Source organism: Schistocerca piceifrons, chromosome 2 (genome assembly GCF_021461385.2).
Source record: "Schistocerca piceifrons isolate TAMUIC-IGC-003096 chromosome 2, iqSchPice1.1, whole genome shotgun sequence".
Lineage (NCBI taxonomy): Eukaryota > Metazoa > Arthropoda > Insecta > Orthoptera > Acrididae > Schistocerca > Schistocerca piceifrons.
In genome coordinates this window covers 270401596-270469962 of record NC_060139.1, presented here as the reverse complement: position 1 = coordinate 270469962, position 68367 = coordinate 270401596, and the positions used below count along the sequence as shown (strand labels likewise).

The following is a 68367-nucleotide window of genomic DNA, read 5'->3' as shown; positions in this document are numbered from 1 at the left end:
TTTAGACACGGAACTACAGTGCGGTCCTACTCTGTGAAACAGCCTTGGAAAAAGGTGTTCAGTATTTCAGCTTTACGCGTGTCATTCTCTGTTTCAATACCATTATCATCCCAGAGTGTCTGGATATGCTGTTTCGGTCAACTTACTGATTTAACGTAAGCCCAGAACTTCCTAGAATTTTCTGTCAAGTCGGTACATAGAATTTTACTTTTCGAATTCACTGAACGCTTCACGCTTAGCCCTCCTTACGCTAACTTTGACATGGTTTAGCTTCTGTTTGTCTGAGAGGTTTTGGCTGTGTTCAAATTTGCGGTGAAGCTCTCTTTGCTTTCGTAGTAGTTTCCTGACTTTGTTGTTGAACCACAGTGGGTTTTTCCCTTCCCTCACAGTTTTACTCGGCACGTACGTGTCTAAAACACATATTGCGATTGCCTTGAACTTTTCCCATAAGCAGTCAACATTGTCAGTCTCGGAACAGAATTTTTCGTTTTGATCTGGGTTTTTTCTTTTTTTTTTTTTTTTTTTGTCATCAGTCTACTGACTGGTTTGATGCGGCCCACCACGAATTCCTTTCCTGTGCTAACCTCTTCATCTCAGAGTAGCACTTGCAACCTACGTCCTCAATTAGTTGCTTGACGCATTCCAATCTCTGTCATCCTCTACAGTTTTCCCTCTACAGCTTCCTCTAGTACCATGGAAGTCATTCCCTCATGTCTTAGCAGATGTCCTATCATCCTTGCCCCTTCTCCTTATCAGTGTTTTCCACATATTCCTTTCCTCTCCGATTCTGCGTAGAACCTCCTCATTCCTTACCTTATCAGTCCACCTAATTTTCAACATTCGTTTATAGCACCACATCTCAAATGCTTCGATTCTCTTCTGTTCCGGTTTTCCCACAGACCATGTTTCACTACCATACAACGCTGTACTCCAGACGTACATCCTCAGAAATTTCTTCCTCAAATTAAGGCCGGTATTTGATATTAGTAGACTTCTCCTGGCCAGAAATGCCTTTTTTGCCATAGCGAGTCTGCTTTTGATATCCTCCTTGCTCCGTCCGTCATTGGTTATTTTACTGCCTAGGTAGCAGCATTCCTTAACTTCATTGACTTTGTGACCATCAATCCTGATGTTAAGTTTCTCGCTGTTCTCATTTCTACTACTTCTCATTACCTTCGTCTTTCTCCGATTTACTCTCAAACCATACTGTGTACTCATTAGACTGTTCATTCCGTTCAGCAGATCATTTAATTCTTCTTCACTTTCACTCAGGATAGCATTGTCATCAGCGAATCGTATGATTGATATCCTTCCACCTTGTATTTTAATTCCACTCCTGAACCTTTCTTTTATTTCCATCATTGCTTCCTCGATGTACAGATTGAAGAGTAGGGGCGAAAGGCTACAGCGTTGTCTTACACCCTTTTTAATACGAGCACTTCGTTCTTGATCGTCCACTCTTATTATTCCGTCTTGGTTGTTGTACATATTGTATATGACCCGTCTCTCCCTATAGCTTACCCCTACTTTTTTCAGAATCTCGAACAGCTTGCACCATTTTATATTGTCGAACGCTTTTTCCAGGTCGACAAATGCTATGAAAGTGTCCTGATTTTTCTTTAGCCTTGCTTCCATTATTAGGCGTAACGTCAGAATTGCCTCTCTCGTCCCTTTACTTTTCCTAAAGCCAAACTGATCGTCACCTAGCGCATTCTCAATTTTCTTTTCCATTCTTCTGTATATTATTCTTGTAAGCAGCTTCGATGCATGAGCTGTTAATTTGATTGTGCGATAATTCTCACACTTGTCAACTCTTGCCGTCTTCGGAATTGTGTGGATGATACTTTTCCGAAAGTCAGATGGTATGCACCAGACTCATATATTCTACACACCAACGTGAATAGTCGTTTTGTTGCCACTTCCCCCAATGATTTTAGAAATTCTGATGGAATGTTATCTATCCCTCCTCCCTTGTTTGACCGTAAGTCCTCCAAAGCTCTTTTAAATTCCGATTCTATTACTGGATCCGTTAGGTAGTCTGAAATCTGCCTCCTATTACTCTTGTTAAACAGATGAACCTTCCTCCCTCTCGTATATTCCTATTTACTTCCATATTCAGGGATGCTACACCGGCCTTATGATCTCTGGTTCCCTGTTCTGCTCTTACAGAGTCGAAAAGTGCGGGTCTGTTTTTTATCAGTAGGTCCAAGATGTTATCTCCACGAGTCGGTTCTCTGTTTAATTGCTCGAGATAAATTTCGGATAGTGCACTCAGTAGAATGTCATTCGATGCTGTGTCCCTACCACCCGTCCTAAACATCTGAGTGTCCCAGTCTGTATCTGGTAAATTGAAGTCTCCACCTAAGACTATAACATGCTGAGGAAATTTATTTGAAATGTATTCCAGATTTTCTCTCACTTGTTCGTCCAGTAATGTCGGGAGGTCGGTAAAAGGAGCCATTTATTAACCTAGCTCGGTTGCTGAGCATAACCTCCATCCAAAATAATTCACAGGAACTATCCACTTCTGTTTCACTACAGGATAAACTACTACTAACAGCGACAAACACGCCACCACTGGTTGCATGCAATGTATCTTTTCTAAACACCGTGTGGGCCTTTGTAAAAATTTCGGCTGTATTTATCTCTGGCTTCAGCCAACTTTCCGTACGTATAACGATGTCAGCTTCGGTGCTTTCTATCAGCGCTTGAAGTTCCGGTACTTTACCAACGCACCTTCGACAGTTTACAATTACAATACCGATTGCTGCTTGGTCCCCGCATGTCCTGACTTTGCCCCGCACACTTTGAGGCTGTTGCCCTTTCTGTTCTTGCCCGATACCATCTAACCTAAAAAACAGCCCGTCCACGCCACACGACCCCTGCTACCCGTGTAGCCGCCTCTTGTGTATAGTGGACTCCTGACCTATCCAGCGGAACCCAAAACCCCACCACCCTATGGCGCAAGTCGAGGAATCTGCAACCCACACGGTCGCATAACCGTCTCAGCCTCAGATTCAGACCCTCCACTCGGCTCTGTAGCAAAGTTCCGCAGTCAGTCCTGTCGACGATGCTGCAGATGGTGAGCTCTGCTTTCATCCCGCTAGCGAGACTGTCAGTCTTCATCAAATGAGATAGCCGCCGGAAGCCAGAGAGGATTTCCTCCGATCCATAGCGACACACATCATTGGTGCCAACATGAGTGACAACCTACAGATGAGTGCACCCTCTACCTTTCATGGCATCTGGAAGGACCATTTCCACATCTGGAATGACTCCCCCCGGTATGCACACGGAGTGCATATTGGTTTTCTTCCCCTCCCTTGCAGCCATATCCCTAAGGGGTCCCATTACGCGCCTGATGTTGGAGCTCCCAACTTCCAGTAAGCCCACCCTCTGCGACCGCCCAGATCTTTGAGGGGCAACTTCTGGAACAGGACAAGTTGCTGTGTCCGGCCGAAGATCAGTATCAGCCGGGGACAGAGCCTGAAACCAGTTCGTCAGACAAACTGGAGAGGCCTTCCATTCAGCCCTCCGGAATGTCTTTCGCCCCCTGCCAGACCTCGAGACTACCTCCCACTCTACCACAGGTGAGGGGTCAACCTCAATGTGAGCAGTACCCCGGGCAGCCACAGCCGTAGTCCGATCGGGGAATGCGTGGGACAAGCTGACCGTCCCCGAAAAACCCCCGTCCAGACCCCCACAGTGATGCCCATTGGCAACAGCCTCAAGCTGTGTGACCGAAGCCAACACTTCCTGAAGCTGGGAGCGAAGGGATGCCAACTCAGCCCACATCCAAACACAGCAGTGGCAGTCCGTATCCCTGCTAAACACTGTTGTGCAAAGAACGTCTGAACTAGTCTACAGAGACCACAAACAACTCGACACAAAATTTAAGAGGTTATTAAAATCCAAGACTGCCCAGTAAATGCAGTAATGCTGCTACTTGCGCACTGCTGACACACTGCTCGGCGGCAGAAGTCTAACTGTACTGTCAGTAACGTACAAAGACTATTTGAAAGAAATAAACAAATGGCAGACGACTACGCGACTTTACACGTCACAGATATTAAAATGCAAATCTGCCCCTGCTAATTACGAAACTACACAATGATTTGACGGATTTAACTAAACAAGTGCGCTAAGAACACTCAAACTAATTTTCAACTTGACTACTAAATTTATATGAACGCTAAATAAGCCACTTACTGCTACTTTCGCACTGCTGACACACTTCTCGGCGGCAGAGGGCTAACTTACCACACCACATGGCGGTATGAGGCTTTCCCCTTCTGTGATTCAGTATAGACATTGATCTGTGGTATAGCTGACGACATGGTTCAATGCCATTGCAGGAGAAAGTGTTTCAGAGTACAGTGTTCAGCTCACACCTGTGTCATACGTTACAGAATGTCACTGTGTGCCAACTCGAGTGGCTAGGTACTGATTTGAACACTTCTCAGTTGATAAAGAAAAACCGTCAAATAGTGAAAAGACGATCGTCAATGATAAAAGCCATGTCTGAAATGAAAGAATGGAATTAGGAACCAGGACTGATCTTTAATTAAAAAACAGTGGAACAGTAACTCAAATGAAAAATGGATGGGGTCCACCCCATTTTAAAATTATCTCACCCAGAGTGTTGAGATGTTACATCTTTGTGAATCTGAGCCATTTAGTACAGGCACTATACCTGGCTCCGACTAAGGGCACTTACTAATTGTTTTCAATGTGTAAAGAAGTGATTAAATTCCACTGGGATGGAGAAGTAAAGTTCCACTAAGAAATGTTAGGATAGTATTACGTTTAAGTCTGTTTGTCGTTCGTATTTCGTGTGTTTGATACATGCCGTTACCGAAGCCGTAGGAGGCTATCCTGGGGATATGTTACAGACTTCAGCAGACCAGCTATGTGAGTATGGAGCAGACAATGTTAACGTGATTAGGAAATGGCTGCTATGGTAGTAGACCAGGTGGCTACGCCGGAGAAAACAAAGATCGGGGTAAAGTAACAAAGCTTTGGAAAATAGAGTAAACACAGAGTATGCAGAGAAGATATATAAACACATCAAAAAAATCTTGCATCACCTCGTTTCCGAGAGTTCCGGAACCTGTACAGAGAATTGGAATACAGATCAACATAAAAATCTTTTCCGCTCTTTTTATTGCACATGAAAATCGCGCATTGCAGGTTGTACCACCACACAGCGAGACCTTCAGAGGTTGTGGTCCAAATTGCTGTACACACTGGCACCTCTAATACCCAGTAGCACAGTAGCACGTCCTCTTCCGTTGATGCATGCCCGTATTCGTCGTGGCATACCATCCACTAGTTCATCAAGGCATTGTTGGTCCAGATCGTCCCACTCCTCAACGGTGACTCAGCGTAGATCCCTCTGAGTGGTTGGCGGGTCACGTCGTCCATAAACAGCACTTTTCAATCTATCCCAGGAAAATTCGATAGGATTCATGCCTGGAGAACATGCTGGCCACTCTAGTCGAGCGATGTCGTTACCCGGAAGTAATTCACTCACAAACTGTGCACGATGGGGACACGAATTGACGTCCATTAAGACGAATGCCTCGCCAATATGCTGCCGATATGGTTGCGCTATCGGTCGGTCGATGGGATTCACCTATCGTACAGCCGTTACGTTTCATGACCACCAGCGGCGTACGTCGGCCCCACACAATGCCTTCCCAGAACAACAGGGATCCACCTTGCAGCACTCGCTGGACAGTGTGTCTAAGGAGTTCAGCCTGACAGGGTTGCCTCCAAGCAGGTATCTGACAATTGTCTGGTTGAAGGCATATGTGACACTAATCGGCGAAGAAAACGTGATGATAATGCTGATCGGTTCATTCGGCATGTTGTTGGGCCCATCTCTACCACGTTCCATGGTGTCGTGGTTGCAAAGATGGACCTCGCCATGGACGTCGGGAGTGTAGTTGCGCATCATGCAGCCTATTGCGCGCCGTTTGAGTCGTTACACGACGTCCTGTGGCGGCGAAAAAGCATTGTTCAAAGTTGTGGCGTTTCTGTCAGCGTTCCTCCGAACCATAATCCACAGGTGGCGGCCATCCACTGCAGTAGTAGCCCTTGGGCAGCCTGAGCGAGGCATGTCATCGTCAGTTCCTGTCTCTCTCTATCTCCTCCACGTCCGAATTGTAATTCTTTGGTTCATTCCGAGACGCCTGGACGCTTCCCTTGTTGAGAGCCCTTCCTGGCGCAAATTAACAATGCGGACGCGATCGAACCGCGGTATTGACGGTCTAGGCGTGTCTGAACTACAGACAACACCAACCGTGCGTCTCCTTCCTGGCGGAATGATTGGAACTGATGGCTGTGGGGCCCCCCTCCGCCTATTTGGGGCTGCTCATGCATGGTTGTTTACATCTTTGCGGGTTTAGTGACGTCTCTGAAATGTTCAAATGGCTCTGAGCACTATGGGACTCAACTGCTGAGGTCATTAGTCCCCTAGAACTTAGAACTAGTTAAACCTAACACACATCCATGCCCGAGGCAGGATTCGAACCTGCGACCGTAGCGGTCTCGCGGTTCCAGACTGCAGCGCCAGAACCGCGCGGCCACTTCGGCCGGCTTCTCTGAACTGTCGAGGGGACTGTGGTTGTGATACAATATCCACAGTCAACGTCTATCTTCAGGAGATATGGGAATCGGGGTGTTGACGAACTTTTTTGCTGTGTGTATATATATATATATATATATATATATATATATATATATATATATATATATATATATATAACCTAGTGGAAAACGTCGGAAGTCCCTCGAGGCATTTTTCACGTTTTGTCGTCGATATATACAACTCACAACACTACAAAATTGTAGCGGCCTGCAGGATAATCACCAGAGGGTCGTTACCTGTTGCAGGCAGTGGCTATTTATCCTCGATATAGCAAACGTAACATGTTGGTCATAAACAGGTAATTCCACGGTTGTAGAACTAGCACTGGAAGCAGTCATACCTATAAAATTGAATGATTTTATTTTCAACGACCACATGAAACTAACTAAAGGTGCGGCAGATGCCAGAATAATATTCAGTGAAAGAATTCTTGGAAAATATCGTCCACCCCCCTCCCCCCCCCTAAGGCAATAGCTTACACATTCGACCAACACTCGAATGTCTGCGGGTTGGCAGAGAAAGTCACGAACAGAGAAACACGTTTCTTTAAAGGTTCATTTCGTAAGCACAAAATCGTAACCCAGATGCTCAATCAACTCCGGTGGGAAAGAGTATAAGAGAGGCGTTCTACTGTTGAAACTGCCATAGCGTAGAATGTATTGCTTCCTGGAATGTATCCCTCACGAATAAGCCACGAAGGTAAACGTAGAAATATTCGAAGATTCGAGCTTACGTGGAGGTGTAGATGTAGGTGTTGACTAAGTCAAAACAAGAGGCTTAATGACGCTTAATACTGATGAAGACACGTATGTTTTCTTGAGGTTTTCCTGTTGCATTATCCAATTTTCAGATTCAGCATTATAAAAATCGTTATGAGATGATATTTTCGGCTGTAATCTCAGTGGAAAAAAAATATATGTGTGTATAATGAGGATTTTTCTCTACGTATTGTGATATTGTGCGACTGTGTTCGCATGATTTGTCGACGACTTTGCTTACTTGCTCATTCCAAAAATATTACAGGTAGTTCCGTGGGTGCCGCACTGACCTTTCCTCTCTGTGGAATGATCATCCACTTTCTCAACTGGCAGGCAGTGTTTTATATCACTGGTGCAATTGGGATACTGTGGTTTATCGGTTGGTGGTATCTTGTGTACGATAACCCAGTCGATCATCCTAGGATAAGTGAGTCAGAGCTCCAGCACATACAAAATGCCATAGGGGACACTATTTCGGAAAAGAAGGTGAGTATTAATGATGGATGGATATGTCTGTATGAAAAATGTGTATATGTGACGTTATGAACTAACCTGTGGAAATTAGCATATAATATCTGTTACTACTAACATTGTTCCATAAATCCCATGAGTGCTTTCAGTGACCTGTAATTAATCAAATTTATAAAAGTTCTGAATTAAAATCTCTCATACTACTATCTGATCGTTCAGGCTACCTTCCGGAACTGCCGCACGCACTGCAATACGGTTTCCTTTAATACATTCATACTGATGCACGGGGAAGGTGTGTATGCGTAACTAAGAACTGCTGTGCCAGAAAAATTTTATGTTAATTAGCGACAAAGCCCATTGCCACAAGATTGTTTTGACAAAGGGGTAACAAATTACATACACAAACATTCCGTGTGTATCAGTCTGTTTATCGGTGAAAACCGTATCAGAATCCCCATAGTAGTTACAGAGATTATCGTTCTTATATAGGCAGAAAAACGTGTGTGTGTGTGTGTGGGGGGGGGGGGGGGGGCGGGGTACTTTAATTTATCATACGTGTAGATTCAAGCAATGACGGTAACCTACATCTGCTAACATCTTCATCTCAGTGTAGAATTTGCAATCTATGTCCTCAGTTATTTGTTGAATATATTCCAATCTCTGTCTTCCTCTACAGTTTTTGCCCTTCACACCTCTCTCTCTCTAGTACCAGGAAAATCATTACCTGTCGTCTTAACACGTGTCCTACCAACCATTATTTTAATTTCACGGAATTTCACCGAGGGTTCTTTTTTCTTTCCTATATATTGAGACAGTCCTCTGACAGTCAGTTCTATTTCGATTTCTTCACATGTTTCATGTAACCATTTCGTCTTAGCTTCTCTGCACTTCCTATTTATTTCATTCCTCAGCGACTTGTGTGTCTGCATTCCTGAATTTCCGTAAACATTTTTTTTCTTCTGTCATTCAACAACTGAAATATTTCTTCTGCTACTTATGGTTTCTTCGTAATTTCTTTCTTTGTACCTATGTTTTCCTTTCCGTGATTGCTCTTTTTAGGGATGCCCATTCCTCTTCAACTGTACTGCCTACTGAGCTATTCTTTATCGATGTATGTATAGCCTTTGAGAACATAAAGCGTATCTCGTCATTACTTAGTACTTCGGTATCTCACTTCTTTGCGTGTTGATTCTTCCTGGCTAGTCTCTTAAGCTTCAACCGGCTCTTCATCAGTACTACATTGTGATCTGATTCTGCATCTGGTCCTGGATACGCCTTAAAATCCAGAATCTGGTTTCGGTATCTGTGTCTGACCATGAAGTAATCAAACTGAAATCTTACCGCATCACCCGACGTTTTCCAACTATACCTCCTCCTCTTGTGATTGTTGGACAGAGTATGGGCTGTTACTAGCTGGAATTTATTACAGCACGCAATTAGTCTTTCTCCTCTTTCATTCCCTCTTCAAGCCGATATTCTCCTACAACTGCATTCCAGACCCCCATGACTACTAGATTTTCATCTCCCTTTACGTGCCGTATTACCCGATCAATATCCTCACATACTTTCTCTATCTCTTCATCGTCAGCTTGCGAAATCGGCAAGTACACCTGAATCATCGTTCTCAGTTTGGTATCGATTCTGATAAGAGCAACCCTATTGCTGAACTGTTCGCTGTAATACACTCTCCGCCCTAGCTTCCTATTCGTAACGATTTCTACTCGCGTTATGCCATTTTTACCATTTTCCGTTGCTGTTGATATTAGTCTACACTCATCTCACCAGAAGTCCTTATCTTCTTTCCATTTCACCTTCACTGACCCCTACTTTATCTAGATTGAGCCCTTGCATTTCCCTTTTCATATTTTCTAGCTTCCCAACTACATTCAAGCTTTGACATTCCACGCACCGACTCGTAAAACGTTATCCTTTCGTTGGTAATTTAATCTTTTTCTCAAGGTCACCTCCCCCTTGGCAGTTCCCTCCCGGAGATGCGTATGGGGGACTACTCCGGAATCTTTTCAATTACAGGCCACATGTCCTGTGAATAATGTTATGTGTCTTTAACGCAGCGGTTTCCGTTGCATTCTACATCCTCATACCACTGCTCATTGCTGATCCGTCTGCCTTTAGGGGCAGTTTCCCAACGCGAGGACAAGAGAGTGCCCGAAATCTATGTCCACTCCTCCGCCCTATTTGACAAGGCAGAATGAAGGTGGCTTTTCATGCCGGAAGTCCTCGGCCGCCAACGTTGATTAGTAACCAGAATTCAAGAGGTGGAGCGTTTCGAACGTGGCACCGAGAACTTTTTGATTACTGATCAAAGACGCTACGACTACACCTGTAAAATATTCTGACCACCCATTAACACCAAAGATAGTCTGTTCACATAGATAATTACGGATACAAATTAATTTAAACTGAGTACAAGAAAATGGGTAACTCTTAATTAAGAAGCACTGGTACAGTATTTATATGTACATCAAATAAATAACTCATGTACATTATTATTATAAATTCATTTATTCAACTTACTGCTTCAGTGGCGGTGGTTGTTCCACATGAACAGGGTTACATATAGCTACAAATATTTTCTGCAAATTAATGTTTTTTTGATTGTAAAGAAATTGGAATGGCACAGGGGATTGTTAGAGATTGTCACCGTATGATTTAAATAACCGTATGATTTAAATAACGTTAGTTGCACGTCGTATCCTTTTCTTCAAATTATAGTGAATTTTACGTAAGTAATCATGATGTCCATCCACACAGCGACTGCGAAAAGTTCTGAAAATTCGCCCCACTATATTTTTTGTTTCTTTTTTTTCTTACAAATTTCAATGATGCCATCTAGGTTGACTCACGTTTGTGTTCGTATTACAACAAGAATAATTTTATAAATATGTTTTCGGCCTACTGAAGAATTAGTGCATTAAAAGAGCCGTTTCTAATTAAGGCCACACAAACTTGTTTTTTTCCGAATGTACTCCTGTCCGAAAAGTGATTCTCGTAACTGGAATCGAAAGTTTTTGTTGAGTTCTTGCGTGATGTTTCCATAAGACTTTCATTTTCTAAAATAATTATTTACTTCTAACAATAAGTCAAATTCAATTCTTACGACTTTAGCTTGAATGAAATATTTTCATAAAAACTTCATCCCCTATTTTGCCTACTTTCGAACTGAATCTCCAGAAACACTGACTAATATTTTATATTTCCAACTGAGAAGCCAAATACATATATTCAAATATTTAGCTTCAAAAATGCTTTCATCATGGAGTATTTCCAGAAAAACTTCCATCCTTTATTTCATCCCCTTAGGGCTTGAACTTTCAAAATCACTGAAGCATGTCCTTTTTTTAATTTCTAAGGTAGAAACCATATATAAGTTTTCACATATTCAGCTTTAAAAATGCTTTCATAACGAACAATATTCATATAACTTTTCATACCTATTTCACCCCCTTAGTGGGTGAATCACTGTAAGTATGCCATACAGAAACTCAAGAGACATTACACTAAGATATTACACAAACTCTCCGTTTGATAATAGCCCCTGTTTTACGAGAAAGTGCATCCGAGTTTTTTCAGGTGTAGCGTCTTCCTCTGAAGCCCCATATTGAGGATTAGATCCTACATATCTATCAAATTGCTATATTTCACATACTATTCAAAACGTCCCAGACACTTCCTATGTACAGAATATCAGGTGATTTAAGAGGCCAGTCTTGGTGCGAAAATGTTCTTGAGTGTTCATCAAATCATGAACATGCGCATACAGCACTGTAAAGATAGCTGTCATCACCGTGGAAGACAGGAGAGTTCACAGCAAACGCATCGTGAAGATATGGTAGAAAGGACAGTATTAGGCCACTGAGATTCGAGAAACAAACATCCCAGTTTGTGTTAACAGTAACCTGAATGTGTGGGTGGAATTTACGGTAAAATAAAAAAAAAAGAAACCAAAATATCACCTGTGGCCTAAACTACATGCTCTACAACCTGAAGTTTAAGTTTACAATTGGCTCAGTCGTACTCTCACCGCCTTGTAACATTCGAAAAATAGGAAAAATTATCGCTAGTGGGACTATAGTACATGTGTGTATAATCGGCTGATGTCCACTTTCTGTGCTGTTTGGCCCCCTAAAGACGTGCAGCTTTCACAGCCGTTGTGAGAAACGTCTACTGCATGCACTTCTCTTCGCACTGTCAGACCGCATACTGGTTCAGGTGAAATATGAAGTAACTACCGGCAGTAATTCTTACAGGATTTGAACTAATTTTCAGTGACAAGACATGACACCTCTCTTTCGTCTCTATAGGTTGGAATCGTCGTATGACCGGTGTTCTCATGCCAGGTTACATGGCTTCAAGTTGTACACCATTACTCTTAGGAACGTTTGTCTGCATTGATGTACTAACACATAAGGCAACTGCATTCACCATATGGTCATAGGCAATGCGGAACATAATACTCCTACGTGTCGTTCTGCCCCATATATCCACATCTAGTCATTTTGCCATGTTGATTCCATACAATCGATGGCATATGCTCCTAGAAGTGACCAGACCAAGCGGGGTACCACAGTGGTCAGCACACTGGATTTGCATTCGGGAGCACGACGGATTAAATCCGGGTAAAGCCGTCCTGATTTAGATTGTCCGTGATTTCCCTAAACCGCTCAGGCAAATGTCGGGATAGTTCCTTTGGAAGGGCACGGCCGCTTTCCTTCCCCATCCTTTCATAATTCGAGCTTGTGCTCCGTCTCTAAAGACTTCATTCTCCACGGGACGTTAAAAACTAATCTCCTCCTCCTCGTAGATATGACCTGGAGTAATTGTTCAGCACCATTTATACTTCCTCCACGAAAGCTCGCATTTTTCGTAAAGAAGATCTTCTGCTTCGTTAGCGTTCCAGAAAAAAACAGGCGATAACTAATTTGATACACGTATTTAGATCCTGTAATACTGCTCATCTACTTTAGATTACAAACAATGTTGTTCGCCTGTAAACATATCCCATTGCATACATTATCTCAACAGCTTCTTTTGCTCTTCATTTCCATTTATTAACTTGTTAACACTGTACAGAAAGCTAATATACGAGTGAAACTGTTAGTTCAATAAGGAGGCAAGAAATATCTCTCATTCTGAAAATTAAAGGAGGATAAGATAAAGATTTTCAGTTATTCTTCATCGTCAAATGATGAATCATCAGCTATGGCTTCCCATGTGTCTTTGTATCAAAAAGCGTAGTCGGTAAAAAAATTATTAGAATTAAAATTGCAGATAAGTTTATCTTGTTTAACTTACTAAAAGAAGATGTTACTCGAAAAATGTGTAGTTTTGAGGTCATGAGCAAAATTCAGACACATGATTTTTTGGTTGGACACGTTAACTTTTTTATGTGTTTCTGAGGTGGAAAAGTTTAAATTCAGAATCGACATTTAAAATAACATAGATTTCTAAATTATAGTAACTTCTCTCAGACTTCACAGATCACTACTGTGCTATCATGGGGTGATCTGTAATATACAGTAATAGTTTTCAGCACAGAATGATTCCATTGTATTGCAAGTACAGACTAATGTATGGTTCAATAATTATCCCTCACAGTTGAATGTATATTTGTTAGACATTTCTTTTTCAGCTTCCTATCCCATGGTTTAAAATCCTTACAAGCTGGCCACTGATTGTGAACCTATTGCTTGCATGGGGTTGTATTTGGGGAATGTTCACTATTTTAACCCAAGCACCTACATATTTCCGCAACGTTCATGGATGGAGTGTGCAGAAGGTAATAAAATAATCATTATTTCTTCTCAATTTTATGTTATGTAAATGATCCTTATTATTTAATGGTCCCACATTATGAAGAAGTACATACACAGTTCAGAGCTTCTGTAAATAAATGTAGACCAGTCTCTGTGTTGCATAAAACATTGTATATAATGTTGAATTACAGATCTAAAAAAATGAATTGTACTCCTGTGTACGGCAAAAATATGAGAGACAACATTCCAAAAATTCAAATTTTGAATCTTGGTTAAGCATTTGGAAAGAATTTCTGTCAGGTCTTAGCAAATTCCTCGCAGTGCATTTAATATTTGGGATTTTTAGGATTAATTGAAAAACAGTCACTGAATTTCGATCTGATCTGATAACTGTGTGTGTGGATGAAAACGTAATGAAACTTAAAGCAAACGTCTGTGGAACATTAATTTCCTGACATGCCGTAATGGACGTTAATCAACAATTCACAAATAATTTGAGGACTATGGTTCTTCTGCTCACTAAAATTTACAGTGATTCCAGGTACTACAAATACTTTAATTCCCATAGGATTCTAAAACTCTTTATGACCAATTGCTGTTATTTCTCTATTTCCTCAGTTCAGTAACAACAATGGCAATAATTGGTCTGATTTCTTCTAAAGTGTATTTAGAGGTGAATACTGAGAAAGTAACTTAACCAGAATTTTATAATTACTTGCATCCGTTCTGTGTAGACTAGTAAAGTAATAAGGACTTACAACTTGTGACAAGAAAGGGGAATTAATTTTGTCTCTTTACATAGAAACCAAGTATTGCTGTAGTATGTAAATTACTGCAGATTTCATAAAGTGAATGACCAGTACACGTATCTGTCAAGTTTAACGGTTAAAGACCAGGTGCAAGACTGGTCCCCTCACTTTAACAGCTACTTCTCTTTCAACAGATCAATCTGAGTTCTCTGCACAGACTGATTTAAAACTTAAAATTCTGACTGTATCTCAATATTCTCCCATACCCCACCAAGGCTCCCTCAAACAGCTGTTATTATACTATCACTGGGTAAAGGGCACAGCAGGGATTGTGAGTTTGCCTGGCTGACAGGCTGTTATTGAACTGAAGTGTGTTATTCTGTACATCTGCGGCGCTTTTCGAAATACATTTCCGTTAATTTGAATCTGTGAACTGGCCATGAATACTGAAAAATTGTTGTACACCACATGCTTCTACGTTGAATCATATGCACCAGGTGTAAGATACCACGAAACTTCATTGTCTTAGTTCAGTTCTTTTTCTAGTATATTATACTAACGTAACTAAGAGTTCTCCAGACCAAATACAGTTTTAAAAGTAAGTTCTTGTACATTCATATTGATGAAGCTTAGTAGAAATGTTCAACATCTTTTGGACCATGGGTGATACAGGCTAATGAGAATATGAATGCAAAATACTCCAACACCTTATTATCATGTAAACTAATAATATACAGTTTGAGTGTTGGTGATTAAGAAGTAACTAGCAAAATGCTAGCCAAGAGACCAGGAGTTACTCTGCAGCATTATGGACATTACTGAGTGCCATAAAAATTTTTCTAAGATACCTTCAAAAAACACGCTCAAGAAGCTAAAAATTACACTGAATGGTCGTAATTTCTAATTTAGAAACTTTAATTCAAATTTTGGAAATTAGTTAATTCTACTGATTCATATATTTTAACGGTTTCCTTAATGTTATGTGTTTGGTTACCTGCCATTTCATTCCTTTAATCGCTGAAGGTATCCCTAAAACTGAATTTCTTCAACATTTGTCATATTACCTCCTGAAAACTCGATGTTTTATTTTCAGCCATCACAGAAGATGTTAATAGCTCTTTCATTTTCCCCAGATGTGTCTGAGTCTTTGGTTGGACCAGTAAGAGTTTCCTTAAGATTTAGGAAAGAAGTTTGACAGATTTGCTTATATTATGTACCTGCATATTTTATATTTCTTTAGGTTGGCTTTTTCTCTGGTCTTCCCCATGTTTGTCGAACGAGTTTCGCCATCATAGTTGGTTATGTTTGTGACCACCTGTTGTCGAGTGGAAAGCTATCAGTTACAGCAGTTCGAAAGTTGGCGGGTTTTATAAGTAAGTAAATCCACCCTTTTATGTTATTCACAGGACATATAATGTATTGCTTTTATTAAATGTTGGCTTTTAGGCTACTGTTGATGATAATATAGAAAACTGATGGCACACATGGCATTCAGAAAATCTTCAATAATTTTGTTTTATGTTATTTAATTGCCCTGCTTGTACCATAATCAAGGAGAATCTCTAGAACACAATATCATAATACAAACTTTTGAAGTTATCAGAGTAATAAGAACGTGAATAATGGAACTCTATAATTATATGTTTATAATTATTACTATTGTTATTAGTATTATTGTTATAAAAATTTAAATTAATAATTAACAAATATTAGTGAAGAGAAGGCTTAATAGGAAGAGACATTACAGAATTCTAGGATTATTTTGAAAACAATGACAAAATCAAATTTGTTTGTGAAAACATAACCTTATGAACATGTTCCCCTCGTTTCTTAGAATGGCAGTTTATTATCCTAGAATGAAAAGAATAATGTAACATTTTTCACTATATGCCTCAGAATGAATGAATACTTTAAGCTACAAAATACATCAACTGCAATTTGTTTATTTTAACTCTCTCAAATTTTGTAACAGCTACAATGGATTAATACAAGAGCTGGCCACATTTATTGTTAAACAATGTGAATTTTATACCATTGATTATTACATTTTATGTTAAGAAGTGAGTTTTTGCATTGTACTTAGATTGCTCATGTTTTTGTTGGCAGCAAATATTCTGCAAGGCATATTCATGCTAGGGTTGGCCTTCTCCGGTTGTAACTCAGTTATGGCCACTATTTGCCTGACAGCAGCTCTTACTGTGAGTGGAGCTGAAACATCAGGTTCTTTAGCTACATACATCGATCTCAGTCCCAATTTTGCTGGTAAGTTTAGCATTTGTAAATGGCAGTAGTTTGCTGCTACAACAATTATTATTTATTTATACATCAGTTTACATACGTCCTATCATAAATTAGAATCTTTACAACAGAGGAAAGAAGCTATCGACACTAATTGTAGAATGTATTATGTATATTTGTGCTGGTATGTTTTCGTTTCTGCCTGCTCTAACTGTGAAGGACGAAAAACCAGTAGGAAAGCAGATACTTTGTAAATATATGTTCTTCCATAGTTATAATAGCTGAGCTGGATTATCCGAGTGGTCTAAAGATGCTGCAGTCATGGACTGTGCGGCTGGTCCCGGCAGAGGTTCGAGTCCTCCCTCAGGCATGGGTGTATGTGTGTTTGTCCTTAGGATAATTTAGGTTAAGTAGTGTGTAAGCTTAGGGACTGATGACCTTAGCAGTTAAGTCCCATAAGATTTCACACACGTTTGAACAATTGAACAGTTATAATAACTGTTGAGCTAGTGCTTCTTTACCACATACTTCCTACTTGAACAGTAGCAGTTACTTCTCATAATGAATTTCTATCTTCAAGCAGATGCATGCATGTTGTATGTGGACAGCGACCATGACTTTATGACATTGTGCCAGTGAAAATAATTGTCTTCTCTTTTTTATCAAAACATTTCTTCATTATAGAACTAGTGACTGCAAGAAGTTCACAACACTATGTAAGTGATTCAGTAGATGTATGTTTTGTGTTCACACTGTAACTTGATGGGCAATATGGCATTATAAAACACAACTTACCTACGACTGCACAAACAGATTTTCTGTGGGCAATAAGCGACCTAATATTCCAGAATCAATAGAACTTGTCATATACCATTGTTTTACAACGAAAACTGAAATTCTAAATTACCCCAGAAGCCCTTTACCAATATTGGCAGCTGTGATATAAAACAAGAAATAATAAATAAATAAAATAAAGGGTAAATGGACAAAATTGATTCTGTGTGATAATAATGTTCCCCACAATGAGTTGTTTACACTATTCCTCAGAGATCTTATTTATAATAAACGAACAAGTAAATTTGAATGGTAGCCTCACATGTAATAAATTGGTAAATTAAATGAATGCTAATTTAAAGTAGCAAAGCAAAATATGGTTATGTAGAAAAAGCAAAGCATTTACTGAATGTGGCAATTGCAGACTAAATGCATAAAGGTGTGCATTAATTCACAAGGAATCAGTAAGTAATAAGTCATCCTTAAATCAAAATTTTTATGTAAAGTTCACTTGAATCTACAGAATCAGTCGCTGAAAGCGACTTGAAATGCAGTACTTACGATCCACTTACCAATATTTACATGTAATGTGCCATTTTTCGTATTGATTCAGTCCTAATGTCATTAAGGAATATGATGTCTGGCTTTGCATGTGCACAGTAAAAGAAACTAGTAATTACTTTATGTATAATATGACATCACGTTTTTGTCTGAAAATGACTTATCGTCGAAGTTAGTTAATGTTGTTTTTGTTGTGGTCTTCAGTCCTGAGACTGGTTTGATGCAGCTCTCCATGCTACTCTATCCTGTACAAGCTTCTTCATCTCCCAGTACCTACTGCAACCTACATCCTTCTGAATCTGCTTGGTGTATTCATCTCTTGGTCTCCCTCTACGACTTTTACCCTCCACACTGCCCTCCAATGCTAAATATGTGATCCCTTGATGCCTCAGAACATGTCCTACCAATCGATCCCTTCTCCTAGTCAAGTTGTGCCACAAACTTCTCTTCTCCCCAATCCTATTCACTACCTCCTCATTAGTTATGTGATCTACCCATCTAATCTTCAGCTTCCTTCTGTAGCACCACATTTCGAAAACTTCTATTCTCTTCTTGTCTAAGCTATTTATCGTCCATGTTTCACTTCCATGCACGGCTACACTCCACACAAATACTTTCAGAAACGACTTCCTGACACTTAAAACTATACTAGATGTTAACAAATTTCTCTTCTTCAGAAACGCTTTCCTTGCCATTGCCAGTCTACATTTTATATCCTCTCTACCTCGACCATCATCAGTTATTTTGCTCCCCAAATAGCGAAACTCCTTTACTACTTTAAGTGTCTCATTTCCTAATCTAATACCCTCAGCATCTCCCGACTTAATTCGACTACATTCCATTACCCTCGTTTTGCTTTTATTGATGTTCATCTTATATCCTCCTTTCAAGACACTATCCACTCCGTTCAACTGCTCTTCCAAGTCCCCTGCTGTCTCTGACAGAATTACAATGTCATCGGCGAACCTCAAAGTTTTTATTTCTTCTCCATGGATTTTGATACCTACTCCGAATTTTTCTTTTGTTTCCTTCACTGCTTGCTCAATATGCAGATTCAATAACATCGGGGAAAGGATACAGCCCTGTCTCACTCCCTTCCCAATCACTGCTTCCCTTTCATGTCCCTCGACTCTTATAACTGCCATCTGGTTTCTGCACAAATTGTAAATAGCCTTTCGCTCCCTGTATTTTACCCCTGCCACCTTCAGAATCAGAAAGAGAGTATTCCAATCAACGTTTTCAAAAGCTTTCTCTATGTGTACAAATGCTAGAAACGTAGGTTTGCCTTTCCTTAATCTAGCTTCCAAGATAAGTCGTAGGGTCAGTATTGCCTCACGTGTTGCAATATTTCTACAGAATCCAAACTGATCTTCCCCGAGGTCGGCTTCTACTAGTTTTTCCATTCGTCTGTAAAGTATTCGCGTTAGTATTTTGCAGCCATGACTTATTAAACTGATAGTTCGGTATTTTCCCATCTGTCAACACCTGCTTTCTTTGCGATTGGAATTATTATATTCTTCTTGAATTCTGAGTTTATTTCGCCTGTCTCGACTCAGATCTTTCAGTGCTCTGTCAAACTCTTCACGCAGTATCAAATCTCCCATTTCATCTTCATCTACATCATCTTCCATTTCCATAATATTGTCCTGGAGCACGTCGCCCTTGTATAGACCATCTATATACTCCTTCCACCTTTCTGCTTTCCCTTCTTTGCTTAGAACTGGGTTTCCATCTGAGCTATTGATATTCATACAAGTGGGCCTCTTTCCTCCAAAGGTCTCTTTAATTTTCCTGTTGAAAGTATCTATCTTACCCTAGTGAGATAAGCTCTACATCCTTACATTTGACCTCTAGCCATCCCTGCTTAGGCATTTTGCACTTCCTGTCTATCTCATTTTTGAGACGTTTGTATTCCTTTTTGCCTGCTTCATTTACTGCATTTTTATATTTTCTCCTTTCATCAATTAAATTCAATATTTCTTCTGTTACCCAAGGATTTCTACCTACTTGATACTCTGCTGCCTTCACTATTTCATCCCTCGGAGTTACCCATTCTTCTTCTACTGTATTTCTTTCCCCCATTTGTGTCAATTGTTCCCTTATGCTCTCCCTGAAACTCTCTACAACCTCTGGTTTAGTCAGTATATCCAGGTCCCATCTCCTTACGTTCCCACCTTTTTGCAGTTTCTTCAGTTTAAATCTACAGTTCATAACCAATATATTGTGGTCAGAGTCTACATCTACCCCTGGAAATGTCTTACAGTTTAAAACCTGGTTCCTAAATCTCTGTCATACCACTATATAATCTATCTGAAACCTGTCAGTATCTCCAGGCTTCTTCCATGTATACAGCCTGCTTTCATGATTCTTGAACCAAGTGTTAGCTATGATTAAGTTATGCTCCACGCAAAATTCTACCAGACGGCATCCTCTTTCATTTCTTAGCCCCAATCCATATTCACCTACAATGTTTCCTTCTCTCCCTTTTCCTACTGACGAATTCCAGTCACCCATGACTATTAAATATTCGCCTCCCTTCACTACCTGAATTATTTCTTTTATCTCATCATACATTTCATCAATTTCTTCGTCATCTGCAGAGCTAGTTGGCATATAAACTTGTACTACTGTAGTAGGCGTGGGCTTTGTGTATATCTTGGCCACAATAATGCGTTCACTGTGCTGTTTGTAGTAGCTTACCCGAGTTCCTATTTTTTTATTCATTTTTAAACCTACTCCTGCATTACCCCTTCTTGACTTTGTATTTATAACCCTGTATTCGCCTGACCAAAAGTCTTGTTCCTCCTGCCACCTAACTTCACTAATTCCCACTATATCTAACTTAAACCTATCCATTTCCATTTTTAAATTTTCTAACCTACCTGCTCGATTAAGACATCTAACATTCCACGCTCCAATCCGTAGAACGCCAGTTTTCTTTCTCCTGATAACGACGTCCTCTTGAGTAGTCCCCGCCCGGCGATCTGAATGGAGGACTATTTTACCTCCGGAATATTTTACCCAAGAGGACGCCATCATCATTAACCATAAAGTAAAGCTGCATGCCCTCGGGAAAAATTACGGCTGTAGTTTCCCCTTGCTTTCAAACGTTCGCAGTAACAGCACAGCAAGGCCGTTTTGGTTAGTGTTACAAGGCCAGATCAGTCAATCATCCAGACTGTTGCCCCTGCAACTACTGAAAAGGCTGCTGCCCCTCTGCAGGAACCACACGTTTTTCTGGCCTCTCAACAGATACCCCTCCATTGTGGTTGCACCTACAGTACGGCTATCTGTATCGCTGAAGCACGCAAGCCTCCCCACCAACGACAAGGTCCATGGTTCATGGGGGGGGGGGGACCATGTTTTTTCGTACAAAGTATTTTGAGGCCTTTGGTCCTAACAGAAACCAAATTTCAATGTAAGTAAATAAATATTATTTCTCTCTACTTATTTTAAACTACTGGGCTGGCTCATCCTTATAGCGCAGCAGATTGTGCTGGCTGCTTGCCATGACTGTTTGGTCACCTACACCCATGGCCAGATGACGGCATTTCACATGCTACAAAGTGTCCAGCAAAATATTGCCTGATTGTTTACAGGCATCCACTTGGGGTTCAAGGGCAGACGTCAGATGTTATCCTTACTGGATAATTATGTTTAATGCATGCTTAGTGCCTGTGTGGGACAGTCACTAAATTTTACCCATATGACATCAGTGAATGGAAGCACGCAATTATGTATAGCACAAGTGAATTAAAATTCAAACTTTTGGTAAGAATATGTGATTTCCAATTCATGTTCTCATGAGTATGCACCACCAGTAGTTTTAAACAATTATTTTCTTATAAATCTCAAGGACTCATGAATAATACCATTAAATATTTCATTCATTTCTCCTTTTGTTATTGCAGCTTTATTGGGTTTGATTATCATCATTGCATTTTATTATCATCATTGCATGTTCAGGAAAAAGCACTATTTCTGCTTTGTCTGTGTAAGATGGATGATCATTAGTGTGCAGGAACAACAGGCGTTATCGCAGAATAGAACCCTATGAAATGCCTGTAGTTATTTGTCCTGTCATAAGTGTGAGAACTGAATGAGCTAAAATGAAGCTTTACCTCCTATCAGCTGTATATGGAATGAACAAATTATTCATCTTGGTGCATTGCTCTACAGGATGAGTAGTGGAAAAACGACCAAATCCAGAAACACAAGAGAAGGTTTCTTAGATACACTTTAATATTATATTCACTATCTGATCGAAATTGTCTGGACACACCCGTGTAATGCGTAATTGACCACAAGGTGTCGCGAGAGGAGGACCCACCAGCATAAAAGGAGGCTGGGAGTATAATGTTGTAGGTAGAGACTTCGAACATAAATTAGTTATTGGATATCACCTGAGTAACAGACACTTTAGAGATATTTAAACTTTCTAAAGCTCTTGAAGTCGACTATTGGGGATATGACTTGGATTCACGCTAGTTCCAAAGTGCTACCAGCCGTCCAGTTAGCACTATGAACGTGATCACTTTCGTAGGGAGTTAAGAAAACGGGGCTGCAACGCTAAGCAGTGGCCCGGAAGCCACAGATTTCTGTAATCAGTGCTAAGCGACACTTGAGGTGATGAAACGAGCGGCACCACTGGGCAGTGAGTGTCTGGAAACGAGTGATTTGGGGTGATTAGTCATACCATACACTGTGGTAACCCGATGGAAAATGCTAAGGCCTGGAAAACCGCGGAGGACGTGATGTTATGGTATGGGGCTGGATTTTTTTTTAATGTGTGGTCTCCCTATTGCGCTTAATAAAACGTTAAATAGAAAGGAACTCAACACATTTTACAGCGTTAGGCACTGTGTACAGTAGAGGAGCAGTCTGTAGACGATGATTGAATTAGCATGACAGTGCACCCTCTCAAAGCAGCATCCGCGATGCGATGGTTTGTGGATAATAACATTCCTGAAATGGACTGGCCTGCCCACAGTGCCGACCTAAACCCAATGGAACATATTCAGAATGAGTTAGAACGTCGAATTCGTTCCAGATCCCAGGGTGCAACATCACTGCCTTCTCTGGTTTTGGCTCTTGAGAAAGAATGGCTGTCATTCCTCCAGAGATACGTACACACCTCTTGGGAAGTGGCCCCACAGATTTCAGGCTGCCATAAAGACAAGGGGTGTAGACGTCTGGTAGTAACGTCCACTAACAGATGACCAGATACTTTTAGTCAGATAGCATATATATTAATTTTAAGCTAAACAGCTGTTCACTTAGCTGCTGCACACAATTTCGTTACTATTCACCAACAACTTATTGGCTTCCCATTTATTTTACAGCGAAAAATTTCATTAGATAATATGGAGGATATTTATGAAAAATAAGCTAGCATTTTTTCTCCAGCTAAATGTGTTTTCTGTGTTATTCACAGTAGGATCTGCAGGTGCTCTTTCACTACCTGCTTAACAGAGAACACCATCATTTACACTGTAGCCAAAGTATCAGAAAATATTTACTTCCTCATGTTTTCTTAACCTCCAGTATTCAGTAAATTATCTAAATAACTTTGAGGAGATAATAATCTGATGTTAAAGCATCGCTGATTATGGGGAAGAATGACACAGGGCAAAAAAAGTTTAGATTTGTGGAAGTGCTCTGTGATTATGTTATGTAAGTGCAAGAAAAGCTGGATTTCAACAGATATAAGGCAGTTCCAGTGTTTTGTACAGATACCTGATAGGTTATAATTCAGAATATACCCTAGATGACTTCTGATTATTTCTATTTCTAAGATTAATGTCTCAATGCATCTGTAAGTAGAACTAACATTTCTTATTTGGCTGTGATATGCGCTACATAGCATATCTTTGTCAAATAAGTGGTTCTTATGAATAGGCATAAAAAAAACACACTCAAGATTAAAATTGGTTTAGTGTGGGACTGAAGTTGAGAACATAGATATTCAAGGACAATACTCGATTTTTGTTTCCAAATTACAGATTTCTGACAATTGCAAATAAACATACGTTCTGTGGGGCCGTTATTAGTATAGTTACCTTGTTAAAATGTGGGTACTAGAGATGCAAGGATATAAAAATACATTGAATGTGATACTTATTCTCCATTTTTGAGTTTCAAGGGAAATGATAACACAATCTATTAAAAAGAGTGTAGAGAGAATATCCAGATGGAATCTTCGGCTGTATAATGGAATTTACACTATCGAAATTATGAGTAGGTTCTTTTCAGCCTTATCTTTTCCCTTATATGTGCTAGTCTTGCATAGTTTGCAGAAGACCTTTTGTAGAGTCTGAGCAATAGGACAGGGATAACAGTAGACTGTATCTGTGAAGCAAACTGTGAATTGTGCCTGAATAACTCAATGTTATTATTATTTGTGTTAGAGCATTACAACAATAGACAATTTAAAACCGATCATAAATTAATAAAATGATTGTACACAGGAGTACAATTTATTACTGCTTAAAGTGCAATAATATATTACAGTTAATGTATTCATTCATCTCATGGAATGGGTAGACAAGTATCCATAGATTATTAGTTTCATCCGATGTTCTGGAAGCTCCCAAACAACTATTTGAAGTTTATAAAGTAGTTTATGCCCAGTAAACTCATAATTCTAAATGGATCTCCCGAATCTATGATAGAATAAATGCATTCATTTCTTGAGCTGTTTCTAAAGATGTATTCTCAGTGTTTTAATTCTGGAAACCTCTTCTTTGCATAAATAAAAACTTTGTACATTTGAGTTTATTGTATTTGTGCCCTTATATGTTGTGAACAGAAGTTTGGAATATGTTTTATTGGAAGACCGAAGAATTATCCTGTTCTCCACTTCTGTAGCGACAGGAGATCATCATCATAACTAGTGTTGCCTCACACGATAATAGAGTACCATTCTGTAAAAAAGCTATGAAGAAAATTAAAAATACTCATATTATATCTTGAACGGTCTTCAGGTATATGTCATTAGATGTATTAATGAAAATACAGTAACATACCAATAATAAATGTCGTTGCCACATAAACTTCTCCACCAAATGATCAGCAGTTTATAAACTAAGAACCATTTGTAGTTTTATTTTAAAAAGCAAAAATCAATTCGCTTTATGCTGACAAGATGCATGAACAGTTCTATCATCAAGACTGTTTCCCAGACTATTAAGTTTGTTACTACTGTGAAGGAAGATTTTCAGCTGCATATAATACTTTACTGGATCCTATAGATAGTTCTCTAGATACATTTTCAAAACATGTAGGTTGTTGTCTCTAATACAATAAAAGTCCACCTTGTGTAGGTGTATCATTTCTTTTACACAATTAAAAACTTTGCTTTTATCATAATATGACCTGAGCAAACGCTGCACACTTTAAATATGTATGTTGTTACATAGTCTATAGCATCCACAACATCCATTTTTCTTAAAGCCATTATGTGTTTCATTAATTACTACCTGACTTTCGAAATAAATGCGACTGAATGTAAATGGTGCCTTACAACATTTCAAAAGAAGCTGGAACTGAGGAAAATGATCTCAATCTCAATGGAGAGTGTTTATCTGCTTTCATATAAATCAGAAATCCTCTAGACAGTTTATTGAAAGTCATTGTTAAGTTTCCTCCTAAGCTATTGCTTATTCGTATTCAGTTTATTTCAACTCTCAGTATAGGGCAATTTTAGGTACAGCAAGTTTATGCTTGGTGTATTGTTACACAAACAATAATTTAACGAAGAACTCTGTCAAAATTTGAAGTTATGGCCATCAAGATGTCGCAATATAATTTAATTATTGGAGGGTAGACACAGCTATTTTTTTAAAAAAAAGCACAAAACGTGGAATCGTAAAATTTAAAAACAGGAATTTTAATAAGAACAGTATTAGTCATCCTCGACCCTATTGTTAGCTGGTATGAATCATTTCGTGTACTTGCTTTCATTGCTAAAAAGTAACTTCCAGATCTTTCCATGGGGGGACAGACACAGCAAAGGAACATTATTTTTCATTATTCTGTTGATCGATCGGTAAATGTGTCAGTATCTAGATGATATATCCACATACCTGTAGGCATTCTGGAGGCTCAAAAACTGTACAAAACGTCCAACGGGAACTGTGGGCCAAAACAGTAAATGTATCTACAGTGAGAAGAGACCAAGGAAAGGAGAAAGGATCCTTTATTGCTTTTCGACGTAAAATAATTAAAAAATGTAACTCTGCCAGTGGATACATAAGGATAAGACTGAAAAAGAGCAAGTGATTGTATACTCACATATGACAAATAACGTTTACTGCAGCTAGAAAGCATCATTTTACTACTGGAGATAGTTTGAGTTTCATGACTTAACATGTACGCTGTCATATATGGCACGTAAACAGATAATATAACGTAACAAACAATAAAAATGAAGAGAGACTTGTAAAAGGGTTGACAAAAGTTGTTTGTTGTAGCAACAAAATGATACGACTTAATAGCAACACGATGTACAATAAAATGATTGTCAGTTTATAATCCAGCACCATGACCGCTTTTCAATATCGGATAATACGATGTCATATTGGCACAAGTACAAATTTTGAGACTGTATTCTGTTTGTTTTTTTTTCCATTTCTGTAAGCGAAACATAAACTTACTGCATCATTGTTCAGTTTTTTCGTAAACAGCACTTGAAATTTGCCAGTAAGATCGAAATTAATTCATTGTACGGATTTCAGTAAAGTAAACACGTGAAAGTCACGAGTGAGGTAGAAAATTTATCAGGTTTTTCCAGAAATATATTGCTGTGGTACCCCACTCCAAGAAAATTTTGGGAAAATACCACCAGACACATCCCTATTTTTGCAATATTTTAAATCACAATAATAGAAACAATTACTTTCTTAAGTTGTAAAGTGTATCTGATTCCACACTGTCAGATGCTTTTAAAGTATTTAATATGTTTAGACTAATTAAACTTAGATCCTCAGAAGATGTAAATATATATATTGGTTGATGAGCTGGAACTGTTGTAGTGTGTCAGAAAGCATCATAAATGCAGTTTTTACATCTATATTTTGTTAGTGTTACCAGCGTATAAAATGCATTACCTAAAAAAAAATTCTGAATTTTGGCAGTGTTCTGCAAAGTTTCATTCATGTAATTTCACGTCGGTGTCTCCTTCTGAAGTTTTGCTTCGTTTTTCTTCCAATAGGTGTACTCATGGGCATTGGTAACATGATTTGTGTGACTCCAGGATTTCTGTCCGCTGCAGTTGTTGGTGCACTGACATACAAGAATGTGAGTTATACAATTCTGGCTAACATTTTATAACTTCAGGTAGCTGACATTTCATGATGTTTTTGAAACTTAGATTTCGCTGTTTAGTAAACGTGTGTCTATGGCAATTTCACAGCTAAGGGGAAAATATGCATAATGCAAATTGTGATTTGTTTCTTTAACTAGGCAATGTAAATGAGTTAAGACAGTATCAGTCTTCGATGTTCATTTGAGATGAAAATAGTCACTGTGTTTCGAGAATTGAGTCTAATATACATTAGTGCTAAAATTTAAGAAAACCAACCCATTCTTGTACACACACAAACACACACACACACACACACACACACACACACACACACACACACACACACCTTTTTCATTAATTGTAAAAGTCATTAACATCTTTATATAACGTATCAGTTTTTCGCCTTTTTGTAATTCAGTTGATTATTACTGATTCCCAGAGGAAGTCTCTACTGAACGTGTATTTTATTTCATTTTTAAGTGCCCTTTTGGATCAACCATTTCTGCTCTCTACTCGTTCACTGCCTTGCATGAAAATATACGTTTAGCCTTGTGTTTTGAGGAATTTCTGCTCTGCCTTCCTGGAGAAGGGCAATGAACATTCGTTACAGTTCGTGAGATAATATCGGGATGGACGCACTAAAAAAATGGTCAGAAGAAACTCCGGCACATTCCTGTGTGGCCTACGTTAGGTGTAAGGCGTACGAAGGTGGAGAATCGAGCTTTCTCCCTGAATTTTTAGGCGAGAAGTTTCGTCTCCTTATCTCTTGAAAGAAAATTGCAGAAGGATCTGGTACCCGTATTTTAACAAGGACGCCAGAAGTATTCCTACGCCCTTTTCCCTGCTCTGATGGGGATACTCATAGATCGTGACATTGGACTGGTCAGATAAGATTGCAAGCAGTGCAAGCGAGAAGCGCTGTCTTTCGCTGGCCGAAAGGCAGATAGCAGTGGGGATTCCTAGAGGACAGTCAGCTATCCATGGGGAACAAAAGTACCGGATGTGTTTGGATGGTGGAGAGCAATCGAAATGTTGTAAAATATAGTTGCGTAGTTGTTTGAAGATGCAGAGTTCAGTCATCTAGAGGTGGGAATTAGTAGAAAGGTCGACGGTATCAGACAAATATTGGGGTTTGTATAAATCGAATCTGTGTAGGACAAAACAGAAGGATTATGGAAGACTTCAGAGACTGCTGTGCGGAGCTGCTTCAGTCTGCAAGCTGAAATGGTAGGAAAATATTTAATATAAGTGAGGTTAGAGAAGAGTTTAGGCAACAATGGAATCTGTTAGCGACAAGGCATTCCTTACATCCCATCCAAAATGAGAATTCATTTCTTAATGTACAGAGTCCACACCATGGTGATCATTTTCACCCACCTGTTTTCCCAATGAAAAAAATTCATATGGGCCAGTAGTGTTTAGCAGTTAAGCATGATTTTAAAATTTAATGTGAGAAAGATAACAGCAATGAGAGTGTTAGCTTGTTATGCAACTTGTCCGCAGTCCTATTGTAATCGTGGTTAGTAGTATCAATATGAAAGGTAGAAACATGGTTTAAAGACCAAGTAGTCGTCTCCATAAGGCTGTACCGACTCATACTTTACTGCGCGCCGCATTAGCTTGAGAATACTCTCTGTTACTTTCAAGGCTTAGATGATTCATACTTCAGTTAGAGCCCATTGTGGCCACTGCTCTTACGCTGACTACCGGTTAGAACCAGTAACAGACAGAAAATCTAGTATCATGAGATTCTGTTGTGGCCCTGTGGGACAAGAGCTATCAGCTGTTACTAGTTTATAGGCCATTATCGACTATAATCCCCAGATACCTTCGAGGGTTTGTATACCAGTAGTCATATCAAATGAACAAGCACCTTGCAACCCCGTTAATTTGGAGTTGAATAATCGTATTAAATGACAGCAAATTTGTTCCTCCACTCTTACCATCGGTGATTGCATACGTAAAAATCTTTGAGTCAAAAGTGAGATATCCCGAAATACACTCCTGGAAATGGAAAAAAGAACACATTGACACCGGTGTGTCAGACCCACCATACTTGCTCCGGACACTGCGAGAGGGCTGTACAAGCAATGATCACACGCACGGCACAGCGGACACACCAGGAACCGCGGTGTTGGCCGTCGAATGGCGCTAGCTGCGCAACATTTGTGCACCGCCGCCGTCAGTGTCAGCCAGTTTGCCGTGGCATACGGAGCTCCATCGCAGTCTTTAACACTGTTAGCATGCCGCGACAGCGTGGACGTGAACCGTATGTGCAGTTGACGGACTTTGAGCGAGGGCGTATAGTGGGCATGCGGGAGGCCGGGTGGACGTACCGCCGAATTGCTCAACACGTGAGGCGTGAGGTCTTCACAGTACATCGATGTTGTCGCCAGTGGTCGGCGGAAGGTGCATGTGCCCGTCGACCTGGGACCGGATAGCAGCGACGCACGGATGCACGCCAAGACCGTAGGATCCTACACAGTGCCGTAGGGGACCGCACCGCCACTTCCCAGCAAATTAGGGACACTGTTGCTCCTGGGGTATCGGCGAGGACCATTCGCAACCGTCTCCATGAAGCTAGGCTACGGTCCCGCACACCGTTAAGCCGTCTTCCGCTCACGCCCCAACATCGTGCAGCCCGCCTCCAGTGGTGTCGCGACAGGCGTGAATGGAGGGACGAATGGAGACGTGTCGTCTTCAGCGATGAGAGTCGCTTCTGCCTTGGTGCCAATGATGGTCGTATGCGTGTTTGGCGCCGAGGTGAGCGCCACAATCAGGACTGCATACGACCGAGGCACACAGGGCCAACACCCGGCATCATGGTGTGGGGAGCGATCTCCTACACTGTCCGTACACCACTGGTGATCGTCGAGGGGACACTGAATAGTGCACGGTACATCCAAACCGTCATCGAAGCCATCGTTCTACCATTCCTAGACCGGCAAGGGAACTTGCTGTTCCAACAGGACAATGCACGTCCGCATGTATCCCGTGCCACCCAACGTGCTCTAGAAGGCGTAAGTCAACTACCCTGGCCAGCAAGATCTCCGGATCTGTCCCCCATTGAGCATGTTTGGGACTGGATGAAGCGTCGTCTCACGCGGTCTGCACGTCCAGCACGAACGCTGGTCCAACTGAGGCGCCAGGTGGAAATGGCATGGCAAGCCGTTCCACAGGACTACATCCAGCATCTCTACGATCGTCTCCATGGGAGAATAGCAGCCTGCATTGCTGCGAAAGGTGGATATACACTGTACTAGTGCCGACATTGTGCATGCTCTGTTGCCTGTGTCTATGTGCCTGTGGTTCTGTCAGTGTGATCATGTGATGTATCTGACCCCAGGAATGTGTCAATAAAGTTTCCCCTTCCTGGGACAATGAATTCACGGTGTTCTTATTTCAATTTCCAGGAGTGTAGGTCATGGAAGTGAGATGTATTATTTACGAAAAAGTATACCTCACTTATTTGAAAGACAACGCATACATTTTCGCGAAGTCTTTTACCTTGTGTTTTTTTCCCCTTCCTGTTGCAGGAATTTAATATCATGTTATGTGAAGTCAATGAACAACTAGTATAATTTGTAATGATTCCCGGAAGTGAATAGAGTTACAGTTGTCCAGATACTAATTCAAAGGCTTTAGGGTTCCTCAGAGGCTGTGGGAAGTTACTGCACAACTACTGAAACACACAATCCAAAATAGTGTAATTCAGTGATCGAGATTTATCCAAATTTGGATCCGTAGTTAATCTGAATTCATAAGGCTAGCCTCATGTCGCTACTGTGTGCACCACTAAGGGTAGTAGTATCAGAGCGTGTCTTGCATGGGAACCGTAGTAATTCTGTTTTTTCAATATTAAGCACAATTTTATATAGAGTTAAACACATTAAATAATAGTTACTGACTCTCCTGGAAACACACAATACGAAAACCGTCTGGAGATGGATACTTGTGGGCTGACACAATACTGTAGAATTATGTTGAAGAAATCAACACATGTAAGTTCGACAGAAAAAGTTTGAATACGAAACACGCTCTCGCTGAACCCATGTTCCGTCGGTTCATTCACTGAAACCACAGCCGTCGGCTGAACAGTGACCGAAGATAGTACCAACACTTGGCAGGCAGGAACGTTCCGTTATAACCAAATTTCGACGTAGCTAACAATTTACACACACCAAAAATAGTTTTGCATGACCTCGGTTCAGAGAGTACCGGAACGTGTACAGAAAATTGGAATAGCGATCAACATAAACATCATTTCCGCCCCTTTTATTGCTAATGAAAACCACACATTGCATGTTGTACCACTATACAGCGAGTACTTCAGAGGTATTGGTCCAGATTGCTGTACACGTCAGTACCTCTAATACTCAGTAACACGTTCTCTTGCAAGTTCATCAAGGCACTGTTGGTCCAGATTGTCCCACTCCTCAACGGAGATTCGGCGTAGATCCCTTGGAGTGGTTGTTGCGTCATGTCGTCCATAAACAGCCCTTTTCAGTTTAGCCCAGGAACGTTCGGTAGGGTTTATGTCGGGAGAACATGGTGGCCCCTCTAGTCGAGCGATACCGTTATCAAGTAAGTCATTCACAAGATGTGCACGATGGAGGCGCCAATTATTGACCATGAAGACGAATGCCTAGTCAGTACGCTGCCGATATGGTTGCACTGTCGGTCGGAGGATGGCATTCACGTATCGTACAGCCGTTACGGCGCCTTCCATGACCACCAGCGGCGTACGTCGGCCCCATATAATATCATCCCGAAACAGCAGGGAACGTCCACCTTGCAGCAATCGCTGGACAGTGTGTCTTAGGCGTTCAGCCTGACCGGGCTGCCTCCAAACACGTCTCCAACGATCGTCTGGTTGAAGGCATATTCGACACTTATCGGTGAAAACGTGATGCCAATCCTGAGCAGTCCATTCGGTATGTTGTTGGGCCCATCTGCACCAAGCTGTATGGTAGAGTGGTTGCAGAGATGGACCCCGCAATGGACGTCGGGAGTCAGGCTGCGCAGCATGCAGCCTTTTGCGCACCGTTTGAGTAGTAACAAGATGTCCTGGGACTGCACAAAAGCATTTTTCAACGTGGTGGGGTTGCTGACTGGATTCCTCCGAGCCATAATCCGTATGTATCTGTCATCCACTGCAGTAGTAGCCCTTGGGCAGCCTCAGCGAGGCATTTCATCGACAGTTCCTCTCTCTCTGTATCTCCTCCATGTCCGAACAACATCGCTTAGGTTCACTCCGAGACGCCTGGACACTTCCCTTGTTAAGAGCCCTTCCTGACACAAAGTAACAATGCGGACGTGATAGAACCGTGGTATTGACGGTCTAGCCATGGTTGGACTACAGACAACACGAGCCGTCTACCTCCTTCCTGGCGGAATGACTGGAACTGATCGGCTGTCGGTCCCCCTCCGTCTATTTGGGGATGCTCATGCATGGTTTTTTACATCTTTGGGCGGGTTTAGTGACATCTCTGAACCGTCAAAGGGACTGTGTCTGTCACAGTAAACAGCCGTCTTCAGGAGTTCTGGGAACTGGGGTAATGCAGAACTTTTTTTGATGTGTGTATTTCAAATTGCAGTCCAGGACTGAGCGGTCTAAGGCGCTGCAGTCATGAATTGGGCGGCTGGTCCCGGCGGAGGTTCGAGTCCTCCCTCGGGCATGGGTATATGTGTTTGTCCTTTGGATAATTTAGGTTAAGCAGTGTGTAAGCTTAGGATAATTTAGGTTAAGTAGTGTGTAAGCTTAGGGACTTAGCAGTTAAGTCCCATAAGATTTCACACACACACACATTTTTTGTAGTCCAGGGTATTCGTCAATGGATACACCGGCGAGGTTGCTGTAAAGATTGGATGGTTCCAACAGGTTAGGCTGTGACGAACTGATCCACGGCAACTCTTAAATCTACCGCGGATGTTTTTGCACATAACCTGATGCCTCAGAGTACTTACTTCCAAGCCGCGCCTAGTGACATTGCTAGCTGTGGACATAATTTATCGACTGATCCGCTGATACGTCCTACAGGTTTACAAAGGGAACCATATGTGCATTTTGCATCCTGGACTTCACTGAATGTGAATCAGCTGCAATAAATAGTGAGCCAGTTGTAATAAATAGTTCAGTGAAGAATTCATAACAGTTGTAATGAATAAAACAACTCGGTGAAATTGTTTACATATTAATTGTGTAAAATTGGGTTTCGGCTTGACTGTCATAACAGGTCAGCGTGAGAAAGACATTCATAAGGAGGTTAACGAATCAGTGAAATGCAAGGAGCGTTAGCTATGAACTTGACACGCTATGCACCGTCAACTTGCTAGCAAATTTCTTCAGTAATGGGTTAGATGTGCTACTTTTCAGACACTTAACTTCTCTCTGCATAATAAACTGAGCTAACTCACTGTGAAATGGAGTTACGTGAATGAATGCGTATTCATTTCTCTGATACTGTACGATTCTGAGCAGCTATCAGGAGGGGCAATCAAACAAGTATTTGATATTCACCGTCTTTGAAGTTTTATGTCGGAAGTAAGAACATTCTGTTCGTTTGTTGCACCCAATCGGACAGAAACGTTGAAAGTCTGTACAATTAGTTAAAAATTGGATAGATTATTTAGCCACTGATGCATGTACGGTGTTATTTAGCCGCTGATATGAGTGTGTTTTTCTACTTCGTATTGTAATTTTTGCACATTTATATTTCGAAATGCTTAAGGTATTATGAATCTATATAAGTTATAAATTAAAGTACTCCACTGTGTTTGTCTGCCTGCCCGCACAGGCGTATTGCGAGAACTACTGCAGCGGTTTTCGTTAATAGACAGAATGATTCACGGGGAATGTTTGTGTATATTCGTATAATTTATTACCGCTATGACAGAAAAGTCTTCCATTCTAGAGATACTGCTAGCCATGAGAAGCCATGACGGATCGCTAGTAACATTATATTTGTTTAATCATTAGGGTAAGGAGGACATATTTTAAGGAGTCTATAGTGGAGAGTCTAGGGTTGAATACAAACAATAGAACGAGTTCATAGGTCACAGTATTGATATTGTCACTCTGCACTTGCATGTGTATATGTTTTGGCATTTTATTTCTAATTGAGAATTATAGAAAAAACACCAGAAAATAAAACATTTTATACAGCTAGCACAGATCATGGAGAAAGGGTTGTCACGAGCAGATTAAGAATATGAGTGAAACCAATGGTACAGGATACATTTTGGATGACTACTTCATTCTAAACGTTTCACTGTCACTTCTCCATATCATCATACTGTTTTGAAATGAAAAGTGCCCTAAGAACAAATTTCGGAAGTTAGACAACCGACATTAGTTTTCTGTTTCTCTTGTCAATAAGTCATGTACCAAAATTATTTGACTTGAGGTTGGTGACACTTTACAGTCAGCTCTAACTTTTAAAATATTTATGATACTGAAACATCTTGCATAAATACCAAAAATGTTATCATCACAGACGACTTTTGTTCGCACACATCAAGTGCTACGCAACAAAAAGAAAAAGGGTGAGAGCTCTAATCAAACCATCAAACTTGTATTGCACATGACAGTGAAACCCTGCTTGTCCCCCCTTCCACCCCCCCCCCCCCAACCTGCTCCTTCCTCTTTACAGTCCCAGTGTGAAAGTTCACGTATATACATAGACCGTCCCTGCATCTAACGAACTCTGGATGTCAATCCGTTATTAGCCAGTATTACCTAATCCCAGTCCGCCACTGGTAACGTGTTTGCCTACTATGCCGCGGGCCTGCATTCGATTCCCGGCTGGGTTGGAGATTCTCTCCGCACGTGAACAGGGTGTTGTGTTGTCCTCATCATCGTTTCATTGTCACCGACGTGCAAGTCGCTTAATGTGGCGTCACCTGAGTTAAGAGTTACAGCCTGGCGACCAAACTTCCCTGAATGGCTCACGATCATTGCATTGCAAATTGAACAACTAAACCAAAGCTACAACCACGACCTAAACCACCTCTAATAATACGCTGACATCGAAAGCAATTCTGACATCCATTCCCATTCCTCCCAGAGTGGGATTCTTCTGTCCACTTAAACTGTGTTTGTTCTGGATCACACCACAATAACCGCGACACAAGGCTCGTGTACTTGTAGAAGACTTTGCGAAAGACTTGTTCCATGTATCTTCCCACTGCTTTCAATTCCACCGTTTTCACGTACACGTTCTACCCCATAAAGCGATTATGCAGGTAGTTATGTCAGTTACCATATATACTGCAATCACTGAGCATATCTTATACGGACATCACGACTAACTAGCCGACCACTGGTGTGAATAGCCACTACCAGACTATGGCCAGAAAGGGGTTGAACCATTTATGTACAACACATGCTACTTTCCTCACTGTTGTTGATGTAACTAGTTGTTTCAGACATCACGCCGTTAGGATCTTCACCTCCAAAGGACAGTTTCTGTTAATTGCGTATTTGGAAACCATCCACCCAACGCAACTATGGTGTTAGATCTACTAACTTGAACCTCCAGTAGTACTTGTCCTTCACATACCTCTCTGTATCCCCAGTCCTCTTCTCACGCCCTTGTTTCAATATATTCTCTCTCTCCACTAATTAACGTCATTCTTTAGCTTTACCGCTACTTTAATTTTTTATTCCACCATCTCACTCTATCCTGTTTGGTGTCGAGACAGGTAATGAATCAAAAGTGAAGAGCAAACATGACAAGTAATAATTTTGTATTTTCCATTTACTAACATTTATTAAAATTAATCAACCAGTCTCCAGAAAGTCATCAAATAGGGTATGTTCTCTTAGTAAGGTTCCTCTGCTCTTAATCAGTTCTGGCATTAATCACATTTATGATCCACACATTTTCTGGCAAATACCGGTTTTACTTAGCTCTAATATTTTCTCCATCTACTGTAATCAAATGTCAAAGAATCACTTGTGCCTCTTTCATTTCGTAGAAGGTATGTGAAGATACTCTATATATGCTTGCCTCCATTTAAACTAGAAACAGTCGCATTTCACTATTTTAATTATTTCACAATATGGACATATGTGTTTGGGAGTGTTGTAGTAAATTATTTAATTACTTTCAAATAAAAGGTTTTCGTTGTCTCACATTGTACAACGAATTTTTTTTGCTATATTCAGCTGTCTATTTTGGTGCATTTCTTATTACAATAAAAATTTATAACGAAAATTGAGGAATAAGGAATACCATTCACCGAACAGTAGATTTGTTGACTCGTCGATAGGAACTAGAACAATATGGCACCTATGAACTGAATGAGGATATTTGTTTGTAACGGGAAACAAACCGATGCTTTCCGTGGACGCTGGGAGTCGTATATAAGATCTGATAAGCTTCATTTGTTTGGGCTGAATCCAACTACATACTGAAAAAACGAAATTGCCCATATATGCATAAACACTGTAGAAAGCGTCCATGACGACTCTTAGGGGAGATACCATATATATTTCCTGAGAGCAGAGCACGTATATCTAAATGTGATGGTTAGCACACTGCACTCGCATTCGGGAGGACGACGGTTCAATCCCGTCTCCGGCCATCCTGATTTAGGTTTTCCGTGATTTCCCTAAATCGCTTCAGGCAAATGCCGGGATGGTTCCTTTGAAAGGGCACGGCCGATTTCCTTCCCCATCCTTCCCTCACCCGGGCTTGCGCTCCGTCTCTAATGACCTCGTTGTCGACGAGACGTTAAACACTAGTCTCCCCCTCCTCCACCTCTAAATGTGATTTTGTGGTAAGATTTCAAAACATCTTAGGATTATTTTCTTAAATACTTTTAGACTGTTCCTGACGTTAAAATTCGTGCAACGAACTTCATCTAGTAACTTAAGAAATTAAATTTTAGCTAACGTGAACAATAATTTGTTGCAGCAATCGTCTGAACAGTGGAAGAAAATTTTCCTTATATCAGCAGGCATCCTTTTACCTCCTGGCTTCCTACATCTTCTCAGATCGTCGTCTGAAGTACAAGAGTGGAATTTCTCGAAGTCATTGGCAAAAGAATTGAAACATGATATCTCTGCGAAGGACGTCGAAGCTCAGCAACGTCTGACATCAGAACATGAAACCGAAGGTCATCAGGATACAGAAGAGAAACAAAACCATATACTGTGAGAAAGATTTAGATGAGGAAGGTCAGAATTATAAGGATGTTTAAATATTTTGACAGTTTTTATACACGTTGACCAGAGAAGATTAACAGATACCGTTTGTATTGAAGCACCTTTAGAAAATAAAATTTCCACTAAAACTAATTTTGTATATTACAATTTATTCATTCACTTACACATTATGATGTGTAGTTCCCTTCATCATGCAGAGCCTTTAGAAATGTGGGATAAAGTTGAAAAGTACATTTTTTTACGATTTACAGTAGCATATGTCGTCATAGAAGTCTGAGGCTATCAACGACAAAACTTAAAAAGAGTTAACAGTTGACAGCTCCTGGGCTGTATCACTACATCAGCGTCTTCTCTCATCAGACATCTCAGCCGTTTGTTACAACTTCAAATCGTCGGCCAACCCTCGCTGCAATGAACGTACCGAATTCTTACCACAGAAAATGAAGCATTTAAGCCAGGAATTATTGTGGTGAGGTCTTAACGCAACGTAACGCGCTCAGATTTGTACTATCGACCACAACTGTGTGGGACTGGGAAACTGGTAATTTTAAAGAAGCATTTCAAAATACGATATTTAATAACATTCTCTTGTCCATTTTATATGGAATTTCACAATGAATGAATGGAAATTTACTTCATCTAATTGTCCCATACACGCTTGCAGCCGAGAGAAAAAAAAATGGTAGAAAGATCATCGAAGTGTGTACTCTGTGCACTGAGGAAGTGGAAACTACATGGGATGGGAGGTTAATAATGCAAATACGAGAATTTCTCCCTTAAAGGAAACTACGATAACACGAAAGAGAACACTGATGCTTTAGTAATGAACGCTACAAAGCACGTACGAGGCAAATTGAGGGAGGCAAGTTAAAGCTCCGCTAGTTAACGTTTCATTAGTTAGTAACAGGATGGACTATTTCAAGTCTAAGTGGTTCTGAAAGAACGAACCAGATACTCACACGAGCTGAGACAATGATGCTAAATCGCCTCACAACTTAGCTATTATCCAAAGGAGGAAAGATGAATATACTGATGAAGTCACTCGTCGCTATCCACACTTACATTACTTGATTCTAACCGTTTCGGATTGCTGGCTGCGACTGCTTCTGACGGCATCAACGTCTGTGGTCTTCCATGACTCGTTTACTGCATCTGACATAAATCCATTTTGTACAGCAATTCAAAGTTCATATGAGAACCTCAGCATTGAATTAAATCCCAGATCCTCCCAGCTTCTATCAGACCATGCACAACAATAAAATTTTTCTTCATAACATTACAATTTCTCAACGCGATCTGACTAAACTTTATAATTACTCAAATATCTGACTGCACTTTCAACATACCTCAAAGCTATCGGCTTTCACTACAGCTATCAAGACGGCACTGCCAGCAAATTTTTCGCAATCTGCATCAACCATTCCTTTGTCACGCTTTTCTGCGCGAAGGTACAGACCAATCAGATTCCGAGAAGAGCGCGTAAGAATAAACTTGATTCTTCCGCCTTTGCGCCCAGAGAATACTACCAAAAGCTTCTAGAAACCTCATCCGAGGAATTGTACGAGCCAATGAAACGCCTTGCCTGTTAATTCGGTAGTATTTTCCTTTTCGACATCGGCGCACGCTGACTGAGTCACATAGGCCACACAGAAATGTGCCGTTTAGAGCTCCTAGGGTTTGTTTTTTTTCTTTAGCGTGACCAACCCTATGATGTGTCACGAAAACTAACGGAATCTCCCTGCGCTCCCTTATCAAGGCTCAGTAGTAAAATCCGTCCAAAATCTTAAGCTAAACTTACATAGTCATGCAGAGTTCGGATTTGCAAATCACAAAGCCACTTAAAAATTAAAAATAGAACTGATGTTGCACGGTCACTTCCTCTTTGCATCCGTATTACTCCACAGAATCGCAAACAGGCAAAAGCACAATATGACACCAAGTTAAATAAATTGACCGCAGCATTGCTGAAAGAGGTACGAAAACAATGGACATAAAGCACTTGATTGTTTGTTACCTCGTAAAATACACTATCAAGCAATATTGCCAGTGGTTAATATCTTTCGTGGCCAATATTTTCTAGAGCAGATCAGATTTTTCCACGTAGCCTCTTTTCACCCATTACCGGAAATCCGTCTCTTCAGTCCCCGCGTCCAGCCAGCTGGATGTTATTTTTCTATTTTTCGTTATGTATAGTTACAGTTTCTTATACACCGCAACCACTGGACATTTTTGTTGTGTTTTTTTTTTCTCAGTGATACTTGGTTTCTGATGTTGGCTGCACTGAGACGTTCCACTCACTGCACCATAGTGGCTCAAAGAAGTGGTAAGTTTTTTCCATTTCATTGACATGGAGCTTGTGATGTCGTGGATGGCGTACAGAAAACCAGCAGGCAATAGGTACTAGCAGGAAATCAGTCTTGGACCTGATGGATTAGATTTATTTTTGTGAATTCTTGAGTTCAGCTTGCTACTGGAGCATGAAAGGACGTTTACTCTTCAGCCTCTTAATCTTAATTTCATTTAATCTCATACAGCATCTCTTAACAGACACATAAAAATAATTCAAGACAGAGATGTTAGGAAAAGTGAGAGTAGACATATTCCCCTCTGCTCAATCACATTCAAAAATAAATGGATCAGATGCCGAAACAATGGCTGTAAAGCTAAAGCCTAGTTCATATAATTAGAATTCCAAGTATATTTGTGTATCACTAATGAGAAAAAATGTTTCTTTAATTTACACAAATGAAAAGTGATTGCAGTATTCTACCAAATTTCGGAAATTACTTTTCTTGTGTCACACTTCTGCAATACTCGGTAAGTAATGTATCTAAATGTTAAATAAATATTAAAAAACATAAATTTGTCTTATAAATTTCATGATCATGTATCACAGATAGTCGCTTTGAGTCCCAGTGTCCAGCCAGGTGTACATAGGAGAATCTCTATGTGGATAAGACGTAACAAAATATCACCATTAGAATGCCTATTTATGACGTCCATATGCCACACTCTTATGAAAATATTATTGAAATGATTGAAGAGGTTGAAATGAGACTCGTTGTGATAGGCCACACGCAAATATCAACAGGTAATCGAGTACATTTCTCTCTCTGTATAGTCTTTTGTTTACCCACATAAGCACTGTCATGGGAATGGGCAATGTCTTAGTAACTTACTTAACATGAAGGAACGATTTACAGTTTTAAATGAAAAACTATAATATCACAATAAGAATGTATCATTCGCAATGAATGCCAGTACAATTCAGAAACATACAGGGTCTAAAATTATGTAGGAGTAATAGCAACAGCCAGACTCATTGTTAGCAACATCAATCAGCTTGATGATGCATGAAGGTTTGCATGCAGAAGCCGAGGAATCTCTAACAGTGATAACAGTTCAACTCTTTCCAATGAGGAAGATTGGTTCTACAAACTCATTCTGAAAGAATAGATGATCCTGCACGAAGTGTGAGCATCAGAATAACGTATCATACATTGCATCTGGATGGAAATGCTGGCACCCACCGAATCTTTATAGTGGCATGATGTCACCAAATAATCCACCATTTGGTATAGTACTCTTGATAAAGAGATGAGTACACTAAGCAGATTCAGAAGGTTGTAGGCTGCAGTAGGTACTGGGAGATGAAGAAGCCTGCACAGGATAGAGTAGCATGGACAGCTGCATCAAACCAGTCTCAGCACTGAAGACCACAACAACAACACAACTCTTGATAAGACCTCCCTCCATAGAATAATTAATATGATCCTATCACAGTTCTGCAAATCTAAAAATTTATTGGAAGCACAAACCAATTAGGATTTGTATAGAGTTTCTACATCTGAATCTTACAGGTATCCCTTTATACAGCTATGTTCTTTAACCACAACTTCATTTGTGATTTTCTGTCATAATAAGTTTGAGAGTAACAGAGATATACACAGTTACAGCACCACAAGGAAAAATGATCTACATTACCATTTACTGAATATAACTTTGGCATATAAAGTAAAATGCCTGAATGTTATCGGAGGTGTTCTAAAGTTAAAATGTTTCTCCTTAACAGTTCCTCCTATACCATTGATGAATTCATGTGTAGAGACAGTAACTTTAAAGGAAAAATCCTGAATGCCTACAAAACCATTCCTGAACCACGGAGTTCCTCTCATCGTCCACAACAAATCGGGGGCCACGAATGTCTTTCTTCAGAATTCCAAAAATATGGGAATCGTAAGGGAGAGGCTGGGATTCAATGGAGGATGTGTAAGGTCTTCCCACAGAAACTAGAGCAGCATACTCGAAACAACTTTGCCAACATTTGGGCCTGCCACATGTCACTTGAATTCCTTTACTTCAGTAGGTGATATATACAAAGACACTGTAGTTTTTCATAATTTTGTTCCTCAGTTTAGAAAATCTTAGATTTGACAGTTTGTAGCACGTGAAGCTGCAGTGCAATTTGGTTTTAATCATACGACCGTCTTCGGCCAGATACCTGTAGTAAGAGAGGACAATTTTCATGCAAAAAGATGTCTGGAAATTGTAGAACACCACCAGGGATACTTAAAACTTTTGTTAATAACAGATGTTACCTATAGTCTATGTATCATAAAACAAACATCAAAATATTTTTATAAATTACATTTTGTCATGCAAAAGTAGATGCACGAAGTGTAAGTTACACAATTATCCAACGAATATATAAAATAAAACGGCAAGGAAAATATTAGACCCAGAACCAAATCACCATCAATTAGGAATAAATAAATTACAGTGTAGCTATTTGCAATAATTTTACTCTGGAGAAACGGGTAAAAACCATATACTCGGTATGAGGAACATTGTAACACCCACAAAAGCAACCCATCGACACTTGTTACACATTTACGGTATAAAAAACATGAAATGTACAAAAATGGAAACAGTGTTACTGTTCTATACGAAGCAGAGAAAGGAAGATACCGTATATTGATCTCATGGAATAAATAGAAATACTTTCACATTGTGCTGAAGATCCAAATTTCGTTTTCAATGAGGAATTTGAAAAGAAAAAAATTATTGAGAACTCTCTTGATATTCTATTACAAAGACTGAGCTAGCTGTGATGGCATATGTTTTTCAGTAGAGGTGTAGTAAGAGGAGCTGTCACAACATCACACAGTTGAAGCCGATTCTGGAGCATGTTAGTTGCCACAAACATAAGCTTCTAGCGGAAGTGTTTGGATTAAAAATATCACCTTGATCCTTTATGGGTGTCAGAATCGTTCCGTTTATAGTGTGAGGTGCAAAGGAATCGCGTTTCATTCGTAGTAATTTCGCTCAAACCATAGTCCCTTTTACGTACATAAATTTTTGATGCATTGTTTCCTGTTATGATAGCTGTTTTATTCTAGTAATTTGTAGATTTCGTATCAGTCCAATTCGAAAAGCTTTCTAGGTGAATGCTGCGAGATTGTGAGGTGCAAAGGAATCGCGTTTTATTCGTAGTAATCTCGCTCAAGACATAGTCCCTTTTACGTACATAAATTTTTGATGCATTGTTTCCTGTTATTATAGCTGTTTTATTCTAGTAATTTGTAGATTTCGTATCAGTCCAATTCGAAACGCTTTCTAGGTGAATGCTGCGAGATTGGAAACCGAAAAACACAGTGAAATATGTTCTCAAAATTTTCAGGAAGAGAACATAGATCGAACATCAGTGTCGTCAGTCCTTATTTACGAAAATGTTGTATTACAGAACTAGCCTCTTTACAAGATATAATTCTCTTCTTGGTTTCTCTAAACGTATACCAAAAATAAAGCTACGTTAACGAAGCCAAAAGCACCGTATTGCAGAATGAAATATGCATTTAAGTCCAGAAAAACGTTTGACGATTTCTTTCTGACACTGTTTACTCGCAAAAGCACTATAACATTTACTGTTTAAAACAACTGTTTTTTGTACACACCAGGAATTAAGAAGAAGAAGCATTCGTAAACAGTAATCTGCTAATGTATTGGAGCAGCTAATATGGCGGCGCCAACTTCAGAGCAACGTTCAGTGTGAGCCTGTTGCCATTATTATACCTCCACGTTCTTGTCGTTTTATTTTATATATTCTTTGGATTGCTGTGCAATTGATACTGCGCCCGTCTACCTTTGCATAACAAAATATTGTTTATAAATACCATATTTTATGTGTTGTATTTCTAATTATTGCTTGTGTTTTAGTACACATTTTCACATCTCTGAATCTCTCCTTTATCCTTAATGTTGTGTAGCAGGTACTAGTAAACGGTATGTGACCGAAACCGGTCATAGAATTAAAAATAAACTGTTCATTAGCTCATATTTTACCACATGTCATCTTTAATATTCGAAAACATTTGCCTCTGAACTGCATAAACTGGCGCCGTTTCTGTTTCTCTCTCTCTCCCTCTCTCTGCCATTACCCTATGGGTACTATTGGATGAGCCAGTGACGATGAACTTAGGGGGATGTCTGTATTAACACACGTACTATGGGGTAATGGAATGACGGCCAGTTTACAGATCATTATCGCGAAATTTTATCGGGTGGGGCGTGATGATTAATTTACGGGAGTGACTGCCACTACTCTGCATCTGCATACCAACGGGGAGGGGGGGGGGGGGATCTACATAGTACCGTGCATACTAATGGGTGGGTGGGGAGGGGGGAAGGGGGTACAATGCTTATCATTCTACACTGCATCTGTCTACATACATACTCCGTAAGCAACCGTGTGGAGCATGGCGGAGGGTACCTTGTACCACTACTAGTCACTTCATTTCGTGTTCCACTTGCAAATGGAGCGGGGGAAAACCGACTGCCTAAGTGCCGCCGCACGAACTCTAATTTCTCTTATCTTCATGGTCCTTATGTGAAATGTGGGTTGGTGGGAATAGAATCCTTCTGCAATCTGCTTCAAAGGCATGTTCTCCTACTTCTTTCAATAGTATCTCGAGAAAAACAGAAGTTGTATTCTACCCGGGGATTCCCATTCATGAAGCATCTCCGTATTACTCACATGTTGAGCAAACCTATCGTTCACAAACCTAGTGGGCCGTCTCTGAATTGCTTCAATATCTTCCTCCAATCAGACCTGGTGAGGATCCGAAACACTCGAGCAGTACTCAAGAGTGGCTCGCAACCGTGTTCAGTGTTGTACAGACGTTCCCCACTTTCTTAAAATTCTCCCAATAAATCGAAGCCGATCATTCGCCCTCCCTGCTGCCGCCTTTACATCTAATATGTGTTGTCTCTTTCTTTCTCTCTCTCTCTCTCTCTCTCTCTCTCTCTCTCTCTCTCCCTCTCTCTCCCTCTCTCTCCCTCTCTCTCACACACACACACACACACACACACACACACACACACACACACACACACACACACACACACACAGTCACTCACTCATTTCATCTCCCGCGTGTGCGAACAACCTAAGAGGAATTACATAAAACATATTCCGTACAACAAAGGAAAAAATGAAATTCAATAACGTTTGAGACAGGATAAGCAGCAATATGTAACTTTAAATGAGCGAAAAACGGGCTTGAACTTACAACAAACCTATGAAAAACATGAAGATGCACAAGACCCTGACTGACTGGAAGAACATTCAGACCTGCTAACAACACTGAGGCATATAACTACAATCAAACAACCGAAGGGGAGAATCTATAACGTTGTCCGTACAGTGTGTTTAAATAGGATTGAAGAACCTGGCTACTGACCCTCATCTTCAGGAGATCTTAGTGCTAGAAATTCCTCATAGATGAAATGTAGAATACGATACTGAGGAACTAAATAAGCAGTTCATTATATCGTATGGTAGAGTAAGACTTGTCCTTCAGAACGATGGCCACACTGCTGTTTTCATATATCTTACCTGTAGACGGACACAAGTTGCTTAAAAACAGCGCAGCTATACTGCATGAAAAATAAGGATGTGATGCATCATCACCATCTACATCTACGTGATCAGTCTGCTATTCACATTAAAGTGTCTCGCAGAGGATTCAATGAACCACCTTCAAGCTGTCTCTCTACCGTTTCACTCTCGAAAGCCGCGCGGGAAAAACGAGCACTTAAATTTTTCTGTGTGAGCCCTGATTTCCCTTATTTTATAGTGATGATCATCTCTCCCCATGTAGGTGGGTACCAACAGAATGTTTTCGCAGTCCGAAGAGAAAACTGGTGATTGAAATTTCATGAGAAGATTCCATCATCACTTTGATTTACACACCTCTGTAAATGCAGTACTACCTCGGCATTAAAATTCATCTTGCATGTGTGAACCCAAGTTCAATAAAATAACGTACCAAATTTCCACATGTATTTCATTATTATCTCTCTGTTTCATATGCCGCACTAGATTTCCAATCTCTATCTCTCTCTCTCTCTCTCTCTCTCTCTCTCTTTCTCTCTATCACACACACACACACACACACACACACACACACACACACACACACACACACACAAAATCGATTCATAGGTTGGCAACACTCATAACGAGAACGAAAAGGCATAAACACTGTAGCAGTGGTGTATGAGAAACAGTTAAGGAAGTCAATTATAAGTAGTGCAGGGCAGGAAATAACGCATAATGCCAAAAACTGCAGATGTGAAATGAAGGCTGTCGACAGCAACCACTGCTAGCAAGAGGGGAAAGTGCAGACTATGTGAAGAAACACCGTAAGTAGCTTACAGATCAACTTCATAAAGAAAGCGCTGTTTTTAACCTAAAAGAACCAAAAAATAAATATACAAATGTGTGTATCCAATTTACAGAACACCACAGAAGATAATTTGTAAATAAAAGCGAAACGCGTTTGGTGCAATTCTTTTTAATTACAATGCAGTCAGCTCAAGACAGATAACCTATAATAACAGAAAACTATAGTTGTTCATGACTTCAGACTTGTGTAGGATACATAATTATTTGTCATCCTAAACCTTGCTTGTGCCGAGCAGCATTACCGGAATACTAACCGTTGTTAGGCGCCATACTAGAAAATAATTAGTAATTTTTTTCAGCTTATCTTCGAGACTTGCCGCCGATTAGAACACAAAACTTTCTTTCAGATTCCACGAGCTATGCGGCTGCTACGAATAATTCAATATATTTCACTTTCAGATTTTTTGAAGGTTGCGAGATAACATTCCAGGCAGATAGGACTGGTCACAGGTTACTAGTTCTAGTATATGATTTCATCTGCATCTTATATTGGCATTCGAGACGAAGCCACGGTCTGGAGTTACGGGTTTTGTTACTTCACATGCAGCTGACCTACGAAATATTATCTGGTGCTATAAGCACATGAGTTTTAACTATATTTTGCGATATGTTTAGGGCTATCTGTGATAATTCAAGAGAGAGGCGATTAATTATTTATAGTCCCGTAACCATCATGAGTACAGAGCTTGTTTGCTGACTGCTGATCAGCGTCGGGCTCATAGTAATGTTGCGTTATTAATCATGGGGAGAAAGAGTATATTATTCCCTAACAGAACTGTAAGTACAGTATTATTAGAGTTATTTCTCTTTTGTTTTGACGTCACTTTATTATGCATATTCACAGTTTCAAGTCAAAGTGCTTAGGGAGTTAACTCTCATTCACATTAAAAAACTAATTTCAAAGACAATATATAATTAATTGTTAATTCGCACATCTATCCTCTCTCGCAATGAAAGAACTACTAGTATTAATATTCAAATGATAATTATTACTAATTTTATTTTAGTAATAAAATTACATTACAACCTCAATAAAAGTGGCATTGAACTGCTCTTTCGGGACAAACTGGTGTACAATATGAATAACATACCGCTAATGTAGCAATCACCCAGTTTGTTACATTGAAACAATGATTGTTCAGTGTGATGAAAACATTCACAGCTATCGTACCCGATTCTGCTTGTGAACAGAATAATGGTGATAACGCAACGGCTCACAATTACTCAAGTACAACCGTAAGCGGAAATAACATCTCCCAGACAATTGATAAAGCTTATAGAACTGTTCCTCAAGAAGTTTAAAAGTAAAACTCTTCTATAATCAAATGTAAGAGGGAATTTTTCAAGAGAATATTCCCGTGGATACCAAAAAATTCATCTGAAGTTACATTCGTAGTACGATCCGCCTACTGCAATGCACTTCCCCTAACAACTGTTGTTATAAAATTCCTTGTTGTGCTAATATTTCCTTTCCGGTGAAATAAAGCTCTTAGTTATCAGACATTGCGACTGAAACGCTAAGCTTCAGTACTGAAAAGCGAGGGCTATAAAGGGGCAAAACCACGTCTGGACTTTAGTATCCTGCTGTAGTTCCAAGTATTCGCTTCTCGTAAAGCAGAGAGCAGAGAAAATCAAATGTCCTTACAGTTCTGGAGAAGGTCGCTGCACTGATCCATAAACTCTTCTTGCAATGGCGATAGCCATCATCTGGAGATATAAATCCCATCCCCTCCGACTGTCTCAGCGGAAATGACGAATCCAGTTAGATCACCGTTTCCATTCGGCTAGTGAACGTACAATGAATAACGAAAATTATTTTCTGCTATTACTATTCAACTTTTGTATTCAACTTTTTGCTATTCAACTTTTGTCTTTCGTGTTTCTAGTTTGACAGTCACGTAAGCTACAAGATCCGACGATGCACCGAAATCTACACGTGGATCCTACGCTTTGTATCTACCGAAGACGTGTGATTACCGTGCGAGTGTTAAATATAATATGGTGATAAGACAGGAGCGACAGTTACGTTTTCTAGATGTGTTGGTTACAAGGAATAGTGAGAATTCGGAACACAGCATGTATCGAAAACTGACACATTGACTGATATCTGCACAAAATGACGCAGCATCATGATCAATACGCTAGTAACGGCCACTAGAAGACGTCCACCCGCAGCACCTCGTAAGGGAGATGGAGCAGCTAGACAGCGTCCTGAGGTGCAATGGCCACTTCAAAAGTTGCATTAGATATATCAAGAAACCTGAAATACGGCTAAGTGACACGTCGAAAGAAGAAATGTCGGATACGATCTTCCCACCGTACATACTCATGGAGACGTACAGATTGCGCAAACACAATGTAAAAACTATTTACGAAGTGATCGAGAGGGTTTAAAAGTATCTCGAAAGAGTGCGCACGGGAACCACTTACAATGTCGGTGATGTACCGCACACTGTGGACATGTATAGGCGTAAAAGTCTGTGCTGGGATGACGAAATGATCCGTTAATAACTGGATCCGAACGTAAACGGTATTGCAGTTTGGGGCATGTGGAGAAATCAATAGGCCTAGTGGCGGAGCATGCAGTATGTGAGAACAACCACACAGTAAAATTCGCTGCCACATTGGTTCTTGATGTGCAGAAGATCTTCCACATCCCTATGTTTAGGGAAGCCATTGAAATTTAGAAACGTGGCACTAGTTTTATCAAGGATGAAGAAATCCTCATGGTGAACTGAGCCTGGATTTCCGAGCTGCAGTGCACGACTGTTGCAGTAGCAAGTGGACAACCACAGCGGTAATGAGCGTGGATAAGCGCTCAAACGTTGTTGCATCGGGTACACACAACCACTGGCAGCATGCGCAAGTTCAGTCCGCCACCAGCAACAGAGGGCTAATCTTTGACAATACCATCCACTCGTGCTGGTGAAAGTCAGAAACATCGGCCTAAAATCTCAAAACCGAAGTCAAAACTGTCAATAAGTGGCAAGGAAAGCCTGAACAATTATGTAAGGACGTTTAAGGTACAAAGTATCGGCGTTGTCACAAGTACTTTCTGGAGACATTTACCACAGTGCTCCGCTCTCTGCGGCAGTAAAAAATTGCTGCAACCTCTCTACCCGTTAAACAAAATTAGAGAAAAAGTTAAATAAATCCTAAATTTACTTGCGTTTCAGACCTAGGTAGTGTCTCTACGCTAATAAAAATCTTGTTCTTAGTCTAAATTAGGTCAGCAGATTTATTTATTAGTTAAATACCCTGATTTATCGCGTCCAGCAAGTATTTTCATGTGGAAACTGGGAGGCGGAGTGTTTTGCGTAGCTGAAGTGCAGACACACTATGAGATCCCATTGGTGTGCTGTTGGCGAGAGTAGTCCAACCTACTAGATGTCAAATGCCGACTAATTTAAATTTAGTTACACAGTGATACCAACGTTGTTCTAGTCACTAAGCTCGACTGAAGCAGCAGGAATATTATGCAGTCTCTGGGAAATGCTTGCTTCCTCATTTTCACAGACGAAATTTTTTGGAAAACACGTACCTGCTCGAGTAAAAAGAAATCTCATTCCCAACATATCTAAATGCAGGAAGAGCTGCAGAGGGTCGACGCTTTGCGCAAGTGTGTTGTGCAGTGTCTGTCTACTGTGTTCATCATGAGAATAAACAAGATGTAAACATTATACCATGTATTCATCTGCGTTTGCTGGATTCTCAATGGAATTCGGCTCACGTGGAGCGGAAGCCAAGTTATGTTGAGTGCAGTGAAATACGATAGTAAAGATGTGCTTTACGCCGTGAGTTAAGCGAACATCGCCTCATCAATAACGCGGGACAATAGCCTTACCGACGAATTTACGCTCAACAGCAGTGGTCAGCCGGCTGGTCAAGCTAACCTACCGTGATCTCGCAGTTGAAATGAAACAGACGCAACAGAGATAGAAGATAGCTTCGAATATCGTTTAACTTTTAATGAGAATGAAATATTATTCGGTAAAACTCCAGCAATAACGCGTTCTCCTTAGGGAATTTCACAGAAAGCAAGACATGCTTCTGTGAGCTATGTATGGCGTAAGAGTGCAATGCAGGGATTTTACCGTATAGTTAAATATAAATGTAATGAAGTTCAGAAAGAAGAAATAAAAACTGTCAGGTTTGTCGATACATTGTAATTCTGTTAGAGACAGCAAAGGATTTGGAAGAGCAGTTAAACGGAATGGACACTAAACAAACACTGTTTTTGACCTTGTTTCACAATTTTACTGTCAATGTTATTGCACAACCTAGATTTCGCGTTATAAGCCCATTTTCAAGTACATTACTGATTCCCAAGGATGAAAATGCGCTTTGATGACAAAGCTAAGATAATCAGCTCAATTTCTTCAGGTATCGATCCATAGCTTAATGCGTAATTACGTCAATGACCATTTTTAACAAATTACATACATTATTATACAGTTCAACAATTACAGTACAATGACAGGACGAAAGTTATGCATCAGCCAAGAACTTTGTAACTCCGATGGACTGGGGCCTATCTGGGGATTGTGATCTTATATAAAAGAGGAGAATAATTGAACTGGGTTTGCTCGTTTAATAATAGGTGTGTGGATTTACACACTTTTTGCGATAGGTGGTTGTTTGTCTTTTGTATGAGCAAGAAACTACCTATTGTCTGAGGGACATAAAAAACACTGAGAAACCCTTTCCCTTCAAGATGTTACTTACGCTATTTGATGTTTTCCTATAAAACGTAATCTGCACCATTTCTTGTCCAGTTTGTCCGTGTTTTTTTACCTATAATTTTATGGTGTTGGGGTCAAATTCATTATTTGTCCCTCAGACAATAGTTAGTTTCTTGTTCAATGCAAAAGACCAACAACCATCTATCACAAAAAGTGGGGTTTATAACATCACATGCCATGAGTGTCAGTCTTGCTGCATTGAACAGACAGGGAGGTCAATCTGTACCAGGCTTAAAGGACACCACAGAAGCTGAAGACTGAAGAAGAGTGACTCAGCCTTTGCAGAACATTGCCTGAACAATAACCACAAACACAATAGATGTAGAAGTCATGCACATAGAGGAAAAGGCGGCCAAACTCATCCAATTGGAAATTTTAGAAATTAGAGGACAGATGTGTATATCCCCACACTATTATTAAAAGAGCAAATTCAGTTCAGTTATTTACCTATTTTAGATGAGGTTACAATCCCCATATAGAAGCAAAAGTTTGAGCCCCAGTCCATCAGAGTTAAAAAGTTATTGGCTGATGCATAACTTTAGTCCTGTCATTGTACTGTAATTGGTGAATTGTATAATAACGTACGTAATTTGTTAAACAGTGGTCATTGACGTAATTGCACATTAAGCTATGGATCGATACCTTAAGAAGTAGAGATGATTATCTTTGCCTTGTTATCAAGTTTATGTGTGCATTGTCAACTTCGGGAGTCAGTAATGTACTTGAAAATGGGCTTATAACCCAAAACATAGGTTGTGCAATAACATTAACAATAAAATTGTGAAACAAGGCCAAAAACAGTGTTCGTTCAGTTAATTAACAATGTTTCACCAAGAACCCACAGTTGATTCAATTAAAAAGGAATGGACACTGTTTTTAAAAAAGGGATATAAGATGAACATCAACAATGAGATTAATGAACGGTACATTTAAAGTAGTATATGACTTTTGCTATTTCTGCAGCAAAACAAATGCGGATGGCCGAAGTAGAGAGGATGTAAAAGGTAGAATCGCAATGGAAAGAAAAGATTTCTGAAGAAGAGAAACCTGTAATCATCGAATATAGATTTAAGTTTTAGGAATTCTTTTCTGATGGTATTTGTCTGCAGTATAGCCACGTATGAAAATGGAATACGTACGTAGGCAGTGTAGATAAAAAGAGAATGTTTAGCAACAGAAGAATGCTAAAGATTATATGGGCCAACTACGTAGCTAATGAGGAAGTACTGAGTAGAATTGGAGAGACAAGAAAATTGTGGCACAACTTGACCAAAAGAAGCGGTTGGTTGGTAGGACACGGAGGGGACGGATGATAAAAATCATAGAGGCAGAGCAAGAGATGAATACATTAAGTAGATTCAGAAAGATGTAGGTTGCAGTAGTTATTCGGAGATGAGGAGGCTCACACAGGATGGAGTAGCATCGAGAGCTGCATCAAACCAGTATTCTCACTGAACATCACAATAACAACAACAGCTAAATATTAAAGACACTGAAGGTATTACTTACAGTCAGACGTCTAGTAATCTCTGAACTCTTTCTATATCCCATTATGAGCAATACATTTCAGTACTGCAGCTGTCATCTGCTACATTGATAACGAGTCGATCAACAGCATAATCCACCAAGTGACATTATTTCTCCTCTTCTTTTGACGTAGCCTACAGTTCTGCCACATCTGCGGTATAAAACAATTGACATAGTCCGAATAAAGAATATTTGATTTCTAATTTTTGTCATGAATATTTAATTCTTTATACTTCATAATATGTCGATAGTTAAAAATGTATATTTGCATTGTAAACTGGAATTTCGCGTACAATATCTAATTAGAAACAAAAATATATGCATTTTCATAAAAATGATGATTTGATATGTGTTAATTTATAAAAATTTGGTGAATTTGACATGTAGAAGATAAGCTATTCCAAACTGAACGGAAGAATTTCAAGACCAAAGCGAGATTTGAACCACGGGTCAGTGGCCTATGCTACAACGCTACCGATTCAGCTAATGTTTCGAAGACGTTTCACACTAACGAAAGCCATGGGACACCGGTATACACATATACAGATGGAGGAGGTATTGCGTGCACACGGTACGAAAGGCCGAGCTGTTATTTGTACTCAGGTGATACCTGCGAAAAGGTTTCCGACTTGATTATGGCCTCACGACAGGAGTTAACAGACTTTGAACGCGGAATGGTAGCCAGAGCTAGAAGGATGGGACGTTCCATTTCGTAAATCGTCAGGGAATTCAATATTCTGAGATCCACACAGTCAAGAGAGTGCCGAGAGTGCCTAATTCCAGGCATTACCTCTCACCAGGGACAACGCAATGGCTGACGGCCTTCACTTAACGATGGCGAGCAGCGGAGTTTGCATAGAGCTGTCAGTGTTAACAGACAATCAACACAGCGTGAAGAAACCGCAGACAGCAATGTGCTGTGTACGACGAACGTCTAATTTAGGACCCGTCAAATTTGGCGTTAACGGTGTATGGCGGCAGACGACCGACGCGAGTGTCCTTGCTAGCAGCGCGACATCGCCTCCAGCACCGCTCCTGGGCTCGTGACCAATTCGGTTGGACCCTAGACAACTGGAAAACAGTAGCCTGGTTAAATGAGTCTCGATTTCAGTTCGTAAGAACTGATGGCAGGGTCTGAGTGTGGCACAGACCACACGAAGCCGTGGACCTAAGTTGTCAACAAGGCTCTGTGCAAGCTGATGATGGCTCCATAATGTTGTGGGTTGTATTTACATGGAATGGACTGGGTCCTTGGCTCCAACTGCCTGGTAACAATTATGTTCAGCTACTGGGCGACCATTTTCAGCTATTCATTAACTTCATGTCCTGAAACAAAGATGGAACTTTTATGGATGACGATACGCCAGTATTCGCGATTGGACTGAACAAAATTCTGGATTATTCAAGCGAATGATTTGGCCACACAGATCGTCCGGCGTGAATTCCATCGAACAGTATTTCGTTTCAGTCCATAGACGTATCACGGCACTGCACGGAAGAGATATTTGAATGTTGTGGAAGGGCAGTTGAATTTAGAGAAACTAAACTTGTATTTGTTTTTGTTTATATGTCCCCTGACTCAGACATCAGAGCATTTCTGCTCAAGCTAGAGAGGATTCTTACTTCACTTTGTAGATATAACAAAAAAGTTGTGGTGACTTCAGTATTAATTTTGTATATGAGTGAGCAAGGAAACGGTTGTTGAGACCTGGTGGGTCAGGGAGAGGCAGGATAAGGCAACGAATGTGGATGGGGCGATAATCAGCTACCGTTGGCTACAGTAAACAAATACACTTTATTTGAGGAAATAATTTTCAACAATCATTTTAAAAGAATTTACTACACTGACAGCTGAAGGCCTTACTAACAAAGAATTCAAAATTATTTGTTGGCTGAAGGCCACAAGCAATTTCAGAATACTCAAAGCCTGAATTACAAGTGAGGAAAACAGTTACACGTTAACAAATGCTTCTTAAACAATAAAAAAACTGTGACAGGCTATAGGAACGGCTGAAGGCTTTATTAAGAAAGAATTGCAGATTATTTGTCGGCTGAAGGCCACAAGCAATGTTACACACAATCAACGGCTGGAGGACTGATTAAGGAAGAATTCAAAATTATTTGTCGGTTGAAGGATACAAGCAATTTCAGAATACTCAACGGCTGAAAGCCTGAATTACAAGTGAAAATGGCAATTACACATTAAAAATACTAAAACCTTTTTTTAAAGAATCTTAACAAACTGTAACAAGCTATAGTGACGGCTCAAGGCCTTATCTACACAGAATTGGAAATTATTTGTCGGCTGAAAGCCACAAGTAGTGTTACAAACAATTAATGGCTAAAGGCCTGATTAAAAAAGAATTCATGAGTATTTGTCGGCTGAAGGTCACATGCAATTTCGGAAATACTCAACGGCTGATGGCCTGAATTACAAGTGAGGAAAGCAATTACACGTAAAAACATTAAGGTAAATTTTGAACCATTATCACAACTTATCTAAGTCAGACGGTGTGATCCATAGACAGTGCTCCATTGATCGATCTGAGGAAAGCTACTACAGCTGTGCAAGCGGTGATTCTGGCAGCCAAGAGTAATGTTCACCTAAGGAGGACAACTGAAACTAGAGACGGTTTAAATGGTGATCAACCCTCTTACTAAATCCACTTAACGCCAGATAACCAGTACAATGATGGAGTAATTGAGGTGAGCACAAAGTGACAGACAGCACCGCATCTCCAGAATCTGGTGTTCAAAACACCAAAAGGCAGAAGGAACCACTATAACCAAGGTAGACAAGGAAAACAATTATCCATACCACAATCAAGGAAGCTGTCAAATTACACACCATGTTAGACAGCATCGGCAAGACGAGGAAAAGTAAACTGTCGCAAATTACGCTAACCTTCAGGACAGGTAACTGGGGGTTAGCGGCCACTAGGCAGTAAGATACCACTGGTTGCACTTCACCAATAACAACACAAAATTCACTCTAATATCAAGCAGTAGAAGGCAGCTAATAGCTTCCACCAACCTGAAAGTCTCCACTTGTTGCTGTTGGTCTCACCGACCCTGGGAGCAGCAACATGCAAACAACAGCGAGATCTCAAACAGTGGAGGTTTCATTACTGGATAAGGTTGTCAACTACAGCCCCTAGATCCGACAGTGCCTGCACGCCGCCAGCAGTCCAAGCCTGCCCTCGCGCTGCAGATCTCCTCACTGCTCCGTCCGAAGCCCAACAGCCTCACACATGATGACCCGGAAATACCAGTGGTCGCATCAAAGATAGTACCACAGTACTGGCTATCGATAACGGCTGCTGCTGCCACTCGCGGACAAACAATACTAGCAAACTCAGTGGCGTCATTAACAGAAGAAGGAAACGAGAAGCCACTACCGCGATTACAAGGTGCCAATTAATGAACGGCAAGAACGGGAACCGCACAAGGCTCAGCTGTTGGTAGATCTCCTAAACTCATATGATCAGATTCACGGCGTCTTTCCTCCAACTAGGGTGCTGGGGAGCAGTAGCACAGCCATAGACAATATTTTTATTCGTTCTTCATTAATAGATGGGCATTCGGTTAGTAAAAGGGCCTTTCAGACCATGATCCACGAATTTTAACCCTAAAAGGCTTTTGTACTCAAACAAATGACACATATAATTACAACCTATGTACAAAAGCTATCCAACGACAATAGAGAGTTTTTTAAACCTCGTTAAGGAGCAAGAGTGGCAGGATCTTTATAGTACAGATGCATAGATGACAAATATAATGCTTTCCCTAACATATTTCTCATGCTCTTTGACAGTTGCTTTCCATGAAATCGTTTTAAACATGGTGCTACCACTAAAAGGCAGCCTGAATGACTGACTAACATTATAAGGATATCATATAGAACAAAGTGGGAATTGTATCAAAATGTTAGAAGTAGTCACAATCAAGCTACAGTAGCCCATTGCAAACAGTATTGTAAGGTACCTAAAATGTTATTAGGAAGGAAACGACTATATGATACACAAGTGGAATAGCTAGTTCACAGGATAAAATTAAAACCATATGGTCAGTCGCGAAAGAATTATCTGGTAAGCAGTGCAAGGTCGATGATATAAAGTCAGTTCATAGTAAAAATATTTCTGTAACTGATAAGTCAGATAGACGTACATCATTTAAGAATCATTTTCTGGGAATTTCTGGTGAATTAAATAAAAAATTAGTTTCTACAGGAAATCATATAACTCTCTGATGTCTGAAACACTCCTCTGTGATACTGTCAAGGGGGAGATTGAGTCAATAATTAAATCATAGAGACTAAGGACTATCATGGTTATGATGGAGTTCCTAGCATAATATTAAAATACTATGCTTCATATGTTAGACCTGTACTTAGCCATATTTATAATTTTTTTCTTTAAGAATTGTCGGTTTCCTGAACGATTTAACTACTCAGTAGCAAAGCCATTTCATAAAAAGGGAGAAAGGGATAATGTAAACAATTTTAGACCTATTTCTATTCCATCAGTCACTCCTAAAGTTGGTGCAAATGGTTCAAAATGGTTCAAATGGCTCTGAGCACTATGGGACTTAACATCTATGGTCATCAGTCCCCTAGAACTTAGAACTACTTAATCCTAACTAACCTAAGGACAGCACACAACACCCAGCCATCACGAGGCAGAGAAAATCCCTGGCCCCACCGGGAATCGAACCCGGGAACCCGGGCGTAGGAAGCGAGAACGCTACCGCACGACCACAAGATGCGGGCCCCTAAAGTTATTGAAAAGGCTGTGTATGTAAGGATAATTGATTTTATATCACATAATTTGATATCAAATGTACAGTTTGGCTTTAGAAGTGGTTTAACAACTGAAAATGCTATATTCTCTTTTCTCTGGGATGTACTTGATGGATTAAACAGAAGGTTTCTAACGCTAAGCATATTTTTTTGATTTAACTAAGGGATTTGATTGTGATTATCACAAAATATTGCTCCGGGAGGTGGACCATTACAGAATAGAGGGAGTAGCTCACAACTCGTTAACCTCGTACTTAAGCAGACAACAAAAGATTATTAGTCACAATCCTGAGAATGGTTGTGATGTGGGGTCTGAGTGGGCTACATTCAAGTGGGGGGGGGGGGGGGGGGGTGCCCAGGGATGAGTGTTAGGACCACTCCTGTTCCTTATTTATGTAAATCATATGCACTCTAGTATTACGGGTAGTTCTAAAATATTTCTATTTGCTGATGACACTAGCTTGGTAGTAAAGGATGTTGTGTGCAACGCTGGCTCTGTTTCAGATAATGCAGTTCATGACATAAGTTTACAGGTAGTAGAAAATAAACAAGCGCTAAATCACAGTAAGGCTCAGTTTTCGCAGTTTCTAATATACAATTCAACAAACCCAACGTTTTAATATCACAGAATGAGCATGTAATTAGTGAAACTGAACAGTTCAAATTTCTAGGTGTTCAGATAGATAGTAAACTGTCATGGAAAGCCCATATTCGGGATCTTGTTCAGAAACTTAATGCTGCCATTTTTACTGTTCGAACAGTATCTGAAGTAAGTGATCGTTCGACACGAAACTTGGTGTACTTTGCTTATTTTCATTCGTATGGTTTTATATTTTGGGGTAACTCTTTCCGGTCTAAAAGGAACTTTTGGCTGAGAAACCGGCAGTTTGGGCAATAAGTGGTGTAATTTCGCGAAACTCCTGTCGACCCCTGTTCAATAGTCTGGGTTTTTTGATATTGGCCTCTCAAAATATATATATTTTTACTGTCATTTCTTGTTAACAATATCAGCCTCTTCCCAAGAATTAGCAGCTTTCACTCAGTTAATACTCGGCAGAAATCCAATCTGCATTTGGATCGCGCTTCCTTAACTCTTCCACAGAAAGGTGTGCAGTATACTGCTGCATCCAGTTTCGATAAGCTACCACAAGAATTCAAAAATCTTAGCAGTAGTCCAGGCACTTGCAAATCGAAACTGAAGAGTTTCCTCAAGGATCACTCCTTCTATTCTGTTGAGGAGTTCCTTGAAAATTTAAGCTGTTTCTTATGTTACTTTGTTGACTGTGTTTACTTAAACTTACGGTTTAACGTTTTTGGATTCATAAACATTTTATTTTATCTGCTATTACTTTTGTATTGTAATTTCATGTACTGACACCTTCCATGACCTTGGAGATTTGCTCATCAATTTGGTCGTACGGAACTAGACGTGTAAACAAAAATAAAAGTAAATTTATGGGACATAATCGACAGGCCATTTCGTGCACAAACTCCAGCACCGGCAACAGTTTAGCAATTCTGGATGGCTATAGAATCTGAAGTTGAAAACGTAGAAGCGACAGACATTCAGTTTGGGTTTAGACAAGGTGAAGGCAACCTGAGAACAAGATCCAACGTTGCGGTTGATAATGTAAGCAAGACTAAAGAACAATGTATACACTTTCATAAGATTTGTCGACATCGAAAAAGTGTTCAGCAATGTCAAATGGTGAAAGATATTCAAAATTATGAGAAAATTGGGATAAGCTACAGGGAAAGACGAGTAAAATGCAAAACGTATAAAAGCCAAAAGAGAATAATAAGAGCAGAATCCAGGGCTATTGTCCTTCAACCTTACTGTTCGACCTATACCTCGAAGACGCAATTAGAGAAACAAAAGAAAGGTTCATGAGTGAAATTAAAATCCAAAATGAAAGTATATCAGTGACATTGCTATCCATAGTGGAAGTAAATAAGAACTACACGAACTGGTGAATGGAATGAGCAGTCTAGAGAGAATATGGACTGAGAATATATCGAAGAAAGACGAAAGTAATCAGATCTAGGAGAAATAAGGACGGCGAGAATCTTAACGTCAGGACTGGTGATCACGAAGTAGACGATGTCAAGGAAAAAAGCCAGCAAAATAAATCATGACGGGTGGAACAAGGATGATATAATAAGCAAACTAGCATTGGCAGAAAGGGAATTCCTGACCAATAGAAGTCTACTAGCATCAAACATAGGCCTTCATTTGAGGAAGAGTTTCTGGAAATATATGTTTGTAGCAGAGAGTTGTTTGGTAGTAACGGTGGACTGCTGGGAAACCAAAAAAGAAGAGACTCGAGGCATTTGGAACGTGGTCCTGCAGAAGAGTGTTGAAAATTAGGTGGACTGATAAGGTAACAAATGAAGAGATTCTGCGCAGAAAAGAAGAGGAAAGGAGTAAATGGAAAACACTGACAAGAAGAAGGGACAGGATGGCAGGACATCTGTTGAGACACCAAGGAATAACTTCCACGGTACTAAAGCGAGTATCAGAGGGTAAAAATTGTGGAGGAACACAGAGATTGGGATACAGGCGGCAAATAATTGAGGACGCAGCCTACAAGTGCTACCCTGAGATGAATATCTTGGCACAGGATAGAAATTCGCGAGTAACGACGTTGAGATGCTGCGCTAGGCCGGGCAAAAGGAGGCCCGATATGATATTAGGAAGTAGCTCATAATTTTTGTCACCTCAGTCTAACTGTAGTGCATACAGTTCATTGGAAAACTCCAAAGCCGACTGTTTCTGTAGCTTGTGAAAATCATTAAGATCAATCCGTATATCGCCAGTTTGTCGATGTTCCACCCTCGTGTTAAACTACGGGGCAGGAAACAACGTCAGCCATTTTCACACTACGTACCAAAAACGAGAAAATCAGAGCAAAACAGTAAGAGACTGGAACTGCACAGGATTTTTGGAAGCCGGCCCGTGTGACCGAGCGGTTCTAGGCGCTACAGTCTGCAACCGCGCGACCGCTGTGGTCGCAAGTTCGAATCCTGCCTCGGGCATAGATGTGTGTGATGTCCTTAGGTTAGTTAGGTTTAAGTAATTCTAAGTTCTAGGGGACTGATGACCTCAGATGTTAAGTTCCATAGTGCTCAGAGCCAGTTGAACCATTTTTTGATTTTTGAAATAAAAGCTACACAGAGTGATTATAAAAACGGTTGAGGGCTGTTAATACGTTAGTATATTTTAAAGTTTAACTTACCATAACAGAATGATAACATATCTAATGCATCGCTAGGACCTACTTCCAAGGGCGTAACGACGCCTATGTACGTATGCTACGGCTGCTGACCATTCATACCATTTGCGTTTGCTTACGTAAGGTTTATTCATTTGGCGGACTAACAGTATAGTATGCCCATCGAACGCGTCACGTCGCAGTTGTCAGTTCCCGTCGGAAAGCGAGCACTTTAAGATGTCCTGAACAATAAAGTCTTCCGCCAAGTGTTAAGAGCGTGCTGTCATTATATTTCTTAATGCTGAGGCGTGCACTGAAGCCGAAATTTACCGGCGAATGAGAAATGTGTAGGGGGAAATTTTCACGAGTGGCAGGATAGCGCGGCGATGATGCAGCAACTTTGTTGCAGCAGGACGTGCAGATATCCAAAGTGCAGGCGGTCAGGGGAGGAAGAGTGTGTCAACCAACGATTTTGCCCAGCAAGTCAATAAGTGAATCAGGCGATTCAAGAAAAACGTAGGTTCAGTTTCTACTTCGGGATGATTAGTTACTCGTAATATTAAGGTTAGCTTTTCATACCACGGTGAGTGAAAACTTCAGTACCGCGAACACTGTGCGAGATGGATTCCCATGATAATAGCTTCAATTTTTGTAATCCTGTCTTCTTCAGTTGCGTGTACTATTACGGTATAATGATAATTTTTACTTTTGGACCGTTTAAGTGCAAACGAATAAAACACAATTTTCGTACAATACGCGTTTCGCCTTTATTCTCCGCAAGGAATCTTCAGTGGCCAAGAATATGTACATATTTTTACTATTGAGTTTACATTTTGGGGCAAAGTAACTATAGATTACAAAAAGTTCTGGTGGTTTGTTTTCTTTGATGACGTAGTAATATTTTAAATTTTACTTACAGGTTGCGTGGACGATTTTTTACATGTTAATGTTCCACTTTTTCGTGCTGTTCCTCTTCTTACGATTGCCACTTGCAGGTTTTGTTTTCCACATTTCACAGGACTAGGGACTCAACACCTGTTTTGATGCAATGTTTTGGTTTGTGTTGACAACTCTCGGATGTTATTGCCAAAGATCGAATGTTTCTGCCAATTTTCGAGTGTAATTTCTGAGATACCTGTGATCTGTCTGCGTATGCAGACACACACACACACAAATTATTAGGCCGGCCGGAGTGGCCGTGCGGTTCTAGGAGCTACAGTCTGGATCCGAGCGACCGCTACGGTCGTAGGTTCGAATCCTGCCTCGGGCATGGATGTGTGTGATGTCCTTAGGTTAGTTAGGTTTAATTAGTTCTAAGTTCTAGGCCACTGCTGACCTCAGAAGTTAAGTCGCATAGTGCTCAGAGCCATTTGAACCATTTGAACACACAAATTAATAATAATATAAAAGCTAGACAAATCAAATACAATTTCACACACACACACACACACACACACACACACACACACACACACACACACACAAACGCGTGCGCGTGCGCGCGGAAGTGTCACAGGAAAGGAGACAAGGGCCCATTTCGAAAATGAAGAAAGAAAAAAGCAATCCAAATAGTGGATGCATTTTCATTTCTCGAGAAAATCAAAGAAGTTAAAGGAGCCTCCACCATTAGAATGTGAATGGCTACCGTGTTCTTGGATAGAAAATGAATGTTGGTGGAATTCATGGAACGTCACTCGACCATCTCTGCGGCTTCGTACAGAGTCACTCTTTAGCGTCTACGAAGAGCTAATCAGATAAGGCCAAGAGGAGTGCTGTCATCAGGCATTGTCCTTCTACATGACAATGCTCGAGAGCGAACTGCAGCGCAACATAGACGTTGTTGCTGCGTTTAATGTGGGTTATGTTTGCTAAGGCACCATACAGCCCTGACTTGGGTCTCTCTGATTTTCACCTCTTTGCTCATTTGAAACGCTGGCTAGGAGGACAGTGTTTAGGCACAGGCAACGAGGTGCCGATCAGCCTAGGCAGTTGGCGGAAAGCTCGAGCGGTTGCCTGCTATGGCAAGGGTATTGGAAAGTTGGTACTACGTTACGACAAATGTCTACGTCTGAGCGGCAAATAAAATATTTTATGTCGGCTACTGTGGGAGTTAACACCGGCACAAACAAGGAAGAAGAGAAGTTGTGACAGCCGGCAGCCGGAATCCTAAATTTAAATTAATAAGACACACTATTTCTAAAAGTAAAAGAAACATAACTTCTTGTTATGAGACGGCTTCAGGTGCTTCTAGTGCCTACTACATGCAGTTATGTTTGCAACTATTATTACTTGCAGAACGCAGGCTGAGTATCTTCTTCCTGTTACTCAATACCACTGCTCTCGAAAACTGCGACCGAACTAGTCCTGACCAGCGATGGTCGGCTGGTTAAGTCAGCGTTGACAGGGGCCCCTGAACTCAGTCTTCCTGGAATTGTGACTCTCCCCGTTTCGCTGAGCTGCGCTGGTCAGTGTGCAGTCGATGCATTTGGACCAAAAAAGGAAACTCTGCTCACTGTTTCCAGAAAATTTACAACTTCTTTTGTACACAACATTAACTCCGTTCAATTACTCTACCATGTCAGTTTCCTTCTCTGACAGAATTACAAAAGTCGTTGACAATCCTCATATTGTTAATTTCTTCTCGTTCTTCCCTCTGATCTTCAGTTCCCTTACCAAATGTCCCCTTCTTCTTCTCCTCAGTTTCCTAAGTATACATAAAGAAATACATCTTTGTATGATACAACCGTCTCTCACTCTTTAACTATGGCCTCCATCTCGTATCCATCAAATCTTATAAATGCAGGGTGGTTTCTGTAAAACTTGTAGATAACCCTTAGTTCCCCTTAGTTCCCTGTACTTCGTCCCCTCTACCTTCAGAATTTAAAGAACGTAGGTTACGCATTACGTATTAATAAATCTTTATGTCCGTTACTACGGGAAATCAATCCTTTAGCGTGAGAATAGGCACAGTGGTAAGGCAGTGGTTTGTTTTTACCGTGATTACTATCGCTTAGGACAATGGCCCGGAATGGTGCCTCTGGAAAGGAAATGGCCTATTTTCTTGAAGTAATTTCGCGAACATGCCTTTCACTACGAAAGAAGAAATTCTGAACTTATTATATGAACAGTAGATAACCCAATAATGTACCTGAATTGAATGCCAGGTTTGAAGCTGGAACGAGAGAAGCAAGACTAAGGTTCAGAGTAATCAGATACGGAACGCAGACTCAGAGTGGACAAGGATGTTTTTTGATTCTTCGTCAGTGTACCGATTGGTTTCATGCGCTTGTTACGATTTCCTCACATTAACTAAGAGTAGAATATACATCCATCTTCTTCAATAAATTATTATAGGTTGACTGAACTACCACCGTTCAAATTTTGAAGATAGTAGGCATAAAATTCAGAGAGCCAAACGATTTTTACAGCAGCAGTTGTACTAGTCAAACGACAACAAGGGGAAGCTGTGGTTCAGAAGGGAGTGAGGCAGGGTTGTAGTCTATCTAATATTACTCACTTGTACAATGATCAAGTAGTCAATGAAACCAAGGAATAATTCGAAATGAGAATTAAAGTTCAGGGACAAGAAAAAAATCTTCAAGTGTGCCACTGACACTGTAATTATACCAGAGATGGCAAAGGACTAGAAAGAATGGTTAATTATACCACATATGGCAAAGGACTAGAAAGAGTAGTTAAACGAAAGGTATTTTGTCTTGGGAAGAAGTAAGAAGAAAAGCAAGAAAGTAAAAAAGTAGTATTGATATGTAATCGCAATAAAACGCGATTCTGAGAGATATGGATTAGGAAATTACAGACTAAAATTAGTTGATGGGTTTGCTTTTGGCAACAAACAAATAATGGATGAAGTAGAGAGGGTATAAAACGCAGATTGTCAACAGCTAGATTAACATTTCTGAAAAAGAGAAATTTGTTAATATCGGATCCGTATGCATACGACAGCATGCGTAAGTAAGATGTTCCAAGCCTCCGCACATAAAAACGGGATTTTCCAGTGCTCATACCTCAGTTTCTATTGGTGATGAAAAAGTGATGAGAAAGTAGGGTCAAGGACTATGGATAGTTCTTGCGTTAGGAATCATTTATACACGGAATAGAAGGTTTTCCTTAATTTCAATTCCTACATTACTAAATAAAAGTTTGAATAGTAAACACTTCCTCTTGCTTAGGCTAACGAGGCAAATCAGCTGGTTCTTTTTGCATTTGACTTAATCTAAGGGGGACTAACAGCACGTATGGAGCGATTCTTCGGAAAATCCCACGAAAAGGATATTTTTACTAAATTCGCCGTCACCAGCCGAGGATACCGAGACGACTAGATACAGCAAAGGGCTGAAATTTTTACAATATACTGAGTCACTAAAATCCCTGCCTCGAGCAACCTAGAAAATTTTCATTATTTCTTAATTTCTAAGATACGGAGGTTCGAAGTTACCCTGCTTCTTCGTGTAAAATCCGGTATGAGGTGAAAGCTAAGCCGGCCGATGTGGTCAAGCGGCTCTGCGCGCTTCTGTCCGGAACCGCGCTGCCGCTACGGTAGCAGGTTCGAATCCTGCCTCGGGCATGGATGTGTGTGATGTCCTGAGGATAGTTAGGTTTAAGTAGATCTAAGTTCTAGGGGACAGATGACCTCAGATGTTAAGTCCCATAGTGCTCAGAGCCATTTGAACCATTTTTGAACGAAATCTAAATAATAAGTAACTGCAGAAAATTGCTCAAATTTTAACAGTATGTTTTCAAGGCATTTACCTGTTTTCAAAAATCTTTTAACCACGAAAGTTCAGCAGCAGATTGCAAGGCGGTTATGCAGAGCAAAGGACACTAATTTTCACGGTATATTCCTAAGATTTCGGTCTCGAACAATCTTGAAAATCTTTTTCATATCTGTATCCGTCTTCGATAAACAGAGGTTCAAAATTACCCTCCTCTTACGCGTAAAATATACGCCTAAAATCCGGTGTGAGATGAAAACGTAGCTTTTAAAGTTACGTAGCACTGAGAAATATTCTGTAAAATGTTTCTGTTACCATCTGTTAATTCCTTGTTGTAGTACTGTAGGACATACAAAATTTGTTTGCCTGTAAAATACAGTGTGATGTGTAAAACCAGTTCTGCGATATTCCAATTTCATATAAATAAACTACCTAATTTTTACCGACCACTACACTTTTTTTTCACGTGAATTACATGTCCTGCTGCAGCAGGAAAAAGAAGGGAACCAATGGAGACCGCTCCTGTCGGAGCACAAAGAATGCTGATATAATTCTGCTTATTTAAAAGATCCTGTGAAGTGGGGAACCAAATGCCTCATTCTACCTGTCTCAGCACCTATAAAAATGTTTCCAAAAATTTTGGCATGTTAAAATATTCGTGCTTTTTCTGTACTGAGAGAGAGGAAGGCAGTGGAATTGGCAAAAAGACTGAGAAGTAATAAATACTGGAAGACAGGAGACAGTGTTGGCAGCGAGAAGAAAGAGAGGGACACAGGTCAGTGGAATATAGTTGACAGTGACAGAACAGTATTAGGAAAAGACTGAAGAAGACATTTCCAGGCATGGAAGGGGAGGAACAAAGAGAATGTGGAAGTGGTTGAGAGCTATTAATAATGAGCTGCAGAATTAGTACTTGAACATCTGTTATTTTTATAGCTTGCTAATTAGGTTACTAGTTCCAACTCATGAATAGAGTCATCGTCAGGCCCTGTAACAAGAACGACAAAAAGCTTCCAGTCATACATGCATACAACAGAGAACCAAGACCTGCGCCTGGTTTCCACAGAAAACTTCAGGAGCAATGTGTGCTCTTCACGCATGCACCCACGTAAAAGGTGATGTGGTCACTTGTACGATGGTTACCCAGAAAGTAATTAATAATTTTTTTTGTCTCAGCCGGAAACAATGCTACGAATGCGAAACGTTACGTATGTATTACGAGGGTAATTCCAAAAGAAAGGTCTGCTATTTTTTTTAAAGTACAGAAGTCTGTTTGTCTGGCAGTTGGTCACACTGTTATGAATAGTGCTTCATGTGCTGTGTATAAATATCCACACGCCGCGCTGAGGCACTCGGTTGGCTTGGCAGCCGTTGTGAATGGAGCTCCTGTTGGATGTTACCGCCAAGTGCGAATTCCGCGCAGTTATTCGGATTCTGAACGCAAAGGGCACTGCGCCGATAGAAATCCATCGCCAATTGACGGAAGTGTATGCTGAGTCGTGCATGGATGTCAAGAATGTTCTAAAGTGGTGTAGAGTGTTGCAGCTGGTCGGACCGAAATTCACGACGAACAAAGGAGCAGCAGACCGTCAATTTCTGAGGAGACAGTGCTGAAGGTTGAGCAAAGAATGCGTGAAGATCGGCGGGTCACTCTGGATGATCTCTGCACCTTGATTCCTGAGGCTTCCCGAAGCACCGCTCACAGAATTTTAATGGAAATCTTGAACTACCGGAAGGTGTGCGCAAGATGCCGACTGAGGACCACATGAGGCAACGAGTTGATGCTTCCCGCGCATTTCTTCACCTCCATGCGGCCGAACAGGACAACTTTCTAGACTCAATTGTGACGGGTGACGAAACCTGGGCGTACCACTTTGCACCTGAGACAAAGCAACAATCACGCCAGTGGCGGCGTAGTTCTTCGCCAAACAAACACAGAGTGCCGGTAAAGTCATGACAACCGTTTTTTGGGATCGGAAAGGGGTATTGTTGGTCGACTTTATGCCCAATGAGGATCCACAATTAACGCTGACAGGTACTGTGAGACTCTGAAAAAACTCAAACGGGCAATTCAGAACCGGAGAAGAGGAATATTGAGCTGGGCGTACACATTCTCCATGACAACGCTCGCTCACACATCGCTCGGCAAACTGTTGCTCTCCTGCAACAGTTTCAGTGGAACATAATCACCCACCCACCCTAGAGTCCTGACTTGGCGCCCAGTGACTATCACCTGTTCCCTATGTTGAAAGAACTTTTGGCAGGAAAGCGATTCACCTCCGACGACGAGGTGAAATAAGACGTTCATAGCTTTCTGAACAGCATGGCGGCGAGCTGGTACGACAAGGGCATACAAAAACTGCCACAGCGTCTACAAAAATGCATCGACAGAAATAGTGATTATGTCGAAAAATAGCTAAATGTTCAAGCTGTAAACTGATGCAAACCATTGTAGAAATAAACAGGTCTATGTACTTATAAAAAATAGAAGACCTTACTTTTGGGATTACCCTCGTATTTGAAGTCTCCTGAGTGAGAGCGCCAAGTTTCCGTCACTTCTGGCACTTAGCGTAGCTGCAGTACAGTTTCAAAATAGCGTCTGTACGTGATGTACGTTGCAAGCAACATGCCATCATTAAATTTCTCATTGTAGTGAAAGAAACTGTGACGAATATTCACAAACGCTTGTACAAAGTCTATGGAGCATCTGCTGTCGACAGAAGTACAGTTAGTCGCTGGGCGCAGAGGCTGAGGTCATCAGAATGCGGTTCGGTGGAGCTCCCACGATATGCAGCGGTCGGGGAGACCACGGCTGTCACACTTGACGTGTTGCAGCGAGCTGATGTTGTCATTCGAGAAGACAGACGCATTACGACTCGGCAGTTGGCGCTGCATCTGTCAATCAGCAAAGGAAGATCACACAATGAAGCACTGACCCCGCCACCAGGACAAGGATTGGTACCTACAGGGCACACACGCCCTTGTTTCACGCTGGAGAAAGGCCATAGAACGGGATGGAGGCTACGTACAAAAATAGGGTATGTAGACAGAACACCATTCTTTCGTGTGTGTGATTCTAATTATGGTCAGTATGGAATTATTGAAGAAAAAATGCGGTGCATTACTTTGTGGACAACCCTCATATGAAGAGCACACA

The 68367-nt window shown here is 40.5% G+C and overlaps 1 protein-coding gene across 1 annotated transcript; it reads left to right on the top strand.

The window, feature by feature from the left end:
* Nucleotides 1–7734: 7734 nt before the first annotated feature.
* On the top strand, nucleotides 7735–37454 carry LOC124778025 (sialin-like). Its single transcript, XM_047253607.1, has 6 exons — nucleotides 7735–7896; nucleotides 13532–13678; nucleotides 15645–15777; nucleotides 16511–16666; nucleotides 27189–27274; nucleotides 37202–37454. Exons 2-6 carry the CDS (start codon nucleotides 13613–13615, stop codon nucleotides 37442–37444), a joined length of 684 nt encoding a protein of 227 aa, XP_047109563.1. The 5' UTR covers nucleotides 7735–7896; nucleotides 13532–13612; the 3' UTR covers nucleotides 37445–37454.
* Nucleotides 37455–68367: the final 30913 nt, after the last annotated feature.

What these genes read in the sequence shown, in the direction of transcription:
- LOC124778025 (XM_047253607.1), top strand. Translation starts at nt 13,613, where the DNA reads ATGTTCACTATTTTAACCCAAGCACCTACATATTTCCGCAACGTTCAT. An exon ending in ATGGATGGAGTGTGCAGAAG is followed by an intron (nt 13,679 to 15,644) that starts GTAATAAAATAA and finishes ATATTTCTTTAG; the next exon opens with GTTGGCTTTTTCTCTGGTCT. An exon ending in GTGCACTGACATACAAGAAT is followed by an intron (nt 27,275 to 37,201) that starts GTGAGTTATACA and finishes AATTTGTTGCAG; the next exon opens with CAATCGTCTGAACAGTGGAA.